The following is a 67,794-nucleotide window of genomic DNA, read 5'->3' on the forward strand; positions in this document are numbered from 1 at the left end:
TTAGGGTGACGTCCTTCATCCTCAGTTTTTACAAAGATCTGCTCGGAGTATGTGTACAAGCAACATCTGCCCTGGAGAAACATTGAATCTTATTCGAAAGCAGGGGTGTCAAACTCGTTTGTTCTGAGGGCCTGAACTGACTGACATAAATGGGGCTTTGTTGAGCTGAGCCCTTTTGGGCTTGGCCGTGTGTGCACCTGTTTAAGATTAGGCAACAGAGATATAAACGTTATAAAGGACACAGACACAAAGATTTTTTTTAAAAAATAAATAAAATAAAAATAAAACCTGCTTAAAACGCTAGCACGTGTTGGTCTTAAAGGTGCTTTCTTGGTATCTCTCTCATGGGATCCAGGGAAATGGGCAAAGGAAGCTTTGGAGAGCCAGTTTGGTGTAGTGGTGAAGTGCACGGACTCTTACCTGGGAGAACCGGGTTTGATTCCCCACTCCTTCCCTTGCACCTGCTGGAGTGGCCTTGGGTCAGCCATAGTTCAATCAGAGGTTGTCCTTGAAAGGGCAGCTGCTGTGAGAGCCCTCTCCAGCCCCACCCACCTCACAGGGTGTCCGTTGTGGGGGAGGAAGGTAAAGGAGATTGTGAGCCGCTCTGAGACTCTTCGGAGTGGAGGGCGGGATAGAAATCCAATCTCTTCATCTACCTTACAGGGTGTCTGTTGTGGGGGAGGAAGGGAAAGGAGATTGTGAGCCGCTCTGAGACTCTTTGGAGTGGAGGGCGGGATATAAATCCAATATCTTCATCTACCTCACAGGGTGTCTGTTGTGGGGGAGGAAGGGAAAGGAGATTGTGAGCCGCTCTGAGACTCTTTGGAGTGGAGGGCAGGATATAAATCCAATATCTTCATCTACCTCACAGGGTGTCTGTTGTGGGGGAGGAAGGGAAAGGAGATTGTGAGCCGCTCTGAGACTCTTCGGAGTGGAGGGCGGGATATAAATCCAATATCTTCATCTACCTCACAGGGTGTCTGTTGTGGGGGAGGAAGGGAAAGGAGATGGTGAGCCGCTCTGAGACTCTTTGGAGTGGAGGGCGGAATTTAAATCCAATATCTTCATCTACCTCACAGGGTGTCTGTTGTGGGGGAGGAAGGGAAAGGAGATGGTGAGCCGCTCTGAGACTCTTTGGAGTGGAGGCGGAATTTAAATCCAATATCTTCATCTACCTCACAGGGTGTCTGTTGTGGGGGAGGAAGGGAAAGGAGATGGTGAGCCGCTCTGAGGCTCTTTGGAGTGGAGGGCGGAATTTAAATCCAATATCTTCTTCTTCTCCTTTCCTTCCCCAGGGGACCAGAAAGGGCAGGAGCCTCAGCCAACAGAAGGAAGAGAGGCTTGGCTCAGTAGCTGCGCTGTGCAGTTGAGTGAGCCTGGCAAAGCAAGCTCTCCCTTCCCACTTCCTCCCCAAGAGAAAAGCCTCAACCAATGGAGAAAATAGAGTCTTTGCTGTGTAGCTCCTGTGCGATTGAGCACGCCTGGCAAAGCAAGCTGTGACAAAGAAGGGAGCAAGAGACAGGAAGAAGGAAGCAGATGACAGCCAGTTGCTCGAGGGCCTGATAGAAGCCCCCGGGGGCCTGATTCAGCCCCCAAACTGCATGTTTGATACCCCAGTTCTAAAGCATCACTTAATCATAAAAATGAAACAGATTTTAGATTTATTTTTTTTTAGAAGAAGAATCATATCCCTAAGATGAGCCTCAGTTAAGAATTTTTTTCCTAAGTCTTTAAAATCCAAAAAAATCAACAACCCAAACAGGAAACATGGTGCTTTTGTTTGCATAACTTACGCAGAAGAATCCAGATGTCCAAGATGGTTTCATTAGGTTGTTCCCAAACTCCTATTAGCGATCCCAAACTCCTGTAATCAGGGGCGGAATTCTAGCAGGAGCTCCTTTGCATATTAAGCTACATACCCGTGATGTAGCCAATCCTCCAAGAGCTTATAAGGCTCTTTTTTGTAAGCTCTTGGAGGACTGGCTACATCAGGGGTGTGCTGCCTAATAGGCAAAGGAGCTCCTGCTAGAATTCCCACCCCTGCCTGTAATTATAATGCCGTCCAATTTACACGGTTGTCGTGATGGCGATTTGAGATACGGAGGAGGATGACGCTGTCAACTTCCAGGTGGGACCCAGAGATCCCTCCAGAAGGACGACTGATTTCCAGGCAATCAAAATCAGTTCCTTGGAGAAAAAAAGCCAACTTTGGAGAGTGGGCTCTCTGGCTTTAAACCGGCGGAAGCTTAATCCAGCGAAGACGGAGATCCTGTACATGAGCCGAGGAGAGCTAAGATCAGACATCCGTCTCCCCACCCTGAACGGTGCTCCTCTTGTGCCATCCCAGAAGGTGAGGAGTCTGGGCGTGCACTGCTCGTCTCCCTTTCCACGGAGGCCCAGGTCACAGCAGTTGCGCGATCGGATTTCATCATCTTCGGCAGGTCAAAAAATTAGCATCCTATTCGACACCCCCCCCCCCCCCATGACTTAGCTACAGCAATCCATGCGACGGTCATTTCCAGATTGGACTGCTGTTACTCGCTTTATGCGGGCTTGCCCCTGAGGCTGATCCGGAAACTCCAGCTGGTGCAAAATGCTAGTAACTGGACTGCCTTTACGGGCAAGCAGTCGGCCGACGCTGTGCACATTGCACTGGTTACCAATTGGTTACCCCGCTTTCTGATAACCCTGAAGTGGGGGGAAGGTTTTAGTATTGGCCTTTAAAGCCTTACGTGGCTTGGGACCGACATACTTGCGGGGCCGCCTCTCCCCATCCGAGCCTCGAAGACTGTTGCGATAGGCCAACCAATATCTTCTGGCCATCACTGGATGGAGTCATTACTGTATTATTACGGAGTCATTACTGTATTTTAATTGTTTTATTACGACTGTGATTCGCCCTGAGCCGTATGGGAAAGGGCAGAATATAAATCGACCAAATAAATAAATAAATTTATACCCCGTAGATAAGAACATAAGAGAAGCCATGTTGGATCAGCCAATGGCCCCTCCAGTCCAACACTCTGTGCAACATAAGAACATAACAGAAGCCATGTTGGATCAGGCCAGTGGCCCATCCAGTCCAACACTCTGTGCAACATAAGAACATAAGAGAACCCCTGTTGGATAAGGCCAATGGCCCATCCAGTCCAACACTCTGTGCCACATAAGAGAAACCATGTTGGATCAGGCCAGTGGCCCATCCCATTCAACACTCTGTGTCACATAAGAACACAAGAGAAGCCATGTTGCATCAGGCCAATGGCCCATCCAGTCCAGCACTCTGTGTCACATAAAAACATAAGAGAAGCCATGCTGGATCAGGCCAGTGGCACATCCAGTCCAAAACTCTGTGTCACATAAAAACACAAGAGAAGCCATGTTGGATCAGGCCAATGCCCATCCAGTCCAACACTCTGTGTCACACAGTGGCCAATATATGTCTGTTTCTGTGTGTGGCAGTGATGCCCCTTTCCTCCACTTTCCCGAAATTCCACCACCAAATCATCAGGGATTTCTCAACCCAAAGTTGGCAACCCTAAACTACGTTTCATGTATTCAAACTAGGGTTGCCAGCCTCCAGGTGGGGCCTGGAGATCTCCCACTTTTCCAACCGATCTTCAGCTGGCAGAGATCAGCTACCCTGGAGAAAATGGCTGCTTGGAGAGTCAGTTTGGTGTCATGGTTAAGTGTGAGGACTCTTATCTGGGAGAACCGGGTTTGATTCCCAACTCCTCCACTTGCAGCTGCAAACATGGCCTTGGGTCAGCCATAGCTCTGGCAGAGGTTGTCCTTGAAAGGACAGCTGCTATGAGAGCCCTCTCAGCCCCACCCACCTCACAGGGTGTCTGTTGTGGGTGAGGAAGATAAAGGAGATTGTAGGCCGCTCTGAGACTCTTCGGAGTGGAGGGCGGGATATAAATCCAATATCTTCATCTACCTCACAGGGTGTCTGTTGTGGGGGAGGAAGGGAAAGGAGATTGTGAGCCGCTTTGAGACTCTTTGGAGTGGAGGGCGGGATATAAATCCAATATCTTCTTCATCTTCTTCTTTGAAGGCAGGGCCGGATACAGAATTAGGCCATGTTAGGGCCGCCAAGCCCCCGGTCCGGGTGGGGCTTCCCCCGCTCTGCAGGTTCCCAACGCGCCAGCCCACATTGGGCTGGTGGGGGGAACCTCCCCTGATCGCTTGTCCGCCACTCTAAGCATTTCCAGGAAACTCTATGGTTTTCCCGGACACTCCAGTGATTTGCGAAGGAAAACTCTATGGTACAATAGGTCCCCCGCCGGAGGCCACAGGGGACTTGGGGAACCCTAGTCTGTCTGCTTGATATGTTTTAGTTATTTCCCCATTTTCTTGTGGGGCAAAATATGAGAAAATTTGTCAAATCTTAAAATTCAGCAAACTCCTCATAGGGGGGTTGAACAAGGGAGCCCAGAAGCAAGTATTGGTGGTGGTGGTGGGGGAGTGGTAAGAAAGGAACAGCACAATAAAATTTAGAGCAGGGGTGTCAAACATGCAGTTTGGGGGCCGAATCAGGCCCCCGGAGGGCTCCTATCAGGCCCCTGAGCAACTGGCTGTAATCTGCTTCCTTCTCCCTCTCTCTTGCTTCCTTCTGTGCCTTGCTTTGCCTTGCTTGCTCAATTGCGCAGGAACTACGGAGCAAAAGCTCTGTTTTCTCCGTTGGCTGAGGCTCCTTCCTTGGGGAGGAAGGGGGGGGAGGGAGAGCTTGCTTTGCCCGTCTCAATTGCACAGCAGAGCTACTGAGCCAAGCCTCTCTTTCTTCTATTGGCTGAGGCTCCTCCCCGTCCTGGTCCCCTGGGGAAGGAAAGAAAGAGCCACAGCTTCCTTTGCCCAGTTCCCTCGATCCCACAGGAGAAATACAAAGAAACATCTTTAAGATCAATGAGCGCTAATGTTTTAAGCATGTTTTACGGTTTAAAAAAAAAATGTTCGTGTTTGTCTGTATTCTTTATAAAATTTATATCTGTGCTACCTAATCTTAAGTAGGTACACACATGGCCCGGCCCGACAAGGCCTCATTTATGTCAGATCCGGCCCTCATGAGTTTCACACCCCTGATTTAGAGGTTCTGGAACTCAAACTGAGGCCTGGTTACAATTCTGGGAGATCTCTAGGGCTCACCTGGAGGTTGGTAACCCTCTTTTTTCTTTGGCAAGGAGCAAGCCAGAATTGCAGGCGCCATTGGCTGAACAGAGCGTTAAGAAGAAGCAAACGTGTCTTTTGGTGGAAAGTTTCCCTGCTGCTGTAACACAGTGTTCTCACCCCCTTCCCCACTTTGCCAGTCTGAGATCACGTTTCTGTCTAATGGGGCCAGAGGCTTTTTGCCAGGTCTCATAAAAAGCCAGGCAAAGATCAGTCAGAAATGCAGTCGGAAGAGAAGGGAGGCCGGCTGTCTGGAGCAGCTGCAACAATGACTCCCTCTGGCGTTAGGAAGCAAATGTTCCTTCTTCAAACATCTCATGCAATCATCTGGGTCTTTAAAAAGCCAGGTTTCTGGGTCGAGCTGTTGGACGCACATCCCTCCCGCTAATTTCCCTCCACGATGCAGGCTCATGCAACGCTTCAAGGGCATTCTGGTTAGAGCAGGGGTGTGGATAGGGTTGCCAAGTCCAATTCAAGAAATATCTGGGGACTTTGGGGGTGGAGCCAGGAGACTTTGGGGGTGGAGCCAGGAGACATTAGGGGTGACAAGCATAATTGAACTCCAAAGGGATTTCTGGCCATCACATTTAAAGGGACGGCACACCTTTTCAATGCCTTCCTTTCAGTAGGAAATAATGAAGGATAGGGGCACCTTCTTTTGGGGCTCATAGAATTGGACCCCTGGGTCCAATCGTTTTGAAACTCGGGGGATATTTTGGGGAGAAGCACTAGATGCTGTACGGAAAATTTGGTGCCTCTATCTCAAAAAACCATCCCCCCCCAGAGCCCCAGATTCCTGCAGATCAATTCTCCATTATTTTCTATGGAAATAAGCCTCCTTGGGGAATCATGAGTTCCCAGCAGACATTTCCCTCCCCTCCCCCCGCTTTCTGACGACCCTCAAGCGGAGGGAGGGTCTCCAAACTGGGGGATCCCCTGCCCCCACCTGGGGATTGGCAACCCTAGGTGTGGAACTCATTTCTTATGAGGGCCAGATCTGAGATAAATGATACCTTGTCGGGCCTAGAGTTGCCAAATCCAATTCGAGAAATATCTGGGGAATTTGGGGGTGGAGCCAGGAGACATTGGGGGTGGAGCCAGGAGCAAGGGTATGACGTGCATCGTTGAACTCCAAAGGGAGTTCCGGCCCTCACGTTTAAAGGGACCGCGCCCCTTTTGAAATGCCTCTCTTCCATAGGAAATAATGAAGGCTAGGGGCACCTTCTTTTGGGGCTCATAGCATTGCACCCCCTTGTCCAATCTTTTTGAATCTTGGAGGGTATTTTGGGGAGGGGCACTGGATGCTATGCTGAAAAATTGGTGCCTCTACCTCAAAAAATAGCCCCCCCAGAGCCCCAGATACTGGCGGATCAATTCTCCACTATTTCCTATGGGAATAAGTCTCCATGGGGAATAATAGAGTTCCCACAGACATTTCCCTCCCCTCCCCCTGCTTTCTGATAACCCTGAAGCGAGGGGAGGGCCTCCATACCAGGGGATCCTCTGCCCCCACCTGTGGATTGGCAACCCTAATTGGGCTATATAAGAGTAGGTAACAGAGATATAATCTTATAAGGAACACGCAAGGTGCTTTCTTTGTATTTCTCCCATGGGATGGGCAGAGGAAGTTCTGGCTCTTTCCTTTCTTACCCAGGGCACGGGGGCTCAACCAAAAGAAAGGAGAGGTTTGGCTCAGTAACTCTGCTATGTGATTGAGACAGTCTGGAAAAACAAGCTCTGCTCCCCTCCCCAAGGGAGGAGCCCCAGGCAACAGAGAAAATAGAGGTTTTGCTCACTAGCTCCTGTGCAATTGAGGTTTTATTTAGGGTTGCCAAGTCCAATTCAAGAAATATCTGGGGACTTTGGGGGTGGAGCCAGGAGACTTTGGGGGTGGAGCCAGGAGACATTGGGGCGGAGCCAGGAACAAGAGTGTGACAAGCATAATTGAACTCCAAGAGAGTTCTGGCCATCACATTTAAAGGGACAGCACACCTTTTTAAATGTCTTCCTTCCATAGGAAATAATGAAGAATAAGGGCACCTTCTTTTGGGGCTCATAGAATTGGACCCCCTGGTCCAATCGTTTTGAAATTTGGGGGATACTTTGGGGAGAGGCACTAGATACTATATTGAAAATTTGGTGCCTCTACCTCAAAAAACAGCTCCCCCAGAGCCCCCGAAACCTCCAGACCAATTCCCCATTATACCCTATGAGAAGACGTTTCCCTCTCCACCCCCCTCCACCCCGCCCCCCCCCCCCTTTCTGGGAAATCTGATGCAGGAGACAGAACTCACTCACCTCCGGAGGTGAAAAGGCACATGGTCCTTTGGGGGCGTGGCTGGGCTCCCCTCCCTTCACCGGCCAGCTGACTGGGGGCGGGAAGCAGCCTGAGAAAACGGAAGAGCTCTGGCTGCTGCGGGGCTGGGTGGGAAGGGCTGCCGTTCTCCCCCCCCCCCCCGCTTTCCCTTTTATGGCCAGCGGGAGGAGGAGGCTCTAAATCTGGGGTCTCCAGGCCAAGCGGGGGATTTGGGACCCCTAGTTTTATTCTGTAGTTCTGCTGTGCGATTGAGCAAGCCTGGCAAAGCAAGCTGTGATGCAGAAGGAAGCAGATGACAGTCAGTTGCTCAGGAGCCTGATAGGAGCCCTCCGGGGGCCTGATTCAGCTCCTGGGTTAGAGGGTCAGATCTGAGAGACTCCAAGTTCGAGTCCCCACTCTGCCATGGAAGCTTGCTGCCAGTCACACCTTGGGCCAATCCCATACTCTCAACCTAGCCTACTTCGCAGGGTTGTAAAATGAAGAAGGGGAGGATGTTGTACACTGCTTGGAGTTCCCATTGTGGAAAGAACCGGGGCATAAGGGAAGTAAAACAAAACAAGGCCTCGACAGCAGCCAGATTAAAGCAACTGCGCCTCCACAGGAATCTAGGCGTTGTACATCAGCAGGCCAGTCCACATGGAAATGTGTTTTTTAAGGTATGGAACATATGGAATTCACTGCCACAGGAGGTGGCGGGGGCTGCAAGCATAGACAGCTTCAAGGCTTCCCCAGGAGGTGGTGGGCTCTCCTTCCTTGGAGGTTTTTCAACAGCTAGATGGCCACCTGACAGTAATGAGGATCCTGTGAATTTAGGGAGAGGTATTTGTGAGTTTCCTGCATTGTGCAGGAGGTTGGACTAGATGGCCCTGGAGGTCAGGAAGTCCTGACCACTCTAATGGTCAGGAAGTTCTTCCTAAAGTTGAGCTGGAAACTCTTTTGATTTAATTTCAACCTATTGGTTCTGGTCCTACCTTCAGGGGCCACAGAAAACAATTCCACACCATCCTCTAGATGACAGCCCTTCAAGGACTTGAAGATGGTGATCATATCACATCCTCTCCAGGTTAAACATGCCCAACTCCTTCAACCTTCCTTCATAGAACTTGGTCTCCAGACCCCTCACTATCTATACTGCCCTCCTCTGGACCTGTTCCAGCTTGTCTCTATCCTTTTTAAAATGTGGTGCCCAAAACTGAACACAGGACTCCAGGTGAGGTCTTACCAGAGCGGAGTAAAGCGATACCATCACTTCACATGATCTGGACACGACTTCTGTCGACACAGCCCAAAATCACATTTGCCTTTTTAGCCACCGCATCACACTGTTGGCTCATATTAATTTTATTTTATTAGTTGTATATTCTGCCCTTCCCATCTTTGCCACCCTCCTCTGGACCCCTTCCAGCTTGTCTATATCCTTCTTAAAATGTGGTGCCCCAAACTGAACACAAGACTCCAGGTGAGGTCTTACCAGAGCGGAGTAAAGCGATACCATCACTTCACATGATCTGGACGCTAGACTTCTGTTGATACAGCCCAAAATCGCATTTGCCTTTTTAGCCACCGCATCACACTGTTGGCTCATGTTAATTTTATTTTATTGGAGGTATATCCCACCCTCCCCTTAAGGGGCTCTGCAGTTCTGACAAGTAAAACCAGACGTTCACCAGTCAAAGCCATCAGAACCAATTCATTTTATTTTGCAACATGCACTTTTTAGCAGGAAGGCAGGAGTCCGGGCTGCAGCCCTTAAAGTGCAGGGCTCAGTGTGGCGTGCAAAGGGCGGGAAGTTACTCTTGCACAAAGACTATTGCAACAGTGCCTCTGAGAACGTGCAGAGTCCCACTGAACACATCCAGGCACATCAGCCGCACCCGGATTCCGACAGAGTGGCGTATGCATCACAAGTTTGCCACTCGCGTCGCCCAATCAGCGCCACGCATTCCTCGGAAAAGGCGGTTCCTTCTGCCGTATAGTCAACCCGCGCGAATCAGAGTAGGGAACGCCCACCGGAGCGCGTTAGACCGACATTCCTTGACCCAATCAAAATGAAGGTGTTTGAAACGGAGGCGGGGAAAGGAGCCCAACAGCCAATCCCAGTGGATTTATAAAGTTCGAGGGCGGGAAAGCGGTACCCTATTGGAAGCTATGAGTTGATTGACACAAGGGGGAAACCCGTCTGACGACTCCAACGCCGCTTCTGTTGCCACGGCGACGAGGGTGGCGCGAAAGAAGGACGGGCTAAAAGGAGCGGCGGAGACGGAACCGAGGTAGCTCCGGCGCATGCGCAAAGGGGGAAGGACCTCGTGCTTGGCGTGTGACGTCGCCACCTACGTCCGGGCAGCCACGCCCCGGAAACGGAAACCAGAAGCCGATACCTCTGGAGGAGAAAAAGGATCGGGAAGGTAACTGGGACGGGGAGGAGGATGTGAGGCGTTATTCGAAATTTGGTGTGAGAGGTCAAAGGTCATACTGGAACAGTATTATATTATATGTATATAATATTATATACTATAATATTATATTATATACTATTATATACTATAATATTATAATACTATATTATAAATTATAATATTATAATTTTTTAAAAAAAATATTTTATTTGACTTTTAGCCCGCCCTCCCTCCCTCCCTGCGCAGAGGCGGGTTGCAAGATCCCTCAGCCATTCAAGGAGTTATAAATGCAATATAATTAATAAAAAGCAATGCCCGTGCAATATTAACCGCATTTAAAAACCGTTTTGTGAACAGGATGAGATTTAAGGTCGCCGATCTCCAGGTGGGCAAAACAAGACAAACGCCAAGGGTTGCCAAGTCCACTTCATGAAATATCTGGGGGTGGAGCCAGGAGACTTTGGGGGTGGAGCCAAGATCAAGGCTGGGACAAGCATCATTGAACTCCAAAGGGAGTTCTGGCCATCTCATTTAAAGGGACGGCACACCTTTTCAATGCCTTCCTTCCAAAGGAAATAATGGAGGATAGGGGCACCTTCTTTGGGGGTTCATAGAATTGGACCCCCTGGTCCAATCTTTTTGAAACTTAGGGAGTATATTGGGAAGAGCCACTGGATGCTATACCGAAAATCTGATGCCTCTGCCTCAAAAAACAGGACCCCCAGTGCCCCAGATACCTGCAGATTAATTCTCCATTATTTTCTATGGGAAGAAGCCTCCTTAAGGAATCATGAATTCCCAGCAGACATTTCCCTCCCCTCCCCCTGCTTTCTGATGACCCTGAAGCAGGGGGGAGGGCCTCCAAACCTGGGGATCCCCTGCCCCCACCTGGGGATTGGCAACCCTGCTGCGCACCAAATGTTGCACTATCAGTGCGAAAGCGCTCTTTTACTCAAACACTTTAGAACTGCAATTCTTAAAATGTCCCTCAAAGCAGATAAACCGTCCTTAATAGAAACGTAGACTTTAAATGTTGCCAGGCGTGAAAATCCGCTGACGTCTTGTCTGTCAGACATTGTAACTTACCTGGTTAATATGCTTTATACCGCTTATGTTCTCTTAGTAGGGTTGCCAAGTCCAATTCAAGAAATATCTGGGGACTTTGGGGGTGGAGCCAGGAGATGCTGGGGGCGGAGCCAGGAACAAGGGTGTGATAAGCAAAATTGAACTCCAATGGAGTTCTGGCCATCACATTTAAAGGGACAGCACACCTTTTGAAATGCCTTCCTTCCATAGAAAATAATGAAAGATAGGGGCACCTTCTATTGGGGCTCGTAGAATTGGACCCCCTGGTCCAATCCTTTTGAAACTTGGGGGGTATTTTGGGGAGAGGCACTAGATGCTATACTGAAAATTTGGTGCCTCTACCTCCAAAAACAGCTCCCCCAGAGCCCCTGATACCCGCAGATCAATTCCCCATCATTCCCTATGGGAATTGTTCATGGAGGTGCATAATAGCTGTGGGGGTGGGGCTTCCCCCGCCAGCCAGCTGGCTGGGGGAGGGGGGAAGCCTGTAAAACCGGGGGATCCCCCTCTGGGACCTGGGGATTGGGAAGCCTATCTCTTAGCCTAACTGACTCCATTTTGAATGATTCTGCTGATCAAGTGAATAGAGTCTTGCATTTCAAATGCTTTTACAACAGTTACTAACTCCCTTGGGAAATGCCTAGCATAGCACCTACAAATGTAACAGCTTTTGAAGATAGTGAGCCTCAAGGTAACCAGCAGGGTTCCTTCCTTGAGAAAGAGATAAGGGGGCCTGGGAACCGGCCATTGCTTCTCCAAAGTGTGAGAATGGGTTTATTGTTTAGCTTTTGATGTTAGAGGTTAAAATGGCATGCTTTGCTCTTCTGTGTATCAATCTCAACTCGTCCCTATCCTAGACAACAAGTTCTCAAATAAAATGGATTAAGCTGCTACAAACTATGGTCCGTTTTGCTTTGAAGTTCCAAGTCTGACATTTTCTTTCTGCTGAGAGACGCAGCTAGCACGGCTGTTCCTCTTTGAAGAGCAATCGCCTCTGACAGCGGCACACAGGGTCAAGAGCTTGGGGGTACTATTGGAGCCTGCCCTAACTATGGAGGCCCAATTAGTAGCCACTGCCAAGTCTGCATTTTTTCATCTTAGGCGGGCAAGGCAGTTGGCCCCTTTCCTGGAAAACGAGGATGTGGCAACAGTGATCCATGCAACGGTCACCTCGAGGTTGGATTACTGTAATGCCCTCTACGTGGGGCTGCCCCTGTGCCGAACCTGGAAGTTGCAGCTAGTGCAGAACGCCGCCGCCCGGTTGTTATTAGGGCTTCTTAGATGGGAGCGCATTCAGCCGGGGCTTCGGGGACTGCACTGGCTGCCGATAATATACCGAGTTCGGTACAAGGTGCTGGTTATGACCTTTAAAGCCCCATATGGCCAAGGACCTGCTTACCTTAGGGACCGTCTCTCCCCATATGTTCCGCAGAGAGTGCTGAGATCGGGTTCTCAGAATCTCCTTACAATCCCCAGGCCAAAGGAGGCCCGTCTGAAGTCAACTAGGGACAGGGCTTTTTCTTCCTCTTTTTTTTAAAAAACAATTTATTGATAACATGTGGTTACAATATCTAATTACATCCTTGCTTTCTCTAACCAATATGATATTTTCAATCCCCCCTCTCTCCGTAACTAGACTCCCGCCGAGGTTATATACTTAAGTTCAATTATAAAGGTACCCTTAACCAATCAAAGTTCAATGTCTCTCTTTTCTCACATTCATTTTAAAAAATTGTCCAATGTCTTTTTACATTCCACTCTTGCTCTATATATCCTCTAAATTTCTTCCACTCTTTTTAAAAAATGTCCAAATCATAGTCTCTTAAAGTTCTCGTTAGTTTGTCCATCTCACTCCATGATAAAACTTTCACAATCCAGTCCCATTTCTCTGGTATTTTTTCTTGTTTCCACAGCTGCGCATACAATGTCCTAGCAGCTGAAAGCAAATACCAAATTAAAGTCCTATCTTCTTTTGGAAATTTTTCCATTTGTAATCCAAGCAGAAAAGTCTCTGCAACTTTCTTAAAATCATATCCCAAAATTTTAGAGATTTCTTGTTGTATCATCTGCCAAAAGTTTTTCGCTTTTTCACAAGTCCACCCTCTCTCTCTCTCTCTCTCTCTCTCTCTCGGCTTGGCTTCGCGAACGAAGATTTAAGAAGGGTGCAATAGTCCACGTCTGCTGCAGGCTCGCTGGTGGCTGACAAGACCAATGCGGGACAGGTAGGTCCGGCCACAGTGGCTGCAGGGAAAAGTCTGATTTAGGGTTGGTGCTGTAGCAGTGCGATTCTTCCTCAATCTCCTTTTGTCCTCAAGACCAGCTATGCGTGCGTTCTCAAAGGAAGAGACAGCCTGGTGGATGGTGTGTCTCCATGCTTTGCGATCTGAGGCTAGGTCAGACCACTGGTGATGGTTGATGCGACAGGTGCCAAGGGATTTCTTCAAGGAGTCTTTGTACCTCTTCTTTGGTGCCCCTCTATTTCGATGGCCGGTGGAGAGTTCGCCATACAGGGCAATCTTGGGAAGGCGGTGGTTTTCCATCCTAGAAATATGCCCTGCCCAGCGCAGCTGCGTCTTCAGCAGCAGTGCCTCGATACTGGTAACCTCCGCCCGCTTGAGGACTTCAGTGATGGTCACAAAGTCACTCCAGTGGATGTTGAGGATGGTGCGAAGGCAGCGCTGATGAAAGCGCTCGAGGAGTCGCAGGTGATGACGGTATAAAACCCATGATTCGGAGCCGTAGATGAGGGTTGTCATCACAACCGCTTTGTAAACATTGATCTTTGTGCCTTTTTTCAGATGCTTGTTGCTCCACACTCTTTTGTGCAGTCGGCCAAAGGCACGGTTTGCCTTTGCCAGCCTGTTGTCAATCTCCTTGTCGATCTTGGCATCTGAGGAGATGATGCACCCCAGGTAGCTGAACTGCTGGACTGTCTTCAGAACTGATTCACCCACAGTGATGCAGGGAGGGTGATAATCTTCCTGGGGTGCAAGCTGGTGGAGAACTTCTGTTTTCTTCAGACTAACTTCTAGGCCGAATAGCTTGGCAGCCTCTGCAAAGCAGGACGTCATATGCTGCAGAGCTGATACCGAGTGGGAGACGAGTGCAGCATCATCAGCAAACAGTAGCTCTCGGATGAGTTTTTCCATCGTCTTGGAGTGGGCCTTTAGTCGCCTCAGGTTGAACAGGCTGCCATCGGTGCGATAGCGGATGTAGACACCATCGTCATCATCTAGATCTACTGCGGCTCTTTGAAGCATCATGCTAAAGAAGATCGTAAAGAGAGTTGGCGCGAGAATGCAGCCTTGCTTTACACCTGTGCCTATTGGGAAGGTCTCCGAGAGGTCGTTGCAGTGTCTGACTTGGCCTCGCTGGTCTTCGTGTAGCTGGATGATCATGCTGAGGAACCTTGGGGGACATCCTAAACGTTCCAAGATTTGCCACAGGCCTTTCCTGCTAACGGTATCGAAGGCTTTGGTAAGGTCGACAAAAGTCACATACAGAGCCTTGTTCTGTTCCCTGCATTTCTCTTGGAGCTGCCTGAGAACAAATACCATGTCGGTGGTGCTCCTGTTAGCTCTGAAGCCGCACTGGCTCTCTGGGAGGAGTTCTTCTGCAATGGTGGGCACCAGTCTGTTCAGGAGTATTCTGGCAAGGATTTTGCCTGCGATGGAAGCAGGGTTATCCCTCGGTAGTTGGAGCAGTCTGACTTTTCCCCTTTGTTCTTGTATAGGGTGATGATGATTGCATCGCGAAAGTCCTGTGGTAATTTGCCTTGTTCCCAGCAGGTGACAAGTACTTTGTGAAGTGAGCTATGTAGTACTGTGCCCCCATGCTTCCAGATCTCTGGTGGAATTCCATCAACTCCTGCTGCCTTGCCACTTTTCAGTTGCTTGATGGCTTTAACAGTCTCTTCTAGGGTGGGGATCTCATCCAACTCTGTTTTCACTGGTTGAAGTGGGGTGAGGTGGATTGCTGAATCTTGAACTACGCGGTTGGCACTGAAGAGAACCTGAAAATACTCTGACCACCGGTTCAGTATGGATGCCTTGTCTGTGAGGAGCACTTGGCCATCTGCACTACGCAAGGGACTCTGAGCCTGATATGATGGACCATATACCGCCTTCAGGGCTTCGTAGAACCCTCTTAAATCACCAGTGTCTGCAAACAGCTGGGTTCTCTCTGCAAGCTTGGTCCACCAATCGTTCTGAATGTCTCGAAGTTGCGCTGGAGGTTGCTACATGCAGTGCAAAAGGTTGCTTTTTTCCCAGGACAGGAGGGCTGAGCAAGATGTGCTTGGTAGGCAGATCTCTTTTTCACCAGTAAATCTTGGATCTCTTGATTGTTCTCATCAAACCAGTCCTTGTTCTTCCTTGTGGAGAACCCGAGGACTTCTTCAGAGATCTGCAGGACGGTAGTTTTTAGGTGTTCCCAGAGTGCTTCTGGAGAAGGGTCTGTGGGGCAACTGGGGTCCTCAATTCTTGACTGGAGTTTTGCCTGGAAGGCAGCTTTAACTTCGGCTGACTGGAGACTGCCAACCTGAAACTTCCTCCGAGGGATACCTCCTCTCCTGGGTGTGGGTTTAAAGTGAAGACGGAGATTGCAGCGTACAAGACGATGATCCGTATGACATTCTGCACTGGGCATTACTCGGGTGTGTAAGACATCTCGAAGGTCTCTCTGGCGCACCAGAATGTAGTCGATAAGGTGCCAGTGCTTGGACCGTGGGTGCATCCAGGTTGTCTTCAGACTGTTCTTCTGCTGGAAGATAGTGTTGGTGATGGTGAGCTGGTGCTCCATGCAGAATTCTAGCAGGAGGCGCCCGTTGTCATTGCAGTTGCCAATGCCGTGTTTGCCAAGTACTCCTTTCCAGGCTTCCGAGTCTTTACCTACTCTGGCATTGAAGTCGCCAAGGATGATCACCTTGTCCTCTGTAGGGGTCTTCCGTATGAGGTTGCGTAGATCAGCATAGAACTTGTTCTTTTCTGCAGGATCTGCTTGAAGGGTTGGGGCATACACACTGAAGAGTGTTGCATGCTGCTTGTTTTGAAGTGGGAGGCGCATGGACATGATGCGATCTGAGTGACCTGTTGGCAGGTTTTCGAGTTTGGAGGCAATGGAGTTCCTGACCATGAAGCCAACGCCAGAAAGGCGGCTCTCAGCCTTTGACTTACCCGACCAGTAGAGGGTATAGCCAGCACCGTGTTCTTGAAGACTACCTTCCTCAGGGAAACGGACCTCACTGAGAGCTGCTATGTCGATATTCAACCTGAGAAGTTCGTGGGCAACTAGAGCAGAGCGTCGTTCAGGGCGACCACTGTCTACTGTGTCAAGCATGGTTCTGATGTTCCAACACGCAAGCTTTAGTCTTTGCACACTTTGTGAGGCAGGTGCATGCCTTTTCTTTGTTGACAAGTCCACCACATATGGTAAAAAGAACCTTCGTGTTTCTTACATTTCCAGCATCTATTCGACATCTTATTACTCATCTTAGCCAGTTTTTTCGGAGTCATATACCACCTATACATCATCTTAAAACAGTTCTCTTTAATATTCTGACATGTTGATATTTTCATCGAGTTCTTCCAAAGATACTCCCATGTATCCATTTGTATTTATTCACATTAATTGCCCATTTAATCATTTCATTGAGATTTTACTACTTCTTCTTCTGTAGACCATTTCAATAGTAGTTTGTATACTTTCGATATTAATTTTTCGTTGTCTTCAAGCAGAACCCTTTCCAATTCTGTTTGCTCCCGTCTAATTCCATCAGATTTAATATCATTTTCCATCAAGCTTTTTATTTGTTTGTTTATTTATGATTTGTAGCCCGCCCTTCCCACAAGTGGCTCAGGGCGGCTCCCAACAATTAGTCAAACATAAAATTAAACAGTATTTAAATATATAAACAGTTAAACATTTAAAACAGTTAAAACCTTAAAAACCAGTAAACATTCCAAAAATACATATATATAAAACAGGAGTCTGGCAAGCTACATTGAGTTCTCATCTCAGCTAGGTGTAGGCTAGCCGGAAGAGGGTTGTCTTACAGGCCCTGCGGAACTGAACAAGGAAGAGTTGTTGCATTTGAAAGGTTAGAGTTGTTGCATTTGAAAGGGACAGGGCTTTTTCGATCACAGCCCCTTGTTGGTGGAACCAACTGCCGGAGGAGGTGAGGGCCCTGCGGAACCTTGGGCAGTTCCGCAGGGCCTGTAAGACAGTCCTCTTCCGGTTGGCATACAACTGACCGGCATCTGTGCGTCTGTATATATGAATATCTGAATATCTGGATTTTAAGGAAGACTGTGGCATGGCCCGCTGACAATTGCGTTTATTTTATTGTGTAAATTATTAATGTATTTTAAATGTTGTTTTTATTGTTAGAACTTTGTGTTGTGAGCCGCCCTGAGCCGGCTTTGGTGGGGTAGGGCGGGATATAAATCGAAATAAGTAAATAAATAAATAAATTGAACAGGCGTAGGAGCAGCCCCGCGAGCCCTAGGTTCGAGTTTGTGTTTCCTTTACCTTTCGTCTGGCGGGATAGACTTCCAATAAGGTAAAATGAACGTGAGCCAACAGTGTGATGCGGTGGCTAAAAAGGCAAATGCTCTTTTTGCACTCGGGAACCCGTGCTTAGGCAACAGCTCACAGTCGTATCTTATCAGTATGCGCGAACGGTTTTATTTGCTTTAAAGGACATTTAAGAATTACAGTGATAAAGTGCAAAAGAGTAAAAGAAGGCTTTCGCACTGATATTGCAACATTTGGTGCGCGGTGTTTGTCTTGCTTTGCCTAAACTCCACGCCGTGAGTTTCCTTTTATTCTCTAATCCCCGGGTGGGGGCAGGGGATCATGGAGAAATGAACCGCTGGTATCTGGGGCTCTGGGGGAGCTGCTTTTTGAGGCTGAGGCACCAAATCTACAGCGTAGTATCTGGTGCCTCTCCCTGAAACTCCCTCTAAATTTCAAAAGGATTGGACTTCAGTCTTCGCAGTGGAGGACGGTAAGCAGTGGGGTGCCGCAGGGCTCGGTACTGGGTCCCGTGCTCTTTAACTTGTTCATAAATGATTTAGAGTTGGGAGTGAGCAGTGAAGTGGCCAAGTTTGCGGATGACACTAAATTGTTCAGGGTGGTGAGAACCAGAGAGGATTGTGAGGAACTCCAAAGGGATCTGTTGAGGCTGGGTGAGTGGGCGTCAGCGTGGCAGATGCGGTTCAGTGTGGCCAAGTGCAAAGTAATGCACATTGGGGCCAAGAATCCCAGCTACAAATACAAGTTGATGGGGTGTGAACTGGCAGAGACTGACCAAGAGGGAGATCTTGGGGTCGTGGTAGATAACTCACTGAAAATGTCAAGACAGTGTGCGTTTGCAATAAAAAAGGCCAATGCCATGCTGGGAATTATTAGGAAGGGAATTGAAAACAAATCAGCCAGTATCAATGCCCCTGTATAAATTGATGGTGCGGTCTCATTTGGAGTACTGTGTGCAGTTCTGGTCTGCGCACCTCAAAAAGGATATTATAGCATTGGAGAAAGTCCAGAAAAGGGCAACTAAAATGATTAAAGGGCTGGAACACTTTCCCTATGAAGAAAGGTTGAAACGCTTGGGACTCTTTAGCTTGGAGAAATGTCGACTACGGGGTGACATGATAGAGGTTTACAAGATAATGCATGGGATGGAGAAAGTAGAGAAAGAAGTACTTTTCTCCCTTTCTCACAATACAAGAACTTGTAGGCATTCGATGAAATTGCTGAGCAGCCAGGTTAAAACGGATAAAAGGAAGTACTTCTTCACCCAAAGGGTGATTAACATGTGGAATTCACTGCCACAGGAGGTGGTGGCGGCCACAAGCATAGCCACCTTCAAGAGGGGTTTAGATAAAAATATGGAGCAGAGGTCCATCAGTGGCTATTAGCCACAGTGTGTGTGTATGTATAAAAATTTTTTGCCCCTGTGTAACACAGAGTGTTGGACTTGATGGGCCATTGGCCTGATCCAACATGGCTTCTCTTATGTTCGTATGACTGGGGGGGTCTGATTCTCTGACCCTCCAAAGAAGGTGCCCCATCCTTCATTAATTTCAATAGAGGGAAGGCATTTAAAAGGTCTGCGGTCCCTTTAAATGTGATGGCCAAGAGCCCCCTTTGGAGTTCAGCTGTGCTTGTCACACCCTTGCTCCTGGCTCCACCCTCAAAGACCCATATAGTTCTTGAATTGGACTTGGCAGCCCTAATCAGTTTCCAAATTATGCCTTGCTGCCAATGCTTCCTCTAAGGCATGGAGTCTTGGGAGCCAAAATTCTACTTTGTGAGCTGCTGGCATTAAAGTTGTGAGCTACTGCATGGCTTAGTTTGCTCTGGGGCCATTTTTTCCGAAGCTAAGACAAAAATGTGTGAGCCGGAGGCTAAAAAACTGTGAGCGAGCTCACACTAACTCAGCTTAGCGGGAAAAGTGGGTGCTGAAGATTACGGCAAAACCAGGGGAAAGGGGGGTAGCGTGTGAGGAAAGCAGCCATGGTAGACTACAGAACAGGAGTGGTCAAACTTGCTAATGTAAGAGCTAGATAGGATAAATGCCAGATGTCTGAGAGCTGCAAGACATGAATGTTAGATGTTTGAGGGAAGGAAGGAAGGCAAATAGATGGGGAGATGGAGGAGGGAGGGAGAATCATGAGAGTTGGAAGTGACTTCCAGGGTCATCTAGTCCAACCCCCTGCACAATGCAGGAAACACACAAATACCTCCCCCTAAATTCACAGGATCTTCATCGCTGTCAAATGGCCATCTAGCCTCTATTTGAAAACCTCCAAGGAAGGAGAGCCCACAACCTCCCGAGGAAGCCTGTTCCACTGACGAATCGCTCTAACAGTCAGGAAGTTCTTCCTAATGTTGAGCCGGAAACTCTTGATTTAACCCATTGGTTCTGGTCCTATCTTCTGGGGCCACAGAAAACAATTCCACAGCATCCTCTAGATGACAGCCCTTTAAATACTTGAAGATAGTGATCCTATCACCTCTCAGCCACCTCTTCTTCAGGCTAAACATGCCCAGCCCCTTCAACCTTTCCTCATAGGACTTGGTCTCCAGACCCCTCACCATCTTCGTCACCCTTCTCTGGACCCGTTCCAGCTTTTCTATATCCTTCTTAAAATGCGATGCCCAAAACTGAACACAATACTCCAGGGGAGGTCTTACCAGAACAGAGTCAAGCGATACCATCACATCACGTGATCTGGACACTATACTTCTGTTGATACAGCCCAAAATTGCATTTGCCTTTTTAGCCACCGCATCACACTGTTGACTCATGTTCAGCGTATGATCCGCTAAGACCCCTAGGTCCTTTTGGCACAGACTACTGCTAAGACAAGTCTCCCCCATCCTATAACCGTGCATTGGATTTTTCCTACCTAAATGCAGAACTTGACATTTCTCCCTGTGAAAATTCATTTCATTGCTTTTAGCCCAGTTTTCCAGAGAAGTGGAAAGAAGCAACTTTAACTTTAAATGCATTCTCCAAGCCACTGGCTGGCTTGACTTGGAGAAGCGATTTAAAGAGAGAAATGCCTTCTCCAAGCTGGCTGACGGGGGCCTCCGGATATGTGCGAAAGACTCGCACGTGTACGATCCCCGGCACCTCCAGTTAAAAAGGACGAGGCAGTAGGTGATATGAAAGACTCAGCCTGAGATTCCGGAGAGCTGCTGCCAAACAGAGTAAGCAGTTCCGTTTCAGCTTTGCTCTCTGTCTTGATTTGCCCTTTCCCTTCTGTCATTTTCTTCCACCGCGTGAATCTGCCTTCTCCCGAATCGGGCCGCTGGTCTGTCGAGGCCAGTCTCCTCTGACTGCCGACGGATTTCAGGTCTCTCACATGGCTCGCTCCCTGACCTCTCCAGCTGGAGTCGTCAGGGATCGAACCTGTGACCTTCTGCATGCAAAGTACCGTCTTTTTCGGTCCATAAGGCGCTCCGGACCATAGGACACACCTTCCTCCTGGGGGGCGAAATGCTGCCTCCGATCTCGGCGCTTCCCCCGTGCCTGCCTGCCTGGCTCCAGCTTCTTCCAGCAAGCGCTGGGATCGCTCCACGCTGCCCCCACCGCAAACCCAGCGCTTCGCAAGTGCTGGCTGCGGAGGGGGCAGCGTGCTTCCTCCGTGCCTGTCTGCCTGGCTCCAGCTCTGACGCTTACAGCAAGCGCCAGGATCGCTCCCTCCGCCCTCCGATCCCGGCGCTTGCTTTAAGCATCCAGAGCTGGAGCCAGGCAGGCAGGCACGGAGGAAGCACGCTGCCCCCTCCGCAGCCGGCGCTCGCGAAGCGCTGGGTTTGCGGAGGGGCCGGGTGCTTCCTCCGTGGCTGTCTGCCTGGCTCCAGCTCTGATGCTTAAAGCAAGCGCCGGGATCAGAGGTGGAGGCAGTGGATCGCCCCCCCTCCCGGAGGAATGTACCTTCGCTCCATAAGACGCACACACTTTCCCCCCGCACACTTTTTTTTTGGGGGGGGAAGTGCGCCTTATGGTCAGAAAAATACGGTAGATGCTCTGTCGCTGAGGCATAGTAAGTAAGTAAGTAAAATTTTATTTGTATCCCGCCCTCCCCCGCCGAAGCAGGCTCAGGGCGGCTAACAACACAATGACCAATGGTACATTAATAAATAGAACAGTAATAAACAACACAATGACCAATGGTACATTAATAAAACAATTACATTAAGAACATTAAAATTGAGCATTAATTTAACCTTAAAAACCAGTTCGTGCATTAATTAAAACAAACCATAACATTATCGTTGACGCTATATTCTAGTTAGTGCTGATGGCGGATATTTCTTCGTTGTAAAATTATAATTCAGCTGTTCATAAAAGCTAATTTAAAGAGGGCGGTCTTGCCGGCCCTGCGGAACTGATCAAGGTTCCGCAGGGCCCGCACCTCCTCGGGGAGTTGGTTCCAAAGATATGGGGCCGCAGCCGAAAAGGCCCGTGTGCGAGTGTTCTGTAGTTTAATTTCTCTTGGCCCAGGGGTAGTCAGTCTGTTTTTTCCTACTGACCTCAGTGCTCTCTGGGGCTCATACGGGGAGAGACGTATGAGCGGCACCATCACTGGCTGAGCCAAATCTTAGCTCCGGTCTGGGAAGCAACAGTAGCGGTCTCTTGATCAATCAGTAACTTCCTCTACAATCCTGATGTACAGCTCTGTTTTCTTAGCCAAAGTAAAAAAAAAAAAAAACATTGGTGAAATCTGAGGCTGGCGGTATTGATCATTGGAAGTTCACATTTCTACAAAAACAGAAGCTTCACTAGGAGTTTGGTGCTTTATTTCTGCCCTTCTGGGGGTCCATACAGGTTACGAACAGCATATAAGAGCTGATATCTTCAGTGAGTTGATTCTTTGAGCGGGGGGGGGGGGGGGGGACCAGAGGACGCGTCGCTTGGCTGGCGGGTAGAAGATGAAGAGTTGGGTTTTTATACCCTGCTTTTCTTTACTGTAAGGAATCCCAAACTGACCTATAAAATCGCCTTTCCCTTCCTTTCCCCCCAACAGTCACCTTGTGAAGTAGGTGGGGCTGAGAGAGTTCTACAAGAAACTGTGGCTGGCCCAAGGTCACCCAGCAGGCTTCCTGGGGAGGAAGAGAGGGGAACCATAAGAACAGAAGAGAAGCCATGTTGGATCAGGCCAGTGGCCCCTCCAGTCCAACACTATGTGTCATATAAGAACATAAAAGAAGCCAAGTTGGATCAGGCCAGAGGCCCCTCAAGTCCAACACTCTGTGTCACATAAGAACATAAGAGAAGCCCTGTTGGATCAGGCCAGTGGCCCCTCCAGTCCAACACTCTGTGTCACATAAGAACATAAGAGAAGCCCTGTTGGATCAGGCCAATGGCCCCTCCAGTCCAACACTCTGTGTCACATAAGAACATAAGAGAAGCCCTGTTGGATCAGGCCAATGTCCCATCCAGTCCAACACTCTGTATCACATAAGAACAGAAGAGAAGCCATGTTGGATCAGGCCAGTGGCCCCTCTAGGCCAACACTCTGTGTCACATAAGAACAGAAGAGAAGCCCTGTTGGATCAGGCCAATGGCCCATCCAGTCTAACACTCTGTGTCACATAAGAACAGAAGAGAAGCCCTGTTGGATCAGGCCAATGGCCCATCCAGTCCAACACTCTGTGTCACATAAGAACATAAGAGAGACATGTTGGATCAGGCCAATGGCCCATCCAGTCCAACACTCTATGTAACATAAGAACATAAGAGAAGCCCTGTTGGATCAGGCCAATGGCCCATCCAGTCTAACACTCTGTATCACATAAGAACAGAAGAGAAGCCATGTTGGATCAGGCCAGTGGCCCCTCCAGTCTAACACTCTGTATCACATAAGAACAGAAGAGAAGCCCTGTTGGATCAGGCCAGTGGCCCCTCCAGTCCAACACTCTGTGTCACATAAGAACATAAGAGAGACATGTTGGATCAGGCCAGTGGCCCATCCAGTCCAACACTCTGTGTCACATACGAACAGAAGAAAAGCCCTGTTGGATCAGGCCAATGGCCCATCCAGTCAAATACTCTGTGTCACTTAAGAACAGAAGAGAAGCCCTGTTGGATCAGGCCAATGGCCCATCCAGTCCAACACTCTGTGTCACATAAGAATAGAAGAGAAGCCCTGTTGGATCAGGCCAATGGCCCATCCAGTCCAATACTCTGTGTCACTTAAGAACAGAAGAGAAGCCCTGTTGGATCAGGCCAGTGGCCCCTCCAGTCCAACACTCTGTGTCACATAAGAACATAAGAGAAGCCAAGTTGGATCAGGCCAATGGCCTCTCCAGTCCAACACTCTGTGTTACATAAGAACATAAGAGAAGCCCTGTTGGATCAGGCCAATGGCCCATCCAGTCTAACACTCTGTGTCACATAAGAACAGAAGAGAAGCCATGTTGGATCAGGCCAGTGGCCCCTCCAGTCCAACACTCTGTGTCACATAAGAGAAGCCAAGTTGGATCAGGCCAATGGCCTCTCCAGTCCAACACTCTGTGTCACATACGAACAGAAGAGAAGCCCTGTTGGATCAGGCCAATGGCCCCTCCAGTCCAACACTCTGTGTCACATAAGAACATAAGAGAAGCCATGTTGGATCAGGCCAATGGCCCATCCAGTCCAACACTCTGTGTCACATAAGAACATAAGAGAAGCCCTGTTGGATCAGGCCAATGGCCCATCCAGTCTATCACTCTGTGTCACATAAGAACAGAAGAGAAGCCATGTTGGATCAGGCCAGTGGCCCATCCAGTCCAACACTCTGTGTCACATAAGAACATAAGAGAAGCCCTGTTGGATCAGGCCAATGGCCCATCCAGTCTAACACTCTGTGTGACATAAGAACAGAAGAGAAGCCATGTTGGATCAGGCCAATGGCCCATCCAATCCAACACTCTGTGTCACATAAGAACATAAGAGAAACCATGTTGGATCAGGCCAGTGGCCCATCCAGTCCAACACTCTGTGTCACATAAGAACAGAAGAGAAGCCATGTTGGATCAGGCCAGTGGCCCATCCAGTCCAACACTTCAAAAATATAATTATAGCATTGGAGAAAGTCCAGAAAAGGGCAACTAGAATGATTGAAGGGCTGGAACACTTTCCCTATGAAGAAAGGTTAAAACGCTTGAGGCTCTTTAGCTTGGAGAAACGTCGACTGTGGGGTGACATGGTAGAGGTTTACAAGATTATGCATGGGATGGAGAAAGTAGAGAAAGAAGTACTTTTCTCCCTTTCTCACAATACAAGAACTTGTAGGCATTCGATTAAATTGCTGAGCAGACAAGTTAAAACGGATAAAAAGAAGTTCTTCTTCACCCAAAGGGTGATTAACCTGTGGAATTCACTGCCACAGCAGGTGGTGGTGGTGGCCACAAGCATAGCCACCTTCAAGTGGGGTTTAGATAGAAATATGGAGCAGAGGTCCTTCAGTGGCTATTAGCCACAGTGTGTGTGTGTGTGTATATATATGTTTATAAAAATTTTGCCACTGTGTGACACAGAGTGTTGGACTGGATGGGCCATTGGCCTCGTCCAACATGGCTTCTCTTATGTGTGACACAGAATGTTGGACTGGATGGGCCATTGGCCTGATCCAACATGGCTTTTCTTCTGTTCTTATGTGACACAGAGTGTTGGTCTGGATGGGCCATTGGCCTGATCCAACACGGCTTCTCTTATGTTCTTATGTGACACAGAGTGTTGGACTGGATGGGCCATTGGCCTGATCCAACACGGCTTCTCTTATGTTCTTATGTGACACAGAGTGTTGGACTGGATGGGCCATTGGCCTGATCCAACACGGCTTCTGTTATGTTCTTATGTGACACAGAGTGTTGGACTGGATGGGCCATTGGCCTGATCCAACAGGGCTTCTCTTATGTTCTTATGTGACACAGAGTGTTGGACTGGATGGGCCATTGGCCTGATCCAACACGGCTTCTGTTATGTTCTTATGTGACACAGAGTGTTGGACTGGATGGGCCACTGGCCTGATCCAACAGGGCTTCTCTTATGTTCTTATGTGACACAGAGTGTTGGACTGGATGGGCCATTGGCCTGATCCAACATGACTTCTCTTATGTTCTTATGTTCTTAATTAATTAATTTTTAAACACCAGAACATCACATATTATTGCATATTATCACTAACTCTGGGTAGGGAGATTCCTGGAGATTTGGAGGGCTGAAGCCTGGGGAGGGAAGGGTTTTGGGAAGGGAGGGACCTCTGTTGGTATAATGTCACACAGTTCATCTTCCAAAGCATTTTCTTCTTAAGAACATAAGAGAAGCCATGTTGGATCAGGCCAATGGCCCATCCAGTCCAACACTCTGTGTCACATAAGAACATAAGAGAAGCCCTGTTGGATCAGATCAAGACAGGGTGCCATTGCAATAAAAAAAAAGGCTAACGCCATGCTGAGAAGTATTAGGAAGGGAATTGAAACCAAATCAGCCAGGATCAGAATGCCCCTGTATAAATCGATTGCGTGGCCTTGTTTGGAATACTGTGTACAATTCTGGTCACCGCATCTCAAAAAGGATATTATAGCATTGGAAAAAGTCCAGAAAAGGGCAACCAGAATGATTAAAGGGCTGGAACACTTTCCCTGTGAAGAAAGGTTAAAACGCTCGGGGCTCTTTAGCTTGGAGAAACATCGACTGCGGGGTGACATGAGAGAGGTTTACAAGATTCTGCATGGGGTGGAGAAAGCAGAGAAAGAAAGTCCTTTTCTCCCTTTCTCGCAATACAAGAACTAATGGGCATTCAATGAAATTGCTGAGCAGTCGGGTTAGAACGGATAAAAGGAGGTACTTCTTCACCCAAAGGGTGATTAACATGTGGAATTCACTGCCACAGGAGGTGGTGGTGGCTACAAGCATAGCCAGCTTCAAGAGGGGTTTGGATAAAAATATGGAGCAGAAGTCCATCAGTGGCTATTAGCCACAACTTATTATCGGAACTTTCTGGGGCAGTGATGCTCTGTATTTTTGGTGGTGTGTGGGGGGGGGCACCACTTTAGCCCCATTTGTGAACCTCCTTCTTTTCGCCACTGTGTGACACAGAGTGCTGGACTGGCCAGGCCATTGGCCTGATCAAAACATGGCTTCTTTTATGTTCTTATGTCCAACACTCTGTCCCACAGTGGCCAAAAAACCTCAGGTACTATCAGGAGGTCCACCAGTGGGGCCAGGACACTAGAAGACCTCCCACTGTTGCCCCCACCTCAAGCACTAGGAATACAGAGCATCACTGCTCCAGACAGAGAGTCCCAAAAAACCACTGTGGCTAATAGTCACTTATGGACCTCTGCTCCAGATGTTTATCCAATCCCCTCTTGAAGTTGGCTATGCTTGTAGCCGCCACCACCTCCTGTGGCAGTGAATTCCATGTGTTAATCACCCTTTGGGTGAAGAAGGACTTCCTTTTATCCTTTCTAACTCAACTGCTTAGACCTCACCAGGACTATTGTGTTGAGTTTTGGGCACCACATTTTAAGAGGGATCTAGACAAGCTGGAACGGGTCCAGAGGAGGGCAACAAAGATGGTGAGGGGTCTGGAGACCAAGTCCTATGAGGAAAGATTGAAGGAGCTGGGGATGTTTAGCCTGGAGAGGAGGCGGCTGAGAGGTGATAGGATCACCATCTTCAAGTCCTTGAAGGGCTGTCATCTAGAGGATGGTGTGGAATTGTTTTCTGTGGCCCCAGAAAGTAGGACCAGAACCAATGGGTTGAAATTAAATCAAAACAGTTTCCGGATCAATATTAGGAAGAACGTCCTTACCATTAGAGCGATTCCTCAGTGAAACAGGCTTCCTCGGGAGGTGGTGGGCTCTTCTTCCTTGGAGGTTTTTAAACAGAGGCTAGATGGCCATATGACAGCGATGAAGATGAAGAAGATATTGGATTTATATCCCGCCCTCCACTCCGAAGAGTCTCAGAGCGGCTCACAATCTCCTTTTCCTTCCTCCCCCACAACAGACACCCTGTGAGGTAAGTGAAGATATTGGATTTATATCCCGCCCTCCACTCCGAAGAGTCTCAGAGCGGCTCACAATCTCCTTTCCCTTCCTCCCCCACAACAGACACCCTGTGAGGTAAGTGAAGATATTGGATTTATATCCCGCCCTCCACTCCGAAGATTCTCAGAGCGGCTCACAATCTCCTTTCCCTTCCTCCCCCACAACAGACGCCCTGTGAGGTAAGTGAAGATATTGGATTTATATCCGGCCTTCCACTAAAAGTCTCAGAGCGGTTCACAATCTCCTTTCCCTTCCTCTCCTGTGAATTTAGGGGGAGGCGTTTGTGAGTTTCCTGCATTGTTCAGGGGGTTGGACTAGATGACCCAGGAGGGCCTTTCCAACTCTGTGATTCTGTGAATTTCATGGAATGCCCACGAGTTCACGTATTGTGAGAAAGGGAGAAAAGTCCTCCTTTCTCCACTTTCTCCATCCCAGGCATAATCTTGTAAACCTCTATCGTGTCACCCCGCAGTCGACGTTTCTCCAAGCTAAAGAGCCCCAAGCGTTTTAAACTTTCTTCCTAGAGAAAGCATTCCAACACTTTGATCCTTCTAGTTGCCCTTTTCTGGATTTTTCCCAATGCTAGAATATCCTTTTTTTGGAGTGCGGCGACCAGAATTGCACACAGCACTGCCAGTGAGGGCCGCTCTTTGACTGATATCTGTAGTCTGGAGATTGGTTGTAATTTCAGAAGCTCCGCAGACCCCGCCTGGGAGTTGGCGACTCCGTTTCCAGCTGGCTCCTAGCTCCCAAGAAGCCCTGTCGAGGCCTGCCCGAGCAAGCGCACCGTGGATCGCTGGCCAAGATTAGCTCAGAGGTTCCCATCATCCCAAGGAAGAGCTGCTTGCCAAACTGCTGTTCCTTCGCCAAAACCTGACCAGACTGTTCTCTCCCTTCTTTATTGCAGAAATGTCTCCCTACAGCAGCCCTCCCACAGGTCTCATCGTGACTAGCCAGAAAAGCAGTTGAAGTCCCTCCCCCGGAGGCCGCCACTCTCAAGTCTTCACGATGCATCTCGTGCTCAGGAGCTGCGGTCGATTGGGGGCCGGGTGGGCTTGCCGGGCAGCCCCCAGATGCGGTCCTCGAGCACAGAGGGCCTTGCTGGGTTCCGCCCTTATGCCAGCCTGCAACGCCACCGTGAGTAAAAGGATGGGCGTTTCCAAGAGCAGTGAACAAGCGGAGAGCCAGTTTGGTGTAGTGGTTAAGTGCGCGGACTCTTATCTGGGAGAACCGGGTTTGATTCCCCACTCCTCCACTTGCAGCTGCTGGAATGGCCTTGGGTCAGCCATAGCTCTGGCAGAGGTTGTCCTTGAAAGGGCAGCTGCTGGGAGAGCCCTCTCCAGCCCCACCCACCTCACAGGTTGTCTGTGGTGGGGGAGGAAGGGAAAGGAGATTGTGAGTCGCTCTGAGACTCTTCGGAGTGGAGGGTGGGATATAAATCCAATATCTTCATTTACCTCACAGGGTTTCTATTGTGGGGGAGGAAGGTAAAGGAGATTGTGAGCCGCTCTAAGACACTTCGGAGTGGAGGACGGGATATAAATCCAATGTCTTCATTTACCTCACAGGGTTTCTATTGTGGGGGAGGAAGGGAGAGGAGATTGTGAGCCGCTCTGAGACTCTTAGTAGTGGAAGGCAGGATATAAATCCAATATCTTCATTTACCTCACAGGGTGTCTGTTGTGGGGGAGGAAGGGAAAGGAGATTGTGAGCTGCTCTGAGACTCTTCAGAGTGGAGGGCGGGATATAAATCCAATATCTTCATTTACCTCACAGGGTGTCTGTTGTGGGGGAGGAAGGGAAAGGTGATTGAAGCCGCTCTGAGTCTCTTCAGAGTGGAGGGCGGGATATATATCCAATATCTTCATCTACCTCACAGAGTGTCTGTTGAGTGGGGGGAAGGGAAAGGAGATTGTAAGCCACTCTCTTCGGAGTGGAGGGCGGGATATAAATCCAATATCTTCATCTACCTTACAGGGTGTCTGTGGTGGGGGAGGAAGGGAAAGGAGATTGTGAGTCGCTCTGAGACTCTTCGGAGTGGAGGGCGGGATATAAATCCAATATCTTCATTTACCTCACAGAGTGTCTGTTGTGGGGGAGGAAGGGAAAGGAGATTGTGAGCCACTCTGAGACTCTTCGGAGTGGAGGGCGGGATATAAATCCAATATCTTCATTTACCTCACAGGGTGTCTGTTGTGGGGGAGGAAGGTAAAGGAGATTGTGAGTCTCTCTGAGACTCTTCGAAGTGGAGGGCGGGATATAAATCCAATATCTTCTTCTTCTTCTGTGTTTTGCAGGAGGTCAGGGTCCTTGAATGGATTTGGGTGGTCTGACAATATCAGTGAGGCAAGGGCCCTTGGCAACACACTCGTAGTTAAATTACAGAAAAGAAAGGATCCACAGAATGAGAGCCAGTTTGGTGTAGCAGTTAAGTGCACGGATTCTTATCTGGGAGAACTTGGGTTTGATTCCCCGCTCCTCCACATGAAGAAGAAGAGGAAGAATTGCAGATTTATACCCCCCCCTTCTCTGTGAATCAGAGCCTCAGAGCGGCTCACAATCTCCTTTATCTCCTTCCCACACAACAGACACCCTGTGAGGTAGATGAAGATATTGGATTCATATCCCGCCCTCCACTTCAAAGAGTCTCAGAGAGACTCACAATCTCCTTCACCTTCCTCCCCCACAACAGACACCCTGTGAGGTAGATGAAGATATTGGATTCATATCCCGCCCTCCACTTCAAAGAGTCTCAGAGAGACTCACAATCTCCTTCACCTTCCTCCCCCACAACAGACACTCTATGAGGTAAATGACAATATTGGATTTATATCCCGCCCTCCACTCCAAAGAATCTCAGAGCGGCTCACAATCTCCTTTACCTTCCTCCCCCACAAGAGACACCCTGTGAGGTGGGTGGGGCTGGAATGGGCTCTGACAGAAGCTGCCCTTTCAAGGACAACCTCTGCCAGAGCTACAGCTGACCCGAGGCCATTCCTGCAGGTGCAAGTGGAGGCGTGGGGAATTGAACCCGGTTCTCCCGGATCAGAGTCTGCGCACTTCACCAAACTGGCATCGTGCACCTGCTGATGTGGCCTTGGGGCCGCCATATCTCTCGCAGGGTTGTCCTTGAAAGGGGAGCTTCTGGGAGAACACATTCTGGGAGAACACTCTGTTGCGGGGGGAGATGATAAAGGGAGATTGTAAGCCGCTCTGAGTCTCTGAATCAGAGAGAAGGGCAGGGTATAAATCTGCAGTTCTTCTCAGCCCCACCCACCTCACAGCTAGGTGGGGGAGGAAGAGAAAGGAGTTTGTGAGCTGCTCAAGAGACTCTGAGCTTCGGAGTGGAGGGTGGGATATAAATCCAGTATCATCTTCTTCTTAATCACTGGGGGCTTCCAACTGCAGAGTCCATTCCTCTACATGGCTCCACAGCACCTCCTGGTGTCTAGGGAATCCCGACTTGCTGCTATTTCCTCTTTCATACTTTTCCAGTCGTTCGGTGCAGCCTCCAGCACTAGTCCCTTCTGGAATCATGCTGAGTCATAGTATCATAGAGTTGGAAGGCGACCTCCAGGGTCATCTAGTCCAGCTTCCTGAACAGTGCAGGGAATTCACAAATACCTTCCCCTACGTCCCCAGTTTCCCCTGCTCCATGCCCAGAAGATGATAAAAACTCTCCAGAATCCCTGGCCAAATTGGCTGGGAAGGAAAATTGCCCCCTGACGCCAAAGTGGCGATCAGCGTTTCCCCGGCGTGTGTAAGAATACAGAGCATCACCGCCCCAGGCAGAGAGTTCCAACAATACGCCGTGGCTAATAGCCACCGATGGACCTCTGCTCCACATTATAAAAGGTGGGGGTGGGGACAGAGAGATTTATAGAGAATGAAGCAAGGTTTTGCAGAGGTTATAGGATGGGTTCTTAATGAGGAAAATCTGGAGCCAGACAGTAGTACGTGACCATAATTAGCACACTCATAAGAACATAAGAGAAGCCATGTTGGATCAGGCCAGTGGCCCATCCAGTCCAACACTCTGTGTCACATAAGAGAAGCCATGTTGGATCAGGCCAATGGCCCATCCAGTCCAACACTCTGTGTCTCACAGTGGCCAAATATATATATATACATATATATATATATATATATATATATATATATATATATATATATATATATATATATATATATATATATAAATAATTTTGTGTATATATATATGTGTGTGTGTGTATATATATATACACACACACACACACACTGTAGCTAAGAGCCACTGATGGACCTCTGCTCCATATTTTTATCCAGTTCCCTCTTGAAGCTGTCTATGCTTGTAGCCGCCACCACCTCCTATGGCAGTGAATTCCACATGTTAATCACCCTTTGGGTGAAGAAGTACTTCCTTCTATCCGTTTTAACCTGACTGTTCAGCAATTTCATCGAATGCCCACGAGTTCTTGTATTGTGGCTTGAAAGATGAAGCAGAGATTGGAATCGTCCCCGCCCTTCACTCAGAGTCTCAGAGCAGCTTACAGTCTCTTTTCCCTTGCTCTCCCCTTACCAGACAGCCTGTGAGGTAGGTGGGGCTGAGAGAGCTCTGACAGAAATGGCACCTGAGAGTACAGCTCTGAGAGAACTGAGATTGACCCAAGGTCCCCCAGCTGTTGCATGCGAAGCGGTTGGGAATCACGCTCGTTTCTCCAGATTAGAGTCCCCTACTCTTAATCACTGCAACAAACTGGCTCTCTGTGCTCTTAGTGGTAAAGCATGTTCTTGGCATGCAGAAGTTCCCAGGTTCAATTCCCGGCATCCAGCTAAAAGGACCAGACAGGAGGTGACAGCAAAGACCCTGGAGAGCCATGGAGAGGGGCCATAGCTCAGTGGCAGAGCCTCTGCTTGGCATGTAGAAGGTCCCAGGTTCAATCCCCGGCATCTCCAGTTAAAAGGGCCAGGCAGGAGGTGATGGGAAAGACCTCAGCCTGAGACCCTAGAGAGCCATGGAGATGGGCCATAGCTCAGTGGCAGAGCATCTGCTTGGCATGCAGAAGGTCCCAGGTTCAATCCCCGGCATCTCCAGTTAAAAGGGCCAGGCAGGAGGTGATGGGAAAGACCTCAGCCTGAGATCCTGGAGAGCCATGGAGAGGAATTCAGAAGGTCCCGGGTTCAATCCTTGGCATCTCCAGTTCAAAGATCCCCACCTGAGGCCCTGGAGAGCTGGTGCCAATCTCAATAGACAATATTTTGATAGACTCATGGTCTGATTCAGTATAAGGCAGCACCACGTGTTCATACAAACTGAGCCTCGGTACACTTTCCCCTTCATGTCTGCCTCTTCTTCGTGCTGACATGTATGTTCTCCCCTCCAACCCCCCCCTCCCCAATTTTTATTTTCAGATTCACATCCGTCTGTCTGAGCAAGCCAAGGACTATGCCCTCCCCAACTCTAGCTGGAGCCAGGAGATGATGGCACAGTTCAACAAATACACTGAGATGTCCAAAGATGGGAAGTGGAAAAGATTGCCCTCATACCGGGACGTCCTGGATCATATGCCCTCGTACCAAGACCTTTTGGATCATATGCCAGGCAAGAACAGACTAATAGCCACATCTGCTCCAGATGTTTATCCAATCCCCTCTTGAAGCTGTTTGTGCTGGCAGCTGTCACCACCTCCTGTGGCAGTGAATTCCACATGTTAATCACCCTTTGGGTGAAGAAGGACTTCCTTTGATCCGTTCTAGCCCGACTGCTCAGCAATTTCATCGAATGCCCACGAGTTCTTGTATCGTGAGAAAGGGAGAAAAGTACTTCTTTCTCTACTTTCTCCATCCCATGCATAATCCTGTAAACCTCTATCATGTCACCCCGCAGTCGACGTTTCTCCAAGCTAAAGAGCCCCAAGCGTTTTAACCTTTCTTCATAGGGAAAGTGTTCCAGCCCTTTAACCATTCTAGTTGCCCTTTTCAGCACTTTTCCCAATGCTATAATATCTCTTTTTGAGGTGCGGTGACCAGAATTGCACACAATATTCCAAATGAGACCGCACCATCGATTTATACAGGGGCATTATGATACTGGCTGATTTGTTTTCAATTCCCTTCCGAATAATTCTCAGCATGGCGTTGGCCTTTTTTATTGCAAACGCACATTGTCTTGACGTTTTCAGTGAGTTATCTACCACGACCCCAAGATCTCTCTCTTGGTCAGTCTCTGCCAGTTCACACCCCGGCAACTTGTATTTGCAGCTGGGATTCTTGGCCCCAATGTGCATTACTTTGCACTTGGCCACATTGAACCTCATCTGCCACGTTGACGCCCACTCACCCAGCCTCAACAGATCCCTTTGGAGTGCCTCACAATCCTCTCTGGTTCTCACCACCCTGAACAATTTAGTGTCACCACCCTGAACAATTTAGTGTCACCACCCTGAACAATTTAGTGTCATCCGCAAACTATAATATCTCTTTTTGAGGTGCGGTGACCAGAATTGTACACAGCACTCCAAATGAGGTCGCACCATCTATTTAAGAACATAAGAGAAGCCATGTTAGATCAGGCCAATGGCCCATCCAGTCCAACACTCTGTATCACACAGTGGCCAAAAAAAATTATATATATGTATGTATATATATATATATATATATATATATATATATATATATATATATATATACATACATACATACATACATACATACATACACACACATACACACAGACACACAGACACACACTGTGGCTAATAGCCACTGATGGACCTCTGCTCCATATTTTTATCTAAACCCCTCTTGAAGGTGGCTATGCTTGTAGCCGCCACCACCTCCTGTGGCAGTGAATTCCACATGTTAATCACCCTTTGGGTGAAGAAGGACTTCCTTTTATAATAATAATAATAATAATATTTTATTTTTATATCCCGCCCTCCCCGCCAGGCGGGCTCAGGGCGGCTAACAGACATGGGGATCCCATGATTCACATAAAACAACATAAACAGTTTTAAATATATCAGTCACAAATAAATTATTTAAAATAGTTAAAATATATAAAATGGTGCTAAAATACTGTATCATAATGTACGCAAGATGGCTAGATGTCCATTCGTTGGATTAATCAAGTTCTATCTCAAAAGCCAGCTGGAAAAGAAATGTTTTGCAAGCCCTGCGGAACTGGTTCAGGTCCCGCAGGGCTCGCACCATCTCAGGAAGGTCGTTCCACCAACGAGGGGCTATCACCGAGAAGGCCTGCTCCCTGGTAGCCTTCAACCTAGCTTCTCTTGGCCCAGGGATTGTTAGTAAGTTCTGAGAACCGGATCTCAGCGCTCTCTGGGGCACATATGGGGAGAGGCGGTCCTTTAGGTAGGCAGGTCCTCGGCCATATAGGGCTTTAAAGGTGATGACCAGCACCTTATAGCGAACACGGTAGACAACCGGCAGCCAATGCAGATCCCGCAGCCCAGGCCGCGCAGGTTCCCACCGTGGTAGTCCCTCCAGTAGCCTGGCCGCCGCGTTCTGGACTACCTGAAGTCTCCGTGTTCGGTATAGGGGCAGCCCCATGTAGAGGGCATTGCAGTAGTCCAATCTCGAAGTGACCGTTGCGTGGATCACAGTTGCTAGGTCGGTGCGCTCCAAGAAGGGAGCCAACTGCCTCGCCCTCTTAAGGTGAAAGAAGGCGGATCTAGCAGTGGCGGCTACCTGGGCCTCCATTGATAAAGAGGATTCCAGTAGCACTCCCAGGCTCTTGACTTTGCGCACTGGTACCAGTGGCGCACCGTCAAAGGCCGGTAAAGTGATCTCCCCTCCCGGTCCGCCGCGGCCCACGCAAAGGACCTCAGTCTTCGCCGGATTCAACTTCAGCCCGCTCAGCCTGAGCCAGTCAGCCACGGCTTGTAGTGCCCGGTCCAAATTTGTAGGGACATCGCCAGCCCGGCCGTCCATCAATAGATAGAGCTGGGTGTCATCTGCGTATTGATGACAACCCAGCCCATACCTCCGTGCAATCTGGGCAAGGGGGCGCATAAAGATGTTAAACAACATCGGGGAGAGAACTGCCCCCTGAGGCACACCACAATGAAGTGGGTATCTCTGAGACAGCTCCCCCCCAATTGCCACCCTTTGTCCCCGACCATCAAGAAAGGAGGAGAGCCACTGTAAGGCTAGCCCCCGAATTCCTGCGTCGGCGAGGCGGCGGGTCAGCAGCTGATGGTCGACCATATCGAACGCAGCCGATAGGTCTAGCAACAGCAATACCGCCGAGCCGCCTCGATCCAGTTGTCGTCGGAGGTCATCCATGAGGGCGACCAGGACTGTTTCCGTCCCATGGCCTGGGCGGAAGCCGGACTGGCATGGGTCTAGGACGGAAGCGTCCTCCAGAAATTCCTGTAACTGCACCGCCACAGCCCTCTCGATAATTTTGCCCAAAAAGGGCAAGTTTGAGACCGGCCGGTAGTGTGCCAATTCGGCCGGGTCTGATGACGGTTTTTTCAGGAGAGGGCGGACCAATGCCTCTTTCAGGGGTGTTGGAAAAACGCCTTCTGAAAGGGATCGATTTATAATATCCCGTATAGGATATCTTAATTCCTCCTGGCAGGCCTTAATTAGCCAGGAGGGGCATGGGTCCAGATCACAAGTTGTGGATCGTGCAGTGCCAAGAATTCTGTCGACTTCCTCCAAGCTGAGCGGGTCGAAGCAATCCAGAGTTAACTCAGGAGACACGCATTGGGTTTCGAGTCCACTTACTGCCTCAAAATTGGCGGGGCAGTCCTGGCGGAGCGATTGGACCTTATCCGCAAAGAATTTTGCAAAAGCCTCACAGCCAATCTCCAATTCCTTAGCTTTTGAATTGCCTTGAGGCAATGTAGTCAGATTCCGAATTATTCTAAATAATTGGGCTGGGCGCGAATTTGCGGATGCAATCTTAGCCGCAAAGTATGTTTTCTTTGCGGCCTTGATTGCCATCTCATAGGACTTCATAAACTTCCTGTAAGATGTTCTAATCGCCTCGTCACGAGTACGTCGCCATTGCCTCTCTAGCCGTCTAAGGCCTTGTTTCAGCTGGCGTAATTCCGGGGTATACCACGGAGCCAGCTTAGTCCGAGGTCGCAGAGGGCGCCGAGGTGCGATTTCCTCGATGGCCCTAGAGAGCCGGCTATTCCAGGTCTCAATCAGGCCATCGAGGGAATCGCCAGAGGGCCAGGGGTCCCGTAGAGCCATCTGGAACCGTTCCGGGTCCATTTGGCTCCGCGGGCGAGCCATAATCGGCTCCTCGCCTAAACAGGTTTGGGGGGGCATATTTACGCGGGCCTTGAGAGCGAAGTGATCCGACCATGGCACTACCTCTGCGGTTATGTCGCTCACTACAATCCCGGCCGCGAAGATCAGGTCTAACATGTGTCCGGCCTGGTGAGTGGGGGTTACAACAAATTGAGAGAGTCCCAGTGTCGCCATGGAAGACACTAGGTCCGTCGCCTGACTGGAGGACGGGTCATCAGCATGGACGTTGAAGTCACCCAGGATTATCAGCCTTGGGTGCTCCAGCGCCCAGCCTGTCGCCGCCTCGAGCAGGGACGGTAAGGCGTTGGCCGGTGCGTTAGGCATACGGTACACCAGCCAAATCGCCAACCCCTCTTCATCCCCCCACGCCAGACCGGCACATTCAATGCCCTCAATCTTTGGGGCCGGGAGCGCCCTGAAGGAGTAAGCCTCCCGTGCAAATATTGCCACTCCTCCCCCCCGCCCACTAGTCCGCGATTGGTGGAAAACTGAGTAACCTGGGGGAGCTGTTTGCAAGAGGGCTACTGTATCACCCTCCCGGATCCAGGTCTCAGTCACGCAAGCCAGGTCCATATTCTGCTCGAGCATAAACTCTCGGAGAATTGAGGTCTTATTGTTAATGGACCTGGCGTTGCATAACACCAATGACGGAGGCGGGTTACTCCTGGCCCTACTACCTGTCACCCTTGGGATGGGCCGCAGATTGGAGGGGGGCCGAGCACCGACTTGTCTCTGTCTTCCTCTCTTATAATATCTGCTCCCACCGCCATACCTCCCCCTCCCCAGGAGCACTGGAATCCCTGAGCCGGCCATTCCTCGTTGGCAGCAGCTGCAATAAGACCACTATCAAGGCTGGTATCTGGTTATACTAGTTATAGTGGTATACTAGTACTGGACAGCTTCACCCCCCCCCACCAGGTTCTCCCAACCTACAGTTGATTCGCACCCCACCAGCCACTCTGGTCTCCCAATTACAGACCCACTACCTATTCCCTAGTTTAATTAATTAATATAGAAAGCCCTCCCACAATACTCCCTCAATTGATTAGTTAAAAACCTAATAACTTCAATTCTAGCATCACTAACAAAATAATACCCTAACAATCTTCCCAGTTAATGAGCTAAAAATTTAACAAAATATACAGTCCAAAATAAATATATAAATAATTTCAAATTACTAATCAATCGGCTAAAGATCCAGTTAATTAATTAATATTAATAATAGTAAAGTTTCCAATTAGTGGTCTGTATTAAGTGCTGGGTAAGTGCTGAGCAGGTAAAATAGGTAAAGTGCTTGAGTAAGTGCTAAGGTGCTGGGTGGATAAAGTGCGAGGATGAGTGCAGGCATCGAGTTTATAGCATAGCGTGTGCTACACTAGGACAGCAGTCGGGGTGGAATGTAATATGTGATCGGGTCCATGAGTTCTCGGCCAATACCCCTGGCACAATCCGGCAGGCCCAGGGGGGTAAACCCCCCCGTGCTTCCCAGTCGCGCTTCAGGGCTCCACAGGTCTTCTTATGGAAATTGACCAGTCCAGTCAGGGACCCACAATCCACTGAAATGACTAGTGGCCTCGGGGCCGCCACCTCAGACTTCCCTCCGTTGGTAGCAGCCCCTATCGCCGCTGTCAGTCGCCCCGGCCGCGCCCTCACTCGGCGCTCGCGTCGCGTGATTGCGAAGGTCTCCAGCCGCTCGCCTGCCTCTGTACTCTCCCTCGTCCGGCCTCTCCGCTCGATCTCTCCGCTCGTCCACCACACGCCGCTAGCTATGTTGGGCGTGGGCGTCCCAGCTGCTCTGCTCCGTTCTCCACTCCACTCCACTCTCTCCGCCCGTCGGCCACTCCTCTCGCTGGCCGGCTTCACCCGGCTGGCGGCGCGGCTAGCGCAGCCCAGCCCGGCGTCTCAGCTTCCTCCGCACTCGCTCCCAGGCCTCGCCTCGCCCCGCAAGCCGACAGCAGCTCCGGCAGCTCCGCGGGACCCTCGGCACTCACACCAGTCTCTCCTGCTCCAGGTGGGATACCTTGTTGGTTGCACTTGATGTTTTAACGTGCAAACCAGTTGTTTTTAGTTGTTTCTGGGGATGTTTAAGGGAGCTCTAGCACCCAAGCTCTTGCCGTCGCCGCCATCTTGGGTTCCAACCCAACTGCTCAGCAATTTCATCGAATGCCCACGAGTTCTTGTATTGTGAGAAAGGGAGAAAAGGACTTCTTTCTCTACCTTCTCCATCCCATGCATTATCTTGTACACTGGCCTGATACAACATGGCCTCTCTTATGTTCTTAACCATCGCACCATTATTATTATCCCTTTTCACTGCCTCCGCAGAAAAGATGAGGCGAGAACACGTGAAGATTATGGACAAAGAAAGGAGGATGTTCCTCCGGAGCTTCGACGAGGAAGGCCAGGGGTTCGAGTACGTGATGTTCATGAATCCAACGGAGAAAAGGATAGTCTGCGTGTTCCAGCCGGGCCCCTTCCTGGAAGGGCCTCCAGGGTAAGGCTTCGTAAAAATCTGTGTTGGTCTGAAACAGTAGAACAAAGTAGGAGTCAAGTTGCACATTTAAGAGGCAGAGAGGCTGTGGGGGGGAAGGAGAAAACAGGGGAGGAAAATGGGGGGAGGAAGCACCACGGGGGAGCCGAATTGGGTACCCCTATCCGGCCGGCCCTAGGGCCGCGGTTGGCGGGCCAGCCCTGGGGTTGGGCCCTGGGGGCAAACAGGTAGGGGATCACTGCTCTAGAGGTCCAACACCAGGGCAGAGAGGCCGAGGCGTTCCCCTGAGAAGAACATCAGAAGATCTTCTTCCCCTTCCCTTACCGTTACCTCCTGGCTCTAAGAACCAGAGTTTTAGTGCCTCTGAATGTGGAGGTTCCCCTCAGGCACCGTGCCTAGTAGCCATTGGTAGTCCTTGCCTTATGCTTTCTGTGGAGGCAGCGAAAAGTGATAATTATACGGTGTGATGGTTAGTGTTAAGAACATAAGGGAGTTAATCTAATCCCTTTTTAAAGCCGTCTCTGCTTGTGACCATCACTATATCCTCTGGCAGCAAATCCCACATATTAATAACTCTTTTTGTAAAGTAGTATTTCCTTTTGTCCGTCTGTACTTTTTCCAGCTCTGTGACATTTTTTTTTTTTATACTACGATGACCAGAACTGGACCTTATTCCGTATCGAAGGCCCTACCATAAATGAGGGGCGTCAAACTGAATTGCTATGAGGGCCGGATCTGACAAACGGGAGACCTTGTCCGTCCGTGCTGTGTGTGCCATAAAATGTGATGCCAAGTAATGGAGGCGTAAACTTTATAAAGGATGCAGACAAACACAAAGAGAGCCAGTTTGGTGTCGTGGTTAAGTGTGCGGACTCTTATCTGGGAGAACCGGGTTGGATTCCCCACTCCTCCACTTGCAGCTGCTGGGATGGCCATAGCCCTGGCAGAGGTTGTCCTTGAAAGGGCAGCTGCTGTGAGAGCCCTCTCAGCCCCACCCATCTCACAGGGTGTCACACCATTGGCTCATGTTCAGCGTAGGGGTCCACTAAGACCCCTCGATCTTTGCGGTCAGCGGCGCCCGGCCCTTGAACGGAGTCCTCCAAAAGAACCTCCACTTCCGTTCCTCCAGCCTTGGTAAGTGCATGCCCAAATTATGGGTAGAAGTCACACGTGTCTGAAGCCAGCAAGTGGCGTCTGGCCAGTATCTGGATAGGTGACTGACTGGCAATCCCTCATTGATGCTTCCTTGAGTCTCAGTACGGAGGGGAGGCGTTTCCCCTTCATCATCTTTCCTTTTTTGCTCTCCAGGTTCACCCACGGGGGCTCCATCGCGTCCATCCTGGACAGCACCCTCGGGGGCTGCGCTATTTCCCTCATGGGCCGAGTGATGACTGCAAACCTGAGCATCAACTTCAAGAAGTGAGTGCATTTTTTTTGCGGGGGGGGGGGTGAATGTTTTTATGCCAGCGTTGTCAAACATGCCGCCAAATCAGGCCCCCAGAGGGCTCTTATCAGGCCCCCGAGCAACTGGCTGTTCTCTGCTTCTTTCTCCCTCTCTCTTGCTTCCTTCGGCATCACAGCTTGCTTGCTCAGCTGCACAGGAGCGAGAGAGCCAGTTTGGTGTAGTGGTTAAGTGCGCGGACTCTTATCTGGGAGAACCGGGTTTGATTCCCCATTCCTCCACTTGCAGCTGCTGGGATGGCCTTGGGTTAGCCATAGCTCTAGCAGAGGTTGTCCTTGAAAGGGCAGCTGCGGTGAGAGCCCTCTCTCCCTCCATCCACCTCACAGGGTGTCTTGTTGGGGAGGAAGGGAAAGGAGATTGTGAGCCACTCTGAAACCCTTTGGAGTGGAGGGCGGGATATAAATCCAATATCTTCATTTACCTCACAGAGTGTCTGTTGTGGGGGAGGAAGGGAAAGGAGATTGTGAGCCCCTCTGAGACTCTTCGGAGTGGAGGGCAGGATATAAATCCAATATCTTCATCTACCTCACAGGGTGTCTGTTGTGGGGGAGGAAAGTAAAGGAGATTGTGAGCTGCTCTGAGACTCTTCGGAGTGGAGGGCGGGATATAAATCCAATATCTTCTTCTTCATCTTCTTCTATTTCCTCCATTGGCTGAGGCTCCTCCCTTGGGGAGGAAGGCGGGGGAGGAATAGCTTGCTTTGCCAGGCTCTCTCAGTCGCACAGCAGAGCTATGGAGCCAAGCCTCTCTTCCTTCTATTGGCTGAGGCTCCTCTCCCCTATTCCCTGGGGAAGGAAGGAAAGAGCCAGAGCTTCCTTTGCCCAGTTTTAAGCATGTTTTTAAGTTTTTAAAAAATATTATTTTTATTTATTTATTTATTTATTTTATTACCTTTGATTTATACCCTGCCCACAAGTGGACTCAGGGCGGCTAGCAATCTGTTTCAAATTTCAGACAAATACAAATTAAACGATCAGACTTCAAACAATAAGCACTATTGAAACATTTTAAAACCATTTTACAGTGCTGTTAAATATTTGTGTTTGTCTGTGTTCTTTATAAAGTTTGTATCTCTGCTACCTAATCTTAAATAGGTACACAAATGGCCTGGTCTGAGATGGTCCAGCCCGACAAGGTCTAATTTATGTCAGAACCGGCCTTCATAACAAATGACTTTAACACCCTTGCTTTATGCTCTGCTTATACAAGAATTGAGCTTGGGAGTGACCTTGGATGCCTCCGTTTCCATGGAGGCCCAAATCATGATGGTTGCCAAGTCTCCCTTTTGTTATCTCATTTGGAATACTGTGTGCAATTCTGGTCACCGCACCTCAAAAAGGATATTATAGCACTGGAAAAAGTGCAGAAAAGGGCAACTAGAATGATTCAAGTTTTGGAACACTTTCCCTATGAAGAAAGGTTAAAACGCTTGGGGCTCTTTAGCTTGGAGAAACGTCGACCGCGGGGTGACATGAGAGAGGTTGACAAGATTATGCATGGGATGGAGAAGGTGGAGAAAGAAGTCCTTTTCTCCCTTTCTCCCAATACAAGAACTCGTGGGCATTCGATGAAATTGCCGAGCAGTCGGGTTAGAACGGATAAAAGGAAGTACTTCTTCACCCAAAGGGTGATTAACACGTGGAATTCACTGACACAGGAGGTGGTGGCGGCTACAGGCATAGCCAGCTTCAAGAGGGGGTTAGATAAAAATATGGAGCAGAGGTCCATCAGTGGCTATTAGCCACAGTGTGTGTGTGTGTATATAAATTTTTGGCCACTGTGTGACACAGAGTGTTGGACTGGATGGGCCATTGGCCTGATCCAACATGGCTTCTCTTATGTTCTTATGTGACACAGAGTGTTGGACTGGATGGGCCACTGGCCTGATCCAACATGGCTTCTCTTAAGTTCTTATGTGACACAGAGTGTTGGACTGGAGGGGCCATTGGCCTGATCCAACAGGGCTTCTTTTAAGTTCTTATGTGACACAGAGTGTTGGACTGGATGGGCCGTTGGCCTGATCCAACATGGCTTCTCTTATGTTCTTATTTGATACAGAGTGTTGGACTGGAGGGGCCACTGGCCTGATCCAACAGGGCTTCTCTTACGTTCCTCCGCTGCTTGCGCTTCTTGTGCACTCCTGTGCTGGCCAGGGCAGGAAGCCAAACTTTACTGACGAGGGGCCGCTTTCCTCTTGCAGCCCCGTCCCTCTGGGCTCGGTCGTCCTGGCGGAGAGTAGACTCGACAAGGTAGAGGGGAAGAAAGTGTTCGTCTCCGGCCAGATGCGGAGCAGCGATGGGGAGACGCTTCACGCAGAAGCCACGGGTAAGCGCTTGACTTTTCCCCCCGAGCTTCGACAGGTATTAAGATCACCGGGAGAGGCTGTGCCGCCAGTCAGAGGACACGCGAGCGCGGCGGTATGAATCCAGTCAATGGCAGCATGAATCCAATCTCTTCTTCTTCCTGTAAGATGGCTCAGCTCCTCAAAGGCAGAACAAAGTAGGAGTCCAGTCGTGCCTTTAAGACCAACTGAGTTTTACTCAGAACGGAAGCTTTCGTGCGCTCCAAGCACAGTTAATTGGACGAGGGGTCGGGTACGGTGAGCAGAGCTACATACAGCTGGTGGGCAGTGATTTAGAATGGAGAATGGTACAAATTGACAGTTGGCTCCCTTCCTGGAGCGCGATGACCTGGCAACAGCGATCCATGCAACGGTCGCCTCGAGGCTAGACTACTGTAATGCCCTCTACATGGGGCTGCCCTTGTGCCGAACCCGGAAACTGCAGCTAGTGCAGAACGCGGCGGCCAGACTGTTAATGGGACTCCCTAAGTGGGAGCACATACAGCCTAAGCTGCGGGAACTGCACTCGTTGCCAATTGTGTACCGGATTCGTTACAAGGTGCTGGTTACTACCTTTAAAGCCCTATATGGCTGAGGACCTGCCTTCCTTAGGGACCGTCTCTCCCCGTATGTGCCCCAGAGAGTACTGAGATCTAGCTCGCAAAATCTGCTGACCATCCCTGGGCCGAAGGAGGCCAAATTGGAAGTTACGAGGCAGACGGCCTTCTTGGTTACAGCTCCCCGCTGGTGGAACCAGTTACCAGAAAAGGTACGGACCTTGCGGGACCTTAACAAGTTCCGCCGGGCCTGCAAGACCGTCCTCTTCCAGCTGGCTTTTTAATGTGGAATTATTATACCATCGTTATGATGCAAAGCTACGTTATATTTGTAGCACCAAACTAACCTGTGGTTTGAAATTCTGGTTTTATTGATGTTTTAATGTTTAACTGATGAATAATTGTAAATTGGGGGATTTTATTTTGTTTTATTATTCTACTACTGTATACTGTATTTTATATTATGTGAGCTGCCCTGAGCCTGTTCCGGCGGGGAGGGCGGGATATAAATTATGTTCTTATGTGACCCAGAGTGTTGGACTGGATGGGCCATTGGCCTGATCCAACAGGGCTTCTCATGTTCTTATGTGACACAGAGTGTTGGACTGGAGGGGCCATTGGCCTGATCCAACATGGCTTCTCTTATGTTCTTATGTGGCACAGAGTGTTGGACTGGAGGGGCCATTGGCCTGATCCAACATGGCTTCTCTTCTGTTCTTATTTGGCACAGAGTGTTGGACTGGAGGGGCCATTGGCCTGATCCAACATGGCTTCTCTCATGTTCTTATGTGGCACAGAGTGTTGGACTGGAGGGGCCATTGGCCTGATCCAACATGGCTTCTCTCATGTTCTTATGTGGCACAGAGTGATGGACTGCAGGGGCCATTGGCCTGATCCAACATGGCTTCTCTTATGTTCTTATGAGACACAGAGTGTTGGACTGGATGGACCACTGGCCTGATCCAACAGGGCTTCTCTTATGTTCTTATGTGACACAGAGTGTTGGCCTGGAGGGGCCACTGGCCTGATCCAACATGGCTTCTCTTATGTTCTTATGTAATTGCACACCTTTTCTTTTTGTCCCTTCTCCCTGATTTTAGGACTGTTTATCCAGCTGGTTCCACCGAAGGCTTCCCAGCCGCCAAAGGGCCCCAAGTAACCCCAGAGGGTCGTCACGAACAGAGAGGGACCAGGTTCTCCATCAGCATCTCTCTCCCCGCCAAAGTCCTTCCTGGTTTGAGCCTGCATGCCAGGGCAAAGAGGACCCCTTGGATCCCGACCATCGGTGCCTTTTTTGCCAGCCTCGTTCCAGTTCACACTGGCAGGGAGCTGTTTTGTGTTATCCAAAGCGAGCGTCCCTGGAGCTGCATTTTTGGCACGCGACGTTCATCCAGACGGGGTTTTCCCAGGATGACTGCGAGGCCTCTCTCTGATCCCCTAGGTTCTGCCTCTGTTTGCTTACTAGCTCTTTTGCTGGCTTTAGAGAGAGGGCTTCTTTTCCAGGAAGTTTTTCCCGGTCTTCTGGAGGAATCCTCGTATCTGGGAGATATTCCCTGGAAGTTAGGGTACCTCAAGCGTACAAAGACTTATATCCATTTCGCTTCCGTCGGTGCAAGGAGCTTTCCCCTGCTGCGAGAAGGCTGTGGAATAGTCAGGGGTGGAGAAGCTGCTGTTTGCAGAACAAATTCACGCCTTCCGACCCGAGAAGCACTTTGGACCCAAACAGTATTTTTGTTCAACCTTTTCTCCTGATCTGGTTTCTTCTGGTGTGGGATAAAAAGCCGACTTTGGCGCTCGAAGGACAAATTTGCATCGGCCTGCCGAGAAGATGTCTAAAACGTAGAGTAATAGAAGTGTTTTCCCTGTGTAACTTGGTTAAAGCCCCGTGCATGGGAGTGTTAAGATTTGAACGCAAGAGATGAGAGTTTAAAAAGGCTTTGGAGGCATACCTACCGTATCAGAAAAACGTGTCCGCTGTTGTTATTGTCACGCAATGCTGGGTTAAAATCAATAAAATGAATCTTAACAGGGATAAATGTAAAGTTCTGCATTTAGGTAGGAAAATTCCAATGCATGGTTATAGGATCTGGGAGACTTGTCTTAGCAGTAGTCTGTGCGAAAAGGACCTAGGGGTCTTAGTGGATCATACGCTGAACATGAGTCAACAGTGTGATGCGGTGGCTAAAAAGGCAAATGCATTTTTGGGCTGTATCAACAGAAGTCGAGTGTCCAGATCACGTGATGTGGTGGTATCGCTTTACTCTGCTCTGGGAAGACCTCACCTGGAGTCTTGTGTTCAGTTTTGGGCACCGCATTTTAAGAAGGATGTAGACAAACTGGACCGGGTCCAGAGGAGGGTGACGAAGATGGTGAGGGGTCTGAAGACCAAGTCCTATGAGGGAAGGTTGAAGGAGCTGGGCATGTTTAGCCTGGGGAGGAGGCAGCTGAGAGGTGATAGGATCACCATCTTCGAGTACTTGAAGGGCTGTCCTATAGAGGATCGTGTGGAATTGTTTTCTGTGGCCCCAGAAGGTAGGACCAGAACGAATGGGTTGAAATTAAACCAAAAGAGTTTCTGGCTCAACATTGGGAAGAACTTCCTGACTGTTAGAGCGGTTCCTCAGTGGAACAGGCTTCCTCGGGAGGTGGCGGGTTCTCCTTCCTTGGAGGTTTTTAAACAGAGGCTAGATGGCCATCTGACAGTGATGAAGATCCTGTGGATTTTAATGAGAAGTGTTTGTGAGTTTCCTGCATTGTGCAGGGGGTTGGACTAGATGACCCTGGAGGTACCTTCCAACTCTATGATTTGCTCTTCTCTGGCTCCTTTATTGGACTAGATGAGATTATCGGCCTGATCCAGCGGGGCTCTTCTTAGTCGACAGACAAACTTGTCTTAGGGGTAGATTCAGAGGAGTTAGCTGTGTTAGTCTGTTACTGCAAAAATAGCAGAGTCTAGCAGCACCCTTGAGACTAACAAATTGTGTTGCAGCTTAAGCTTCCTGACGAAGAGTGCTGTGTTTCTCGAAAGCTTATGCCACAGTAAAATTGGTTAGTCTTAAAGGTGCGAGAGTGTTGGACTGGAGGGACCACTGGCCTGATCCAACAGGGCTTCTCTTATGTTCTTATGAGACACATAGTGTTGGACTGGAGGGGCCACTGGCCTGATCCAACAGGGCTTCTCTTATGTTCTTCTGTGACACGGAGTGTGGGACTGGATGGGCCACTGGCCTGATCCAAGAAGGCTTCTCTTATGTTCGTATGAGACACAGAGTGTTGGACTGGAGGGGCACTGGCCTGATCCAACATGGCTTCTCTTATGTTCTTATGAGACACAGAGTGTTGGACTGGATGGGCCACTGGCCTGATCCAACATGGCTTCTCTTATGTTCTTATGTGACACAGAGTGTTGGACTGGAGGGGCCACTGGCCTGATCCAACATGGCTTCTCTTCTGTTCTTATGAGACACAGAGTATTGGACTGGAGGGGCCACTGATCTGATCCAACATGGCTTCTCTTATGTTCTTATGTGACACAGAGTGTTGGACTGGAGGGGCCACTGGCCTGATCCAACATGGCTTCTCTTATGTTCTTATGAGACACAGAGTGTTGGACTGGAGGGGCCACTGGCCTGATCCAACAGGGCTTCTTTTATGTTCTTATGAGACACAGAATGTTGGACTGGATGGGCCATTGGCCTGATCCAACATGGCTTCTCTTATGTTCTTATGAGACACAGAATGTTGGACTGGAGGGGCCACTGGCCTGATCCAACAGGGCTTCTTTTATGTTCTTATGTTCTTAACGCTCTGCATCAGTCAGAAACAATAGACTACAGTTTGATTTCAGTGGGCACCTTTAACACCAAAAAATGTTTTATTCTGGCTGCCAGATCCAGGTTGGGAAACTTTTGGGGATTTGGGGGTGGAGCCCGGGGAAGACATGGACCCCTGTGGGTTACCAGGCCCCGGAGTCCCCCCTCTAAAGCATCCCATTTTCTCCAAGGGGACGGATCCCAATAGCCTGGAGATAAACTGCAGTTCTGGAGATCTCCGGGCCCCACCTGGGGGCTGGCATCCCCAGGGGCTTGCAGCATCAGCGTATCTTCCCAGAGGAGAATGCCTCTTTTCGAAGCAGCGAAAGGCAGCTCGATGCCGGAGGAGGAGGTAGAAATCCCTTGGCCGTCTCTGCCACAGCCGGAACACAAACAAGGCGGGCGAGTTTGAATCAGGAGCAGCAGATTGTGGTCCGTGATCCCGGGGAGGAGGGGGAAGCGAGTGAGCCGTATTGGGAGCTTGACGGGCTTTCACCCAGGCGACAAAGTGCGGGCTTCAGAAGGCGACTCGGAAAAGACTCACAGACGGGAGAACTTGGAATCCATTAGGATGACCAGAGCTACAAACAGGGAAGAAGAAGACATTGGATTTATATTCCGCCCTCCACCCTGAACCTCAGAGTCTCAGAGCGGCTCACAATCTCCTTTCCCTTCCTCCCCCACAACGGACACCCTGTGAGGTGGGGGGGCTGAGAGAGCTCTCCCAGAAGCTGCCCTTTCAAGGACAGAGTCTCAGAGCTACTCACAATCTCCTTTCCCTTCCTCCCCCACAACGGACACCTTGTGAGGTTGGGGGGGGGGGGGCTGAGAGAGCTCTCCCACTAGCTGCCCTTTCAAGGACAGAGTCTCAGAGCCACTCACAATCTCCTTTCCCTTCCTCCCCCACAACGGACACCCTGTGAGATGGGTGGGGCTAAGAGAGCTCTCACAGCAGCTGCCCTTTCAAGGACAGAGTCTCAGAGCCACTCACAATCTCCTTTCCCTTCCTCCCCCACAACGGACACCCTGTGAGGTGGGTGGGGCTGAGAGAGCTCTCACAGCAGCTGCCCTTTCAAGGACAACTCCTGCCATAGCTATGGCTGACCCAAGGCCATTCCAGCAGCTGCAAGTGCAGGAGTGGGGAATCAAATCCGGTTCTCCCAGATAAGAGAGCTATGGCTGACCCAAGGCCATTCCAGCAGGTGCAAGTGGAGGTGTGGGGAATCAAACCCAGTTCTTCCCAGATAAGAGTCCATGCACTTCACCACTACACCAAACAGATGCTCTACCACTGAGCCACCGTTCTTCCCCTAACTGGCAGTGGCTCTCCAGGGTCTCAACCTGAGGTTTTTCACGCCTACTTGCCTGGACCCTTTTTAGTTGGAGATGCGGGGGATTGAACCTGGGACCGTCTGCTTACCAAACAGATGCTCTACCACTGAGCCACCGTCCCTCCTCAGGTCTTTTCCTTCCACCTGTGGAAAGGATTTGGGGAGGGAGACTGAAGGGAGTCTCTCGGAAGCCATTGCCAGTCGAAGTAGAGAGAACGAGACTCAGGGAAGACCTGCGGCTCAGTGGTATAGTGAGAGCTGGGCCTGCAGAAGGTCCCGGGTTAAATCCCCAGTATCTCCAGGTTAAAAAGGGCGAGGGGGCAAAAAGGCTTCTAGCTGTGGTTGGGAGAGCAACCATCAGTCACAATAACCAGGGACCACTCCCTCCGGCTTTTTGAGCCTCTGGATACCTTTAGAATTTAGGCAGCGTGGTGAGCACAGACACAAAATGGCCACCAAAGTTTACTTTAGGGTTGCCAAGTTCAATTCGAGAAGTATCCAGGGACTTTGGGGGCGGAGCCAGGAGGCGTTGGAGGTGGGGCCAGGAGACATTGGGGGCGGAGCCAAGAACAAGGTCGTGACACGCACAATTGAACTCCAAAGGGAGTTCTGGCCCTCACCTTGAAAGGGACCGCACACCTTTTCAGTGCCTTCCCCACCATTAGAAATAATGAAGGATAGGGGCACATTCTTTGGGGGCTAATGGAATTGGACCCCCTGGTCCAATCCTTTTGAAACTTGGAGGGTCTTTTCAGGAGAGGCACTGGGTGCTAAGCTGCCAAAGTGGCAGCTCTATATCAAAATACAGCCCCTCCAGAGCCGCAGATACCCGTTGATCAATTTTCCATTATGTCTTATGGGAATCGGTCTGCATAATGGAGTGCCCAGCAGACATTTCCCTCCTCCCCCTCCCCCGCTTTTTGATGACCCTGAAGCGGGGGGAGGGTCTCCAAACTGGGGGATTGTGCAACCCACAAAGAGCAGCGTAGATAATGGAGAGGGAATAAAGGCGCGAACCTCCGGGAAAAACAGCCTCCCAAATTGTATACAAATTATTTACTACGATTGTTGCTAAGGAAGGTTTTTCTAATATCGATGTCGTACAAAAATAGCCATTAAAGGAACATCAGGTTGTCACGTGTGAGGATTATTATTTGTGTACAGCTCATCGAAGCAAAGGCGAAACGTGGGATTAAGTACAACCGCGTAGGGGAGGCCAACGGTACCTCTCCAGATGTGTTTTTTTTTGCCTACAACTCCCATCAGCCCCAGCCATTGGCCGTGATGGCTGGGGCTGATGGGAGTTGTAGGCAAAAAACATCTGGAGAGCTACCGTTGGCCACTCGATGGGGCTGATGGGAGTTGTAGGCAAAAAAACATCTGGAGAGCCACCGTTGGCCACCCGTGGCGTAGGGTATCACTTCTTGTGCCTGGCTGTACAGAGAAACCGTCTGGAGCGTTGCTCTCCACCGAAAACTGCACCATTGGAATTTCTACCTGCGCCCATCGGATATGAACATTGGACATTGATTTGTTATTGAGTGACTTTGGGTGACGGGATGATGTTCCTCTAATCTCTGTTTTTGCACAACTTTATTGTGAAAAATATTAGAAAAACCTTTCTTAGCAACAATCATAGTAAATAATTTGTATATAATTTTGGAGGCTGGTTTCCGCTGAGGTTTATACGTTTATTCCTGCCCCACCGGGGGATGGCCAACCCGACTTTCCAACAGGTCCTGCCAAAGAAACATTTCAAAAAAATCAGCAGGGCCCCTGGAATCTCCCAAGGGCCAATGGGAAGCCTTGCTGGGAAAAAGTTGCACCTAGCCCGCCTTTAAGAACATAAGAGAAGCCATTTTGGATCAGGCCAATGTCGCATCCAGTCCAACACTCTGTGTCACACATAAGAACATAAGAGAAGCCATGTTGGATCAGGCCAATGGCGCATCCAGTCCAACACTCTGTGTCACACAGTGCCACTTCTCTAAGCACCAAGAATACAGAGCATCACTGCCCCAGACAGTTCCAATAATATACTGCAGCTAATAGCCACTGATGGACTTCTGCTCCATATTTTTATCCAATCCCCTCTTGAAGCTGGCTATGCTTGTAGCTGCCACCACCTCTGTGGCAGTGAATTCCACACGTTAATCACCCTTTGGGTGAAGAAGGACTTCCTTTTATTCACTCTAACCCGACTGCTCAACAATTTCATTGAATGCCCACGAGTTCTTGTATTGTGAGAAAGAGAGAAAAGTACTTCTTTCTCTACCTTCTCCATCCCGTGCATAATCTTGTAAACCTCTATCATGTCACCCCGCAGTTGACGTTTCTCCAAGCTAAAGAGCCCCAAGCGTTTTGACCTTTCTTCATAGGGAAAGTGTTCCAAACCTGTAATCATTCTAGTTGCCCTTTTCTGGACTTTCTCCAATGCTATAATATACTTTCTGAGGTGCAGTGACCAGAATTGCACACAATACTCCTAATGAGACCGCACCATCGATCTATACAGGGGCATTACGATACTGGCTGATTAAGGTGTCAGTGGATATCATGGGACCCCTGGGCACATGGTTGCCAATTCTTGAAGCTCTCACCTGTGGCTTTTGCATAAATGGTCTCCCCGTCCGTGCTCCGCACCAGGCCAGATGCGAACATTTTCTTCCCTTCCACTCTCTCCACTTCGCTCTCCACCAGGACTACCGAGCCCAGCGGGATGGGGCTGGAGGGGGAAGACAGTTGTCCGTCAGTACTCTCCGGCTTAAGGACATAAGAGAAGCCATGTTGGATCAGGCCAGTGGCCCATCCCGCCCAACACTCTGTGTCACATAAGAACATGATAGAAGCCATGTTGGATCAGGCCAGTGGCCCATCCAGTCCAACGCTCTGTGTCACATAAGAACATAAGAGAAGCCATGTTGGATCAGGCCAGTGGCCCATCCAGTCCAACACTCTGTGTCACATAAGAACATAAGAGAAGCCATGTTGGATCAGGCCAATGGTCCATCCAGTCCAACACTCTGTGTCACATAAGAACATAAGAGAAGCCCTGTTGGATCAGGCCAATGGCCCCTCCAGTCCAACACGCTGTGTCACATAAGTACAGAAGAGAAGCCATGTTGGATCAGGCCAGTGGCCCATCCAGTCCAACACTCTGTGTCACATAAGAACATAAGAGAAGCCATGTTGGATCAGGCCAATGGCCCCTCCAGTCCAACACTCTGTGTCACATAAGAGAAGTCATGTTGGATCAGGCCAGTGGCCCATCCAGTCCAACACTCTGTGTCACACAGTGGCCACAAAAACCCCAGGTGGCATCAGGAGGTCTACCAGTGGGGTCACGACATGTCCTAAGGGGACCAGGAAAAACTGCTCTTCCTCTTAGGCAGCCATCTTGGTTGTCAGGATCCAATACCAACCTTAGTAGAGCACAACAGTACACTAAAATCTGCTCACCTCCTAAAGGTGATGTTGAGGTTAGCCATTAGAGCGCCACCAACGGTCATGAACGCACACCCCATCAGGTTGTTGTCGAGAACAGTTGCGACGGAACCGCCGTGGACAAAACTGGAAAGGAAAAGGAAATAGACCATCACCCAGAGATGGAGGAGAAGGAAGACTGCTAATTCCAGCTCTAACAAAAATGCCCAAAGGTATCATAACCGAATAACTAAGAATCACCGGTGTATACAAATATTTTCAATCATATGCAAACGTGAAAGTCCAGATAATGTAATCAATTTGTTTGTGAAATTTCTCATGCAAGAAAGTCTCTCCGTGTTAATGAAAGACTCTCCGTAGTGGTTTGCAAGGTCTCCTTTCCAATTGCTTAATTAAATTTAATTTTTAGATTGATATCCCACCCTATCCTGCAAGTGGGCTCAGGACGGCTTACAATAAAACAGTTAAAATAATATCGTGAAAACGGACAGAACAAAACAGGAGCAGCCCGGTAAACAATCTTCCAGACCTAGGTGGCGAACAGGATTTGGCTGATGGCTAACAGCATAACATAACATCATAATGGTGAAACGCTGGGGGAAATGATGGCTTTCAGAGGACGCCTGCTGGATTAATTAAATTCCTGACGGAAGAGCTCCGTTTTACAGGCCCTGCGAGACCTTGATAAGTTCCGCAGGGCCTGGAATCTCCAGTGGGAGCTCATTCCACCAGGTAGGGGCCTGGACGAAAAAGGCCCTGCTGCTCGTTGAAGCCAGCTGGGCATCCTGAGGACCAGGGAGTATGAGAAGATGTTGAGCAGGAGACCTCGGAGCCGGGGGGGGGGTTCTTATGGGGAGAGGTGGTCTCGAAGATATGCGGGCCCCTGGCCGTAAAGGGCCTTAAAAGATTCTTCTTATCTAGGAGAACCGGGTTTGATTCCTCACTCCTCCACTTGCAGCTGCTGGAATAACCTTGGGTCAACCATAGCTCTGGCAGGGGTTGTCCTCGAAAGGGCAGCTTCTGGGAGAGCTCTCTCAGCCGCACCCACCTCACAGGGTGTCTGTTGTGGGGGAGGAAGGGAAAGGAGATTGCGAGCCGCTCTGAGACTCTTCGGAGTGGAGGGCGAAATATGAATCCAATATCTTCATCTACCTCACAGGGTGTCTGTTGTGGGGGAGGAAGGTAAAGGAGATTGTGAGCCACTCTGAGACTCTTCGGAGTGGAGGGCGGGATATGAATCCAATATCTTCATCTACCTCACAGGGTGTCTGTTGTGGGGGAGGAAGGTAAAGGAGATTGCGAGCCGCTCTGAGACTCTTCGGAGTGGAGGGCGGGATATGAATCCAATATCTTCATCTACCTCACAGGGTGTCTGTTGTGGGGGAGGAAGGTAAAGGAGATTGTGAGCCACTCTGAGACTCTTCGGAGTGGAGGGCGGGATATGAATCCAATATCTTCACCTCACAGGGTGTTTGTTGTGGGGGAGGAAGGGAAAGGAGATTGCGAGCTGCTCTGAGACTCTGATTCAGGGAGAAGGGCGGGGTATAAATCAGCAATTCTTCTTCTTCTTCTGTATCTGTGGTCAAGGAGTTCCCTGATTTCTCAGTCCTTACCCTGGAGGTCCTTCCAGGTAAGGACCTGGCTGGAAAAGACAGACCACCCTCTTCTCCGAGGGGTTGCAGAACATCACATATTCAAAACCCAGACCCTCGGCGTCAATGTTCCTGGTGAACAGGCGGGCTTCTGTCTCCTCCTCCTCTTCCTCGAGTTTCTCACCCAGCCATTCTGTAGATTCGTGAGAATTAACCATCAGACAACAGCAGAGAAACGTCTAATCAAGGCTGCTTCTGCTTTTTTTGTAGCAAGAACTCCTTTGCATATAAGGTGCACGTACCCTGATGTAGCCAATCCTCCTAAAGCTTACAGTAGGCCCTGGACGAAGAGCCCTGTAAGCTGTTGGAGGATTGGCTAAAGCAGGGGGGGGGGGCATGGCCTAATGGAGTTGGAGAAAGTAGAGAAAGAAGTCCTTTTCTCCCTTTCTCACAATACAAGAACGCATGGGCATTCGATGAAATTGCTGAGCAGACAGGTTAAAATGGATTAAAGGAAGTCCTCCTTCACCCAAAGGGTGATTAACATGTGGAATTCACTGCCACAGGAGGTAGTGGCGGCCACAAGCATAGCCACCTTCAAGAGGGGTTTAGATAAAAATATGGAGGAGAGGTCCATCAGTGGCTATTAGCCACAGTGTGTGTATATATTATAATTTCTTTTTGGCCACTGTGTGACACAGAGTGTTGGACTGGATGGGCCATTGGCCTGATCCAAAATGGCTTCTCTTATGTGACACAGAGTGTTGGACTGGATGGGCCATTGGCCTGATCTAACATGCTTTGGCTTATGTTCTAATGGCAAAGGAATTCCTGCTACCCAAAAAGCCTTGCATCTAATATTAGTAAACCAGTGGGTCCTCAACCTTTTTGACACCAGGGGACCGGTTTTGTAGAAGACCATTTTTCCACAGACCAGGGCAGATAGTTTCAGGATAATACAATTGTGCACTTTTATTTCTGTTAGTCTGGTGTGGTGGTTAAGCATGTGAAACTCTTATCTGGAGAACTGGGTTTGATTTCCCCCTCCTCCACTTGCACCTGCTGAATGGCCCTGGGTCCAGCCATAGATCTCGCAGGAGATGTCCTTCAAAGGGCAGCTGCTGTCAGAGCTCTCTCAGCCCCCATCCACCGCATCCAGCCCCAACAGTGTGTCTGTTGTGGGGAAGGGAGGTGAAGAAGATTGTGAGCCACTCTGAGATTCTGAAATTCGAAGTGGAGGGCAGGATATAAATCCGATGCATTATTATTATAAGAACATAAGAGAAGCTATGTTGGATCAGGCCAATAGCCCCTCCAGCCCAACACTGTGTCACACAGTGGCCAAAAAAAAAAACCCCAAATGCCATCCGAAGGTTCACAAGTGGGACTAGAAGCCCTTCCACTTTGCCCCCCTCCAAGCACCAAGAAAACAGAGCATCACTGCCCCAGACAGTTTCAACAATATGCTGTGGCTAATAGCCACTGATGGACCTCTGCTCCATATGTTTATCCAATCCCCTCTTGAAGCTGGCTGTGCTTGTAGCCGCCGCCACCTCCTGTGGCAGTGAACTCCACATGTTAATCACCCTTTGGGTGAAGAAGAAGAAGATTATCATCATCATCATCACTTCTACTACTAATACATTGTAATATATAATGAAATAATTATACAACCCAGTCGCTAACAGGCCATGGATCGGTACCGGTCCACAGACTGCGGGTTGGGGTCTGTTGCAGTGAACGGAACATGCCACTCTACCCCTTCAACTTCTTTGTTGTTGTTCTAGGCATTGCAAGTAAGGTTGCCAAGTCCAGTTCAAGAAATATCTGGGGACTTTGGGGGTGGAGCCAGGAGACTTTGGGGGTAGAGCCATGAGACATTGGGGGCGGAGCCAGGAGCAAGGGTGTGACAAGCATCATTGAACTCCAAAGGGAGTTCTGGCCATCACATTTAAAGGGACAGCACACCTTTTAAAATGTCTTCATTCCATAGGAAATAATGAAGGATAGGGGCACCTTCTTTTGGGGCTCATAGATTGGGACCCCCTGGTCCAATCGTTTTGAAACTTGGGGGGGGGGTACTTTGGGGAGAGTCACTAGATACTATACTGAAAAATCGGTGCCTCTACCTCAAAAAACAGCTCCCCCAGAGCCCCCGAAAACCTCCAGATCAATTCCCCATTATCCCCTATGAGAATCGATCTCCACATAGGGAATAATGAAGTGCTCAGCAGACGTTTCCCCCCCCCTCCTCCCCGCCCCCCAACGTTTCTGGCTAATCTGATGCAGGGGATTGGCCTCTCTACTCACGAGTTGCTGCTTCACAGCAACACAGACACCCCATCCCTAGAGGAAGCCTTTCAATCGGCGACTGAAGCCCTCCGGAGGGGGAAAGGCACATGGCCCTCTGGGGGCGGGGCCAGCTGACTGGGGGCGGGAAGCAGCCTGGGAAAGCGGAAGTTCCCTCGCTGGGACCTGGGGATTGACAAGCCTCATTGCAGGGTGGCCTGAAAGCAAAAGTTTCCATTGGGGGAGGAGGAAGGAGAGAGTTCTTGCCTGCAATGTCATACTTCACGTTTCTGTACGAAGCGACTCGGATCCACTTCCCGTCTTTGCACATCTCCATGAACTTGTGGAACTGTTGCATCATGTCCTGGCTCCAACTGGCATTGGGGAGGGCGTAGTCCTTCCGCCGCCCGGACTGACACGGGGAGGCCTGAAGACGGAAGCAGAGGACGTGGGTATATTTACGAATGAGAGGAATCCTCACCTCTTTAGCTATGGAAAGAGAACCGGCTGGTGGAGTCACGTGTGGTCTTTCTTCAAGGGCTGCATCATCCGCTGAAGGGGCTTCAGTTGAACAACACCGGGAAAAAGAATTGGATCTAACATAGAATAGTCAGAGATTAGAGCAGGGGTGCTGAACATGCAGTTTGGGGGCCGAATCAGGCCCCTGGAGGGCTCCTATCAAGCCCCTGAGCAACTGGCTGCCGTCTGCTTCCTTCTCCCTATATCTTGCTTTCTTCTTGCTCAGTAGCTTGGAACTACAGAGCAAAACCTCTGTTTTCTCCATTGGCTGAGGCGCCTCCGTTGGGGAGGAAGGGGGGAGGAGTAGCTTGCTTTGCCAGGCTCTCTCAATCGCGCAGCAGAGCTACTGAGCCAAGCCTCTCTTCCTTCTATTACAAAAATATCAAAAAAGATTGCGCAAAAACACTCTTGACTAGTATGTACAAAATTAAGTAACTTATATTGTATCATGTAATAAAGAGCCTACAAAAGTAGGCATACATTCATATTGGCTGAGGCTCCTCTCCCCCCCCCTCCGTCCCCTGGGGAAGGAAGGAAAGAGCCAGCGCTTCCTTTGTCCAGTTCCCTGGATCCCATGGGAGAGATACAAAGAAAGCATCTTTAAAAACGATGAGTGCTAACGTTTTAAGCACGTTTTAAGTTTTTAAAATATATATATTTGTGTTTGTGTTCTTTATCAAGTTTATATCTCTGCTACCTAATCTTAAATAGGAACACACATGGCCCAGCCTGACATGGCCCGGCCCAACAAGATCTCATTTATGTCAAATCCGGCCCTCATAACAAAAGAGTTCGACACCCCTAGATTAGAGGTTCAGGTCTTTCGTTTCGAGAAACGTCGACTGCGGGATGACACGATAGAGATTTACAAAATTAGGCATGGGCTAGTGAAGGCGGAGAAAGAAATACTTTTCTCCCCATTAGGGTTGCCAAGTCCCCTGCAGCCTCCGGCAGACGCTCTAGCAATTTGGGAGGGAAAACTCTATGGTACAATGGGTACCATAGAGTTTTCCCTCCCAAATTGCTAGAGCATCTGGGAAAACCATAGAGTTTCTCCGGAAGCTCCCAGAGCGGCCAGGGCGTGTTGTCACTGACACGATGACGTCACCGCGAGCGATGTCATGGCTCTGGCGACATTGGGGGAGAATCCCCCCCGCCGGCCTAATACGGGCTGGTGGGTTGGGAACCTCCCGGGCGGGGAAATCCCCACCCAACCTGGGAACTTGGCAGCCACAGACAGAATATTCAGAGGTTAGAGGTTGAAGACTTTAGCTTGGAGAAACGATCATTGAGGGATATAATAGAGATTTACAAAATTGTGCATGGGATAGGGAAAGCGGAGAAAGTAGTACATTTCTCTTGATACAAGATCGATGAAATGAATGAGCAGTAGACGTAGAACAAATCAAAGGAAGTCCTTCAGCCAAAGAGTCATCAACCCATGGAATTCGCTGCTGCAGGAAATGAAGGCAAGTGCAAGCACAGGCAACTTCAAGAGGGGACTTGAATAAACATCTGGAGCAGAGGTCCATCAGTGGCTCTTAGCCACAAGGCACAGCTGGAACTCTCTGTTTGGGGCAGTGATGCTCTGTATTTTTGGTACTTGGGGGGGGGGGGGCAAGAGCAGGAGGGCTTCTGGAGTCCTGATCCTGCTGGTGGACCTCCTGATGGTCCCTGCGTTTTGGCCACTGTGTGGCACAGAGTGTTGGACTGGATGGGCCACTGGCCTGATCCAACACGGTTTCTCTTATGTTCTTCTCTCTGGGGCAGTGATGCTCTGTATTCTTGGTGCTTGGGAGGGGCGACAGTGGGAGGTCTTCCAGTGTCCTGGCCCCACTGGTGGACCTCCTGATGGCACCTGGCCACTGTGTGACACAGAGTGTTGCACTGGATGAGCCACTGGTTTGGTCCAACATGGCTTCTCTTATGCTCTTAAGAGCAGAGTTTCATGAGTGGCTATAAGCCACAAGATACAAATGGAGCACTGTGACCAATTCCGCACTAGGCTTGTTCCAGGTGGAGAGCCCTTTTGCCCCGGGAGCTTCTCCCCGGTTTTGCACAAGTTGCCGCGGAGCTGCGAGACAGAGTGCCACTTTCCCACGGCAAGCAAGGCCCTCTTGTAAGTGGTTTCTGTTTGCTGCAAGAAAGCAGCGCACCAACTTGCAACTCCATGCAGGGCCATAGCCAGAATTTTAAAAAGTCGGGGGGGGGGGTTAAAAAGTGGCGGAGGGGGGCACCCTTTCCCATTCCTCTGCAGGGCTTGCCGCTTCTCAGACCCTTTCTTAAGAAGGGGCAAAAGCTGGAGTTTCTGAACGTTGCCAAGCTGAGGCAGCCAGCTTTGGAGTCAAGAAGGGACTACACCTCGTGTGCAAGCAGTGGGTTTCCTTCCATCTTATTAATGATCTGGAGTGGGAAGTGAGCAGTGAAGTGGCCAAGTTTGCGGATGACACTAAATTGTTCAGGGTGGTGAGAACCAGAGAGGATTGTGAGGAACTCCAAAGGGATCTGTTGAGGCTGGGTGAGTGGGTGTCAACGTGGCAGATGAGGTTCAATGTGGCCAAGTGCAAAGTAATGCACACTGGGGCCAAGAATCCCAGCTACAAATACAAGTTGATGGGGTGTGAATGGGCAGAGACGGACCAAGAGAGAGATCTTGGGGTCGTGGTAGTTAACTCACTGAAAAAGTCAAGACAGTGTGCGATTGCAATAAAAAAGGCCAATGCCATGCTGGGAATTATTAGGAAGGGAACTGAAAACAAATCAGCCAGTATCATAATGCCCCTGTATAAATCGGTGCGGTCTCATTTGGAATACTGTGTACAATTCTGGTCACCACACCTCAAAAAGGATATTATAGCACTGGAAAAGTGCAGAAAAGGGCAACTAGAATGATTAAAGATTTGGAACACTTTCCCCATGAAGAAAAGTTGAAACGCTTGGGGCTCTTTAGCTTGAAGAAACATCGACTACGGGGTGACATGATAGAGGTTTACAAGATAATCCATGGGATGGAGAAAGAAGAGAAAGTAGTCCTTTTCTCCCTTTCTCACAATACAAGAACTCGTGGGCATTCGATGAAATTGCTGAGCAGTCGGGTTAGAACGGATAAAAGGAGGTCCTTATTCACCCAAAGGGTGATTAACATGTGGAATTCACTGCCACAGGAGGTGGTGGCGGCTACAAGCATAGCCAGCTTCAAGAGGGGATTGGATAAAAATATGGAGCAGAAGTCCATCAGTGGCAATTAGCCACAGTATATATATGTGTGTGTGTGTGTGTATTGAAGAAGATGATATTGGATTTATATCCCGCCCTCCACTCCGAAGAGTCTCAGAGCGGCTCACAATCTCCTTTACCTTCCTCCCCCACAACAGACACCCTGTGGGGTGGGTGGGCCTGGAGAGGGCTCTCCCAGCAGCTGCCCTTTCAAGGACAACCTCTGCCAGAGCTATGGCTGACCCAAGGCCATTCCAGCAGCTGCAAGTGGAGGAGTGGGGTATCAAACCTGGTTCTGCCAGATAAGAGTCCGCTCACTTAACCACTACACCAAACTGGCTCTCAGGAGCTCCTTTGCATAGTAGGCCACACACCCTTGATGCAGCCAACCCTCAGACAGCTTACAAAAAAGAGCCTAGTAAGCAGGGGTTGCTTTGTTGAAAAATAGGTGGTGGAGCTCGTCCAGGGATTGTTATGCAGCTGCACCTGCTATTCAATGGACAAGGTGGAGCAGAGGAGACGGAACCCTCAGAAAGGTTCAGGAGCTGCACTCCTGTGAGCTCCTGCTGAATCTGAGGCCTGCTTGCAAGCCTTGTAAAAAGGGCCTTAACTCAATAGTAGAGCATCTGCTTGAGTGCAGAAGATCCTAGGTTCAATCCCCGGCATCTCCAGTTGAAAAGACCAGGCAGGAGGTGATGGGAAAGACCTCAGCCGGGCACCTGCTGTTTTGTCAGATTAATGAGGCTAAAAAATTCCAGGTTAATGGCGTTGGCATTAAAAACGATTCTGTGTGGGTGTCCGTTGACACCCTTCCCTGGTTTGAAATGGCCCGAGTTGCGGAATGCACCTCGCACAGAGGGATTCACCTTGAGTTGCTGCTGAGGAAACAAAGCCAGTTTGAGAGCAGTGCACAAAAATTCTACTTCGTGAGCTACTGGCATGAAAGCTGTGAGCGATTGCAGAAATGAGCTTGCTCTGGGGCCATTTTCCCTGAGCTGAGACAAACACGTGGGAGCCGGAGGCTAAAAACCTGTGAGCTAGCTCACGCTAACTCTGCTTCAAGGGAACGTTGGTTGCCTGATGTCCTCTCTCGCAAGGAGGTCCCCTTTTTTTTGGTGCCCCCACCCTCTTTTGGTCTCTTGGGAGACAGTTTGGTGTAGTTTTGAAGTGCGTGGACTCTTATCTGGGAGAACTGGGTTTGATTCCCCACTCCTCCACTTGCACCTGCTGGAATGGCCTTGGGTCAGCCATAGCTCTTGTAGAAAAAGAAGATTTTGAATTTATATCCCGCACTATACTCTGAATCTCAGAGCGGTCACAATCTCCTCTACCTTCCCCCACCCCACAACAGACACCCTGTGAGGTAAATGTAGTAGTAGTACTTTTATTCACGGTCATCCGACCAGCTTAATACAAACAGAAACAAAATCATAAAAACAAACCCATCACCTCTTACACAGAGTTCCTCACGCCAACTATTTCACATATTGTTAAAACTCATAGCCAAGATTTACGTTCTCAATTTCCCTCCTTTCCAACTGAGCAACATAACAGAAACGGGCAATCTTAGTTGAAACATCAGAGTGAGTGTCAGACAGGAGGAAGGCAATCTGCTCATCCTCCGGCCTGCCCGCCAAGGACCCGAGAATTGGAGAGATTAATCTTGCCCTCAAGTCATTGTAAATTGGGCACCGCAAAACGATGTGGAGAGTTGTTTCGACCTCATTGCAATTACAGGGGCACAATCTTTCCAGATATGGGTACCCAGCGTAACGTCCCAAAAGCACCGAAGAGAAAAGTGCGTTGAGTCGAGCTTTTGAGAAAGCTATCCGATATTTTGGGATAGTGATGTTGAAAAGATACCTGGCTGGGGACAGTACTTCAGCTTGCTTCCCTAAGAAAATGTGCGCAGAAAGACTAGCTCTAGCAGATCTCAATTCCAGCTCAACCAACCTCAGGCGCAAAAGTTCTTTCGCATCCCTCAGTTCCATCATTGCTAGGGACTCAGGGGAGAGATCACAGAGTCTAAAATGATCTAAACACCTTTTCTCCCAAGTTCCCACAAAAGAGTCGAAAAAAATCAGATGGGGAAGGCCACCTGGCTTTGAGAGAACCCTCAAAAAGTAACAAAGGGTGTTTAACCACATAGACGTCTCGATGCTTGGGACGCCAGATTCCAACCTGATGGCAGTGTTTGGCACACAACTGGGAACAGACAGAAGCTTGCGCAAGAGTTTGGTTTGTACTATCTCCAACGGCTTGGTAGTTGAATAAGGGCCAATTTCAGCGCCATAGAGCAACTGGACCCTGGTCTTTGCAGTATGCAGCCTTAGTGCTGCAGGCAAGAATTTGGCCCCTTTAGAGATATAAAAACGGTAGATGGCATCAGCTGTTCTTTGCGCAGATTGTGCAACATAGTTCTTATGTGCCAAACGCTTTCCCTGATAGTGAAAAATCACTATTGGATTTATATCCCGCCCTCTTCTCTTATATTCTTATGTGACACACAGTGTTGGACTGGATGGGACATTGGCCCGATCCAACAGGGCTTATCTTATGTTCTTATGTGACACAGAGTGTTGGACTGAATGGGCCATTGGCCTGATCTAACATGGCTTCTCTTTTGTTCTTATATGAAACAGAGTGTTGGACGGGATGGGCCATTGGCCTGATCCAACATGGCTTTTCTTATGTGACACAGAATGTTGGACTGGATGAGCCATTGGCCTGATCCAACATGGCTTCTCTTCTGTTCTTATGTGACACAGAGTGTTGGACTGGAGGGGCCATTGGCCTGATCCAACATGGCTTCTCTTCTGTTCTTATGTGACACAGAGTGTTGGACTGGATGGGCCATTGGCCTGATTCAACATGGCTTCTCTTATGTTCTTATGTGACACAGAGTGTTTGACGGGATGGGCCACTGGCCTGATTCAACATGGCTTCTCTTATGTTCTTATGTGACACAGAGTGTTTGACGGGATGTGCCATTGACCTGATCCAACATGGCTTCTCTTCTGTTCTTATGTGACACAGATTGTTGGATGGGATGGACCATTGGCCTGATCCAACATGGCTTCTCTTCTGTTCTTATGTGACACAGAGTGTTGGATTGGAGGGGCCATTGGCCTGATCCAACATGGCTTCTCTTATGTTCTTCTGTGACACAAAGTATTGGACTGGATGGGCCATTGGCCTGATCCAACATGGCTTCTCTTATGTTCTTATGTGACACAAAGTATTGGACTGGATGGGCCATTGGCCTGATCCAACATGGCTTCTCTTATGTTCTTATGTGACACAGTGTGTTGGACTGGATGGGCCACTGGCCTGATCCAACAGGGCTTCTCTTATGTTCTTATGTGACACAGAGTGTTGGACTGGATGGGCCACTGGCCTAATTCAACATGGCTTCTCTTATGTTCTTATGTGACACAGTGTGTTGGACTGGATGGGCCACTGGCCTGATCCAACAGGGCTTCTCTTATGTTCTTATGTGACACAGAGTGTTGGACTGGATGGGCCACTGGCCTGATCCAACATGGCTTCTCTTCTGTTCTTATGTGACACAGAGTGTTGGACTGGATGGGCCACTGGCCTGATCCAACATGGCTTCTATTATGTTCTTAAAATGTGCTTCTGTTTTTGTAAATAAAACTTCTTTCTCTTGCTGTCATTGGAGTAAGATCAGTTTGTAATTTGTTTGGACAGCATTTCTCACTTAACTGGGAAATGTGGAAGAACAGGGAGAACAAGGCAAATGTGGTGTCGTCGTTCTAATTTAACCCAATAGATTTCAGGGTAATGAATTAATGGACCATTGAAGCCAGCTTCCCCAAACAATGTATCCCTAACTTAAAGTCCATGCATAGGGCTGCTAATCCTCAGGAGATCCCCTAGTTTGGAGACCCTTCCCCTGCTTCAGGGTCATCAGAAAACGGAGGGAGGGTGGGAAATGTTGGCTGGGAACTCTATTATTCCCTGTGGATACTTATTCCCGCAGGAAGTAATGGAGAATTGATCTGTGGGTATCTGGGGCTCTGGGAGGGCTGGTTTTTGAGGTAGAGGCGCTGAATTTTCAGTGTTGCATCCAGTGCCTCTCCGCAAAATACACTCCAAGTTTCAAAAAGATTGGACTAAGGGGTCCAATTTAATGAGCCCCCAAAGTAGGTGCCCCTATCCTTCGGAAGGAAGGCATTTTAAAAGGTGTCCGGCCCCTTTAAATGTGATGGCCGGAACTCCTTTTGGAGTTCAATTCCGCTTGTCACACCCTTGCTCCTGGCTCCACCCCCAATGTCTCCTGGCCGCACCCCCAAAGTCTCCTGGCTCCACCCCCAAAATCCCCAGATATTTCTCGAATTGGACTTGGCAACCCTATCCGTCCATCCCTTCCTTAAAGTCACCTAGTGAGTCGATTGGCAGTAGAAGAAAAGTTTCAACTTGGGGACCTCAAAACTCATGACTCAGATTCTGAACCACTTCACTGCACCCCGGTTGCCAGGCGCTTAATTACTTCTTGTCTGTTTTCCTAACCTTCCACCCGTCAACTGCATAACAATTGCCTAATTGTTAAATTGCATTACAATTACAATTACAATTGCAACCAATCGATTGCATTACTGCCTTTTGGCAGGCTCTGTTCATTTATGGTATTAAGCAATGCTGTTACTAACCGTATTCAATGCTGCATAAAAACGCTAACTAACATAGAAGCTGGGAACAACCAGGAGGGCGGGGGGGGGGGGAAGAGTAGAGGCCGCTTCCCATGAATATCAAAGGTTGCCAAGATCCCTTTGAAGCCTACAGTACGTGCCAAATTCTCACCTCCGCTCCGGAGGCCCAAGGACATTGCCTCTGGGAATTGTAACCACCAACGGACAAGATAAGGGGGGGGAGTAGGGTTGCCAATCCCCAGGTGGGGGCAGGGGATCCCCCCCCCCCTGTTTGGAGCCCCTCCCTCCACTTCAGGGTCGTCAGAAAGCGGGGGGAGGGGACTCAGGGGAGGGAAATGTCTGCTGGGAACTCTATTATTCCGTAGGGAGATTTATTCCCATAGAAAATCATGGAGAATTGATCCACGGGTATCTGGGGCTCTGGGTGGGGCTGTTTTTTGGGGGTAGAGGTACCACATTTTCAGTATAGCATCTAGTGCCTCTCCTCAAAATACCCCCCAAGTTTCAAAAAGATTGAACCAGGGAGTCCAATTCTATGAGCCCCAAAAGATGGTGCCCCTATCCTTCATTATTTCCTATGGAAGAATGGCATTTAAAAAGGTGTGCTGTCCCTTTAAATGTGATGGCCAGAACTCCCTTGGAGTTCAATTATGCTTGTCACACCCTTGTTCTTGGCTCCACCCCCAAAGTCTCCTGGCTCCGCCCCCAAAGTCCCCAGATATTTCTTGAATTGGACTTGGCAACCCTATCTTCAACACAAGAACATAAGAGAAGCCATGTTGGATCAGGCCAATGGCCCATCCAGTCCAACACTCTGTGTCACATAAGAACATAAGAGAAGCCCTGTTGGATCAGGCCAGTGGCCCATCCAGTCCAGCACTCTGTGTCACACAGTGGCCAAAAATTTTATATCTACACACACACTGTGGCTAATAGCCACAGATGGACCTGTGCTCCATATTTTTATCTAAACCCCTCTTGAAGGTGGCTATACTTGTGGCCGCCCCCACCTCCTGTGGCAGTGAATTCCACATGTTAATCCACAAGTACTTCCTTTTATCCATTTTAACCTGTCTGCTCAGCAATTTCATCGAATGCCCACGAGTTCTTGTATTGTGAGAAAGGGAGAAAAGGACTTCTTTCTCTACTTTCTCCATCCCATGCATAATCTTGTAAACCTCTATCATGTCACCCCGCAGTCGACGTTTCTCCAAGCTAAAGAGCCCCAAGCGTTTCAACCTTTCTTCATAGGGAAAGTGCTCCAGCCCTTTAATCATTCTAGTTGCCCTTCTCTGGACTTTCTCCAATGCTATAATATCCTTTTTGAGGTGCGGCGACCAGAACTGCACACAGTACTCCAAATGAGACCGCACCATCGATTTATACAGGGGCATTATGATACTGGCTGATTTGTAGCACAATTGATTATCGCTGGCCTACCATCTGTCTTTTAATCAGGGTACTTATCCCTATGGTTTTGGGAAGTTGCGTTATCCGTTATAAAGGTAAAGGTAGTGCAAGCACCAGTCGTTTCCAACTCTGGGGTGACGTTGCTTTCACAGCGTTTTCATGGCAGACTTTTGACGGGGTGGTTTGCCCTTGCCTTCCCCAGTTGCCTACGCTTCCCCCCCCCCCCCAGCAAGCTGGGTTTATCTCTATGTTATATTTGATTGGAAGTAGCAAAGTCTAAACTTGGTGACATCAAAGTGCATAACTCAGATTCTTAGCCACTTCGCCGCACGCTCACTTCCCAAGTGCTTAACGACTTCGTTTCATCTTTCTTTCTTCCTCTGAGCTGTCTTCAATGTCCAACTTTCCCACCCATACATAGTAATGGAGACTAACTATGCATCTTGACTGCTGTAATTTGCTCCACAACGGGTGACCCTTGCGGGCTTGTAAGAAACTTCAGCTGGTGCATCCCAGAATGAAAAGCATTCTGAGGGTTACTGATCCCAGTTTGTGGTTTTTGTCTTCTGACTCTCCCTGAACCCACTTGGGGAGGGGGGGAGAGGGGGGGATACAAGTTAAATAAAATAAATAATAATAATAAGAAGAATTGCAGATTTATACCCCGCCCTTCTCTCTGAATCCGAAACTCAGAGCGGCTTACAATCTCCTTTATCTTCTCCCCCCACAACAGACGCCCTGTGGGGTGGGTGGAGCTGGAGAGGGCTCTCACAGCAGCTGCCCTTTCAAGGACAGAGTCTCAGAGCGGCTCACTATCTCCTTTCCGCCCCCACAACAGACACCCTGTGAGGTGGCTGGCGCTGAGAGGGCTCTCACAGCAGCTGCCCTATCAAGGACAAAGGCTCAGAGCGGCCTACAATCTCCTTTCCCTTCCTCCCCCCACAACAGACGCCCTGTGAGGTAGATGAAGATATTGGATTTATATCCCGCCCTCCACTCTGAAGAGTCTCAGAGCGGCTCACAATCTCCGTTCCCTTCCTCCCCCACAAAAGACACCCTGTGAGGTAGATGAAGATATTGGATTTATATCCCGCACGCCATTCCGAAGAGTCTCAGAGCGGCTCGCAATCTCCTTTCCCTTCCTCCCCCCCACAACAGACGCCCTGTGAGGTAGATGAAGATATTGGATTTATATCCCGCCCTCCACTCTGAAGAGTCTCAGAGCGGCTCACAATCTCCTTTCCCTTCCTCCCCCACAACAGACACCCTGTGAGGTAGATGAAGATATTGGATTTATATCCCGCCCTCCACTCTCAGAGCGGCTCACAATCTCCTTTACCTTCCTCCCTCCCACAACAGACACCCTGTGAGGTAGATGAAGATATTGGATTTATATGCCGCCCTCCACTCTGAAGAGTCTCAGAGTGGCTCACAATCTCCATTACCTTCTTCCCCCACAACAGACACCCTGTAAGGTAAATGAAGATATTGGATTTATATCCCGCTCTCCACTCCGAAGAGTCTCAGAGCGGCTCACAATCTCCTTTCCCTTCCTCCCCCACAACAGACACCCTGTGAGGTGGATGGGGCTGGAAAGGGCTCTGACAGAAGCTGCCCTTTCAAGGACAACCTCTGCCAGAGCTACGGCCAGCCCAAGGCCATTCCAGCAGGTGCAAGTGGAGAAGTGGGGAATCAAACCCGGTTCTCCCAGATAAGAGTCCGCACACTTCACGACTACACCAAACTGGCTCTCAAGATGGACTTGACTTTTCATTCTTAAAGCCATCGCATTCCTCCCCCTCCGCCCGAATCCAACTTATGCCTTTCCCTTTACTCACAGTAATATTTGAGAATGACAAGTGGGCAGGATG

At 49.4% G+C, this 67,794-nt stretch overlaps 2 protein-coding genes across 4 annotated transcripts; one reads left to right on the forward strand and one right to left on the reverse strand.

The window, feature by feature from the left end:
* The first annotated feature begins 9,755 nt into the window (after window positions 1-9,755).
* On the forward strand, window positions 9,756-45,673 carry LOC132584245 (acyl-coenzyme A thioesterase THEM4-like). 3 transcript variants are annotated; one of them, XM_060256093.1, is made up of 7 exons: window positions 9,756-9,888; window positions 28,427-28,656; window positions 32,914-33,103; window positions 39,112-39,280; window positions 40,586-40,696; window positions 42,940-43,064; window positions 44,738-45,673. In XM_060256093.1, the coding sequence occupies exons 2-7, from the start codon at window positions 28,528-28,530 to the stop codon at window positions 44,794-44,796; spliced, it is 783 nt and encodes a 260-aa protein (XP_060112076.1). In that variant the 5' UTR covers window positions 9,756-9,888; window positions 28,427-28,527; the 3' UTR covers window positions 44,797-45,673. The 3 variants fall into 3 exon arrangements, with proteins under 3 accessions (XP_060112076.1, XP_060112067.1, XP_060112058.1); XM_060256075.1 differs by lacking the exon at window positions 42,940-43,064 and having other exon boundaries at window positions 9,850-9,888; XM_060256084.1 differs by lacking the exons at window positions 40,586-40,696; window positions 42,940-43,064 and having other exon boundaries at window positions 9,837-9,888.
* A 1,815-nt stretch (window positions 45,674-47,488) lies between these two features.
* On the reverse strand, window positions 47,489-56,528 carry LOC132588735 (acyl-coenzyme A thioesterase THEM4-like). Its single transcript, XM_060261128.1, has 5 exons — window positions 56,373-56,528; window positions 53,838-54,009; window positions 52,240-52,350; window positions 51,381-51,505; window positions 47,489-48,030 (listed from the first exon to the last, which is right to left on the reverse strand). Exons 1-5 carry the CDS (start codon window positions 56,464-56,466, stop codon window positions 47,990-47,992), a joined length of 543 nt encoding a protein of 180 aa, XP_060117111.1. The 5' UTR covers window positions 56,467-56,528; the 3' UTR covers window positions 47,489-47,989.
* Between the last annotated feature and the right edge of the window lie 11,266 nt (window positions 56,529-67,794).

The sequence above is a fragment of the Heteronotia binoei genome, chromosome 1, assembly GCF_032191835.1.
Source record: "Heteronotia binoei isolate CCM8104 ecotype False Entrance Well chromosome 1, APGP_CSIRO_Hbin_v1, whole genome shotgun sequence".
Lineage (NCBI taxonomy): Eukaryota > Metazoa > Chordata > Lepidosauria > Squamata > Gekkonidae > Heteronotia > Heteronotia binoei.

Excerpts from the sequence above, each read along its gene's own strand:
- LOC132588735 (XM_060261128.1), bottom strand. The coding sequence starts at position 56,466 with ATGATGCAACAGTTCCACAAGTTCATGGAGATGTGCAAAGACGGGAAG. Across the intron at positions 54,010-56,372 it reads CGTGAAGTATGACATTGCAG|AATGGCTGGGTGAGAAACTC; the intron begins GCAAGAACTCTC and ends ACGAATCTACAG. Across the intron at positions 52,351-53,837 it reads TACCTGGAAGGACCTCCAGG|TTTTGTCCACGGCGGTTCCG; the intron begins GTAAGGACTGAG and ends TTTCCTTTCCAG.
- LOC132584245 (XM_060256075.1), top strand. The coding sequence starts at position 28,528 with ATGCATCTCGTGCTCAGGAGCTGCGGTCGATTGGGGGCCGGGTGGGCT. Across the intron at positions 39,281-40,585 it reads TTCCTGGAAGGGCCTCCAGG|GTTCACCCACGGGGGCTCCA; the intron begins GTAAGGCTTCGT and ends TTTGCTCTCCAG. Across the intron at positions 40,697-44,737 it reads CTGAGCATCAACTTCAAGAA|GACTGTTTATCCAGCTGGTT; the intron begins GTGAGTGCATTT and ends CCCTGATTTTAG.